The 53,552-nt window shown below is 35.3% G+C and overlaps 8 protein-coding genes across 12 annotated transcripts; 1 reads left to right on the top strand and 7 right to left on the bottom strand.

Moving 5' to 3' along the window:
• Positions 1-864: 864 nt before the first annotated feature.
• Positions 865-2,377, bottom strand: LOC106130677 (H/ACA ribonucleoprotein complex subunit 2-like protein). Its single transcript, XM_013329575.2, has 2 exons — positions 2,034-2,377; positions 865-1,654 (listed from the first exon to the last, which is right to left on the bottom strand). The coding sequence occupies exons 1-2, from the start codon at positions 2,273-2,275 to the stop codon at positions 1,423-1,425; spliced, it is 474 nt and encodes a 157-aa protein (XP_013185029.1). The 5' UTR covers positions 2,276-2,377; the 3' UTR covers positions 865-1,422.
• A 250-nt stretch (positions 2,378-2,627) lies between these two features.
• LOC106130676 (ADP-ribosylation factor-like protein 3) lies at positions 2,628-6,407 on the top strand. Its single transcript, XM_013329574.2, has 5 exons — positions 2,628-2,756; positions 2,837-3,097; positions 3,670-3,802; positions 4,281-4,384; positions 5,175-6,407. The coding sequence occupies exons 1-5, from the start codon at positions 2,754-2,756 to the stop codon at positions 5,217-5,219; spliced, it is 546 nt and encodes a 181-aa protein (XP_013185028.1). The 5' UTR covers positions 2,628-2,753; the 3' UTR covers positions 5,220-6,407.
• Positions 6,408-9,754: 3,347 nt separating this feature from the next.
• Positions 9,755-13,520, bottom strand: LOC132903248 (uncharacterized). The gene has a single exon (XM_060950929.1). It carries the CDS (start codon positions 12,854-12,856, stop codon positions 9,857-9,859), a length of 3,000 nt encoding a protein of 999 aa, XP_060806912.1. The 5' UTR covers positions 12,857-13,520; the 3' UTR covers positions 9,755-9,856.
• A 276-nt stretch (positions 13,521-13,796) lies between these two features.
• Positions 13,797-14,791, bottom strand: LOC132903249 (uncharacterized). The gene is made up of 2 exons (XM_060950930.1): positions 14,756-14,791; positions 13,797-14,417 (listed from the first exon to the last, which is right to left on the bottom strand). The coding sequence occupies exons 1-2, from the start codon at positions 14,789-14,791 to the stop codon at positions 13,797-13,799; spliced, it is 657 nt and encodes a 218-aa protein (XP_060806913.1).
• A 272-nt stretch (positions 14,792-15,063) lies between these two features.
• LOC132903238 (uncharacterized) lies at positions 15,064-16,712 on the bottom strand. Its single transcript, XM_060950908.1, has 3 exons — positions 16,605-16,712; positions 15,479-16,136; positions 15,064-15,074 (listed from the first exon to the last, which is right to left on the bottom strand). The coding sequence occupies exons 1-3, from the start codon at positions 16,710-16,712 to the stop codon at positions 15,064-15,066; spliced, it is 777 nt and encodes a 258-aa protein (XP_060806891.1).
• Positions 16,713-21,681: 4,969 nt separating this feature from the next.
• Positions 21,682-25,805, bottom strand: LOC132903254 (uncharacterized). 4 transcript variants are annotated; one of them, XR_009657354.1, is made up of 2 exons: positions 22,121-25,799; positions 21,682-22,072 (listed from the first exon to the last, which is right to left on the bottom strand). XR_009657354.1 is itself a non-coding variant. In XM_060950992.1 (2 exons), exon 2 carries the CDS (start codon positions 25,035-25,037, stop codon positions 22,833-22,835), a length of 2,205 nt encoding a protein of 734 aa, XP_060806975.1. In that variant the 5' UTR covers positions 25,038-25,482; positions 25,771-25,805; the 3' UTR covers positions 21,682-22,832. The 4 variants fall into 4 exon arrangements, 3 of the variants coding, with proteins under 3 accessions (XP_060806975.1, XP_060806977.1, XP_060806976.1); XM_060950992.1 differs by having other exon boundaries at positions 21,682-25,482; positions 25,771-25,805; XM_060950994.1 differs by having other exon boundaries at positions 21,682-25,056; positions 25,771-25,803.
• Positions 25,806-28,260: 2,455 nt separating this feature from the next.
• On the bottom strand, positions 28,261-45,052 carry LOC106130786 (uncharacterized). Its single transcript, XM_013329713.2, has 7 exons — positions 44,782-45,052; positions 36,824-37,092; positions 34,561-35,113; positions 33,918-34,107; positions 32,868-33,081; positions 30,500-30,627; positions 28,261-29,730 (listed from the first exon to the last, which is right to left on the bottom strand). The coding sequence occupies exons 2-7, from the start codon at positions 37,083-37,085 to the stop codon at positions 29,650-29,652; spliced, it is 1,428 nt and encodes a 475-aa protein (XP_013185167.1). The 5' UTR covers positions 37,086-37,092; positions 44,782-45,052; the 3' UTR covers positions 28,261-29,649.
• A 4,594-nt stretch (positions 45,053-49,646) lies between these two features.
• On the bottom strand, positions 49,647-53,259 carry LOC106130788 (uncharacterized). Of its 2 annotated transcripts, none has more exons than XM_013329717.2 (2): positions 52,780-53,259; positions 49,647-51,913 (listed from the first exon to the last, which is right to left on the bottom strand). In XM_013329717.2, exons 1-2 carry the CDS (start codon positions 52,824-52,826, stop codon positions 49,867-49,869), a joined length of 2,094 nt encoding a protein of 697 aa, XP_013185171.1. In that variant the 5' UTR covers positions 52,827-53,259; the 3' UTR covers positions 49,647-49,866. The 2 variants fall into 2 exon arrangements, with proteins under 2 accessions (XP_013185171.1, XP_013185173.1); XM_013329719.2 differs by having other exon boundaries at positions 52,970-53,259.
• Between the last annotated feature and the right edge of the window lie 293 nt (positions 53,260-53,552).

Here is a 53,552-nt window from a genome sequence, read left to right as displayed (position 1 = left end):
TCTTCTTCATATCTGTTGAATATGATGAAAGTGTATGTTTTACAGGTACATACATAAAGTCACGTCTATATATCTTGGTCTTCTATATATCCACCCAAAGGTTGACTGGAAGAGATTGCTTAAGCGATAAGTCCGCCTTTGTACTATCTATATCTGCTTTGTGTTGTTTTGTATGTTTTCTCTTATGGTGCAATAAAGAGTTTTATCTATCTATCTTGTGAGGTAGACAGAGACAAGTCTTGAAGAGACTGAAAAGCCATGTTAGCTGTACCTATAGCAAATAGTGACAGGTCGCTAGCCCATCACCTACTAGAGCTATCCCAAGTTAATATAATAGGTAAGCATATTAAATATTAGAGGTCTTCTTCCTCCTGGCTTTAGTCCCGGTTGCATTCTCACCTCTCTAGAGAGGAGCCTAGGTCGTTCTTTGATCCTGGATTGGGTGAGTCAGGTTTTTACCTTTGCAGGAGAACCTAACTTGTATTGTATTGATCCATGTTTACACATCCAGTTGCTTGAATGTGCAGGTTTCCTCACGATGTTTTTCCTTACGGTAAGAGCATCAGTTGGTATTCAAACAAATGTACATATACCTATGTAACTTTGTAGACATTACATATACATGGCCGAGGTGAGATTTGAACCTGTGCCTTTCTGCGCATCACGCATTTTAATCGGCACCTTACGATTCGACCATCGACGCTCCATATTAAATATAAGATTAACCATAAAAAAAATGAATTTAATTTACCATTGGTAATTATTACAATCTATGATGATGATGGCATATTTCGACCCCCAACATTAGAATAGTTGAGTGAGAACTCTTACAATAACATAAGGTATTTAAAAAAAAAAACAGAATGAATCTTAAACTATAAGTACTTATTTATTAACATGTCTTACAGGAAATAAAACTATTATAAAGACCTTCAATAGATAGGTTTACTGGTAGTCTTCCCATCTATAAATGACTCTTCTTATATTTTTTAAAATTGGTATATTATGAAATTTATACAAAAATAAATGCATGTTATTGGCAAATTAAAAATTTTCAATCTTTTGTCAGAGTTTTAAAGTTTTGCTATATGCAATACAGGCCTCGAGATTATTGTTTTAGTAATAACTAGGTTTTCATATATAAATATATTTACTTGATAAATTTTCATGACAATAAGGGACTTTTAATACATTGGTCAAATACAACATCTTTATCATTTTACACAGACAATAACATTTTTAGAAATGTATTCTGGAATTATTTTTAGGTTTATTGCCCACCTCAAAACTGTCCTATATTACTTTCAGAGTATAATAAAAATACAGGTTTACGTTGTAAAAAGTGAACCTAGTATATACATAAATGTATGTTTTGACAGTCAATACCAACCAAAAATTATGATTACTCTAAATACTCAAAATCTATAGTGGATGCCCGAGTAATTTTATCTCGCTTCTAACTTCATCATACAAATCTTTATAATCATCATGTTCTTTAACGAGCACCATAATACATCCTCTCATCGTACCCATGGCTGCTCCGATGTCCTTACGACTTGGTGTGTAGCAATACGGTACGTCTTTCTCCTCACAGACTGCTGGTAGGTGGCACATTATTTCAATTGGTGATATGTCCCCAGCAAACACAACGATGCTGGAATGAAAATTAGAATCAATAAAAATATGAAAACTGATAAGAAACATTATCACCTTGCTAGGTTTGTCTCTGTCTACTACTTTGGGTTTACATATTACTATGATTATGGGGAAAAGACTAGGAACTTAAATACCGCCTACAGAGGTAACCTGAACTAATAGATTATGGTTATATACATATTCAGTTTCCATAAGAGTGAAGGTTTCAGAAATAGTCATACGCTAGTTGTAGACAGACATTTGAAACGTTTGACATTTTAACAACTTTGGTATTGCTTCTGAGATAAAAAAGGGCCATTGCGGCCCTTTTTTATCAAGGTTTGCAAATTAGGGTTTTTGACGAGCGAGTTTCATAACCTCAAACACGAAATGCTTACCCTTTCTCACCAAGTCGGAGTTGCTTCTGAACAATTTTAAGACCATTTCTTATATAATTTTTATGACTGCTAGACTTTTTGATGAGTTTGTAGATCTTTTTACTAAGTTTCTTGGGTGCCATCGGTTGGGCTATAACACTGCAGTGGTCGACTTTATCGTCATAACTCTGTGGTTCCGTTTTAATGGTAACATCCCCTGCGGCTTCTTCTTGTTCTACAGGTTCTTTTTTCACTTTACCCATAATGTCCGATAAAAACAATTCGTGTTAATATAAAATAAATACAAAGAACACGTGCCCGGCAAAAACATGCACCACAAGCAGCACGCACAACGCGGACAACACAAATGAATAAATGATTAACTTGACATTGATTGACGGTGCAGTGCCAGACGTCAAACACTTACCTAGTATAGCTCTGACAGAAAATTTGTTCAGAATTCTCATTACATCGCCACTAAAGGTTAGTAGGTAGATATCGCGGCTATAAATAAAAATTTAGGTCGGTATGTACGCTTGTTTTATAAAAAATAATTTTTCTTCGCAAAAAATTGAAATACCTTTGTCCTACTTACGTAGTAAGGAACGTTTCAAAGGTACTTGTTTGTTATTACACCGTTGCTATGGTGACGATAATTGTCAACAATTTGATTCGATTTGCTGCTCTTTTCAGAAATAATTCAATTATGTTCAAGTATTTGAATTAAATAGAACTTACAATATGGTACGTCAAAATCAGATAACTAACGTTTTGAAGTAAGCTATGTATTCACTATGTTTTCATCACAAAATTTAAAATTACAGGGTTTACTCAGTATTCTGAAGAAGCTTCGTTCAAATCCTGAGAAGGAATTGCGTTTGCTACTATTAGGCCTTGATAATGCTGGGAAAACAACCTTATTAAAGCAGCTTGCTTCAGAAGACGTAGACCATGTAACTCCTACTGCTGGATTTAATATAAAATCAGTGCTTTCCAGTGGATTCAAATTGAATGTGTGGGATATAGGAGGGCAGAGGAAGATCAGGCCTTATTGGAGGAATTATTTTGAAAATACTGATATACTTGTAAGTATATGCTTAACCACATTTGGCTGATTGGCTTAGTGATAGAACTGAGATTCAAATAGTGGCTTATAAGTATTTTTAAGACTGTTGGCTCTGTCTACCTACGTTTTGTATACTACGTATGTATGTAAGTATATGCTTAACCTAACGAATGTGTATGAAGCAAAAGCAGGGTAAGTGGTAAGATGTAGTTTGTCAGGCTTCTCTTACACCTCGGGAAATAGGCATAATTTTATGTACATACACACACATATGAGACAATCATGTCCAATACAATAACTTTTTATTGCATCATAATGAGTTAGAACAAATCTATGTAAATTTGCTTTGCAGCTAAATGCAACCTATCACAAGCAATTTCTTCTAAGTAACCTTAAAATTATGAATAAAACTTCACATAGACAATAGATTAGCATGTGGCGCTCAGTTAATTTTAGGTCTGTATCCTTTAAATAATTCTGAGAACCAATATATATAGTTTAACAGGTATCTTTGAACATAAAATACGTAGAAGGAACAACTACCTAAATGTTTCCGACACATTTAGTTACAAAACAAACAATTCATTTCAGATTTATGTAGTGGACTGCTCTGACCATCAACGTCTCGAGGAGACCAGTCAGGAGTTAGCCGAGCTGCTTCAAGACGATAAGTTGCGAGCAGTTCCTCTACTGGTATATGCCAACAAGCAGGATTTGGCTACAGGTACATACATACATATAGTCACGTCTATATCCCTTGCCGGGTAGACAGAGCCAACAGTCTTGAAAAACTGAAAGTCCACAATCACCTATTTAACTTAATGATAGAATTGAGATTGTATATCGTAAAAGGCGACCAAGGGATAAGTTTATAAACTTGGGATTCATCTTCTAGCCGATGGGCTAGCAACCTGTCACTATTTGAATCGTAATTCTATCATTAGCGGGTTGCTAGTAACTAAAAAAGAGTGAGAATTCTATTCAATGACGTGGTATCCTCATATCCTTTTGGTCAGGTCAAAAGTACCCGAAACCGCCAAGCTTGCATGAAGAGAGTTATGAACGTGGATGAAGCGAAGGAAGTATGCAGAGATCGTGGCAAGTGGAATGAGGTAGTCTCTGCCCACCCCTCCGGGAAAGAGGCGTGATTTTATGTATGTATGTAGTATGTATGTATGTATGTATGTATCCTCATATTCCAGCATTACCTGCCAGCGATGTAGCTCAGCATCTCGGTCTACATTTGATCAGGGATCGCACTTGGCAGATCCAGGCCTGTGTGGCTACGGACGGCACCGGAGTTAAGGTTATATTTTTATTTATTTATTTATTTATAGTTGGACTATGTGGTTCCCGGCACTTCAGAATAGGACCACTCTTTCGCATGGATGTCGTTAAAGGCGACTTAGGGAAAAGATAATAAATATGGAATTCTTCTTGTAGGCGATGGGGTAGCAAACTGTTACTATGTCAATATGTGTAATTAAAAAAAAAGATATGTTTCTAGTGAAATGACACACATTGGTATGAGTTCCAACAGGTTCTAACTAATGCACTTACAGCTAGGAAAATCATTGTACATACATACATATGGTCACGTCTATATCCCTTGCGGGGTAGACAGAGCCAAAAGTCTTGAAAAGACTGAATGGCCACGTTCAGCTATTTGGCTTAACGATAGAATTGAGATTCAAATAGTGACAGGTTGCTAGCCCATCGCCTAAAAAGAATCCCAAGTTTGTAAGCCTATCCCTTAGTTGCCTTTTACGACATCCCGACATCCATGGGAAAGAGATGGAGTGGTCTTATTCATTTTTGTATTGGTGCCAGGAACCACACTGAAAATCATTGTGATGGGAAAAAAATATGAGTTAGGTTTCTCTGCAAAAGTTGCAGAGGTCAGTAAGTTGTAGCTTCATGTAGCTAAATCGGACTTCCCAATCCAGAATAGATTCACCCAATTCAGGGTTCATGGTCGAAGACATGCCCCGGGCTCCTCGCCAGAGTGGTGAAGATGCAACCGGGACTAAAGCCAGGAGGAAGATTGAGACAATCAGTTATTTATTTTTCGAACAAGTATTTGTTTTTTTTTTCAGGAAGGCATGGAATGGGTGTGCAAGAATATACCGGTAAAGAAATAGTCATGTTAATATCACCTACATACTTAGAATATGTAAGTGGATATATGGAATGGTTAATTATCTAGTCACATATAATTTTACTACACTATAATATATATTCTAGTCAAAAATGGGTATAAAACAAATATAGGATTGGGTTCTTACTTCATATATTGTATTATTTTTATTGTAACAACGAGTTTTTGTACACGAAGGAGCTTTAATTAAATATTTATTTTACTGTAATGTAACATTTAAAATTTGTAAAGTACAATAGGCGTACTTAATGCTAATAGCATTTTCTAACAATTGGGTTAATATATCATTTTAATTATTAATCGGCTTTTAAAATTATTTATAATCTTGTATAACTTAAACGAAGTTCGCGATATTAAAAAAAAATATTATTATTAAAATAAAAAAAATCCGTCCAGTAGCAAGAGTTACTATAAATTTATTTTTAAATAAGTATTAAAAATAATACATATTAATAAATTTATTTACTATAATTTTAAATAAGTACTAGAATTAATACATGTTAATAAATTTATTTATGAATTATTTTTATTTATGTTAATGTTATGTACCGACGTTATGATTAGAATACAATGAAACCCATGTTCATCTTCCTAGTATCAGTATTATGATTAGAATATAAAGAGAGCTATGTTCATCTGTGTAATAGACATAAATCAAACTAATGGTTTTGTTTACCAAAAAATTTGTTATCTAACTATAAAATTATGGGTCAGACCTTTCGGTCGATTCAAAGAAAACCAAAATATCTGAATTAGATTCTTTATTTTAGAGTCACTACAAAGAACAGCATTGTAAGATGGTCACGTACACCATCCATATCTAACCAGTATATAAACTGGCACTCGCCCCCTCCATAGGCAGATTTTTTGTAACATCACTCACGTGAACATCTATATTCGGGTCTCTCTCGCTCTTTGTGCGTAACTGTGTAGTCTTAGTCCGTAGTGTCTTGTGTAAATAATAATTGTATCTTCAAATTAATTAAAGTAATTTAGTGAAGTACAAGAGTTTGATTCCTGGTCCTCTCCGAAGACAACAGCAGGGATATAACAAGCAAATTGGTGTCAGAAGTGGGACGGGTTGGATTTCGTTGGTATAAAAGACGAAAGTTGGCTTCAGCTATTTATCAACCCATCATAAACACAAGGAGAAACGCAGAAAGACGACATCTGGACCACGAGACGAGAGAGATCACCCGCAACACCTGAAACTGCCACAAAGTTACAAGTAATTGCAAAACCACCTGCAACATTTACAAACATAGCCTAAAACCACCTATTCTCCACTCTGACCACCACTCGATTCAGCGAGCTCCTGTCTCCGCCGCACCTGTAAGCCTGTACCTCGACGTCTCAGAACTGCAACGTGTGCATCGTGTGTGTGTGTGTGTAGTGAGAAAAAGTCAGATCAGTGCGCGAATCGGTGTTAGTTTACCATATGAAGCTGTTGCACATCATAACGTGAGTAGAAATCTCATTTTTCACTATCATATTTTTCTTTTAATTGTTCTATACGAGTATACATTATACAATGTCTGACAACGGGGAAAGCTCAGTGTTAACATCAGCAGAGTCCACTTGCATTCTAAAAATAGATACATTATTAAAGTTTATCAAAACGTATGATGGCAATAGGGACGATTTAAGTTCATGGATCGCAAATTGCGACCGAGCTTTTAACTTAGCGGAGGAAAATCAAAAAACTATTTTATTTGCTTTTGTACAGAATCAATTAACTGATAAAGCACAATCAACCTGTAGCAATTCGATTTTCGATGATTGGATTGATTTAAAAGAGTTCCTAAAATCCAGATTTGGTAATAAAAAACATCAAACTCATTTACTAATTGAATTACAATCGTGTAAACAACTGCAAAATGAAAGTGTTTCCCAGTATATTAATAGATTAGAAACCTGTTTAAAAAGACTATTAACATCTATCAAACAAACATGTATGAGTAATGAACTTCTCCCAGGACAAATTGAAAGCACTAATCAATTAGCCCTTCAGGTATTTTTACTCGGAATAAATGCACAGATTTCCCAAATGTTACGATCACGTGACCCTCAATCTCTAAATGATGCATTCAATATTGCTCTCGAAGAGGAGAAATTCAATGCCTTACAAAGTACAAAAAATAAATTTTGTTATACTTGTAAAAAATCTGGGCATACCAGTAATAATTGTAGAAGGAATTCATTTAATAACCATAAAAAGGTATTCCATATTGCTGATCGATCTAACTATTCTAATCAGGTAAAATTTTGCAGGTATTGTAAAAAGACAGGACATTTAATTGAGAATTGTTTCATACGTCCAAAAATACCTCAACATAATGTTTCACCTTCGTTTTCCCAAAATAACCATCAGAAACGTGGATTTTCTAAAAATAATACTTTTAACTTATCAAATCATCAACATCGTAGTGATAATAGTTCAAATAATAAAAAACCTATTAATTCTTTAAACTCGATTCCACTCGAGGAGAGTGCCGCTCCATCGAGTCTCAATCATGCTATTCAGGCACTATCAATTTAAATAATAGTAATGATAATATATTACACATTCCTGTGCAATGTAATGACATCTCTGATAAAATTTTAACGTTTTTAATTGATACCGGAGCTAGTGTCTCTTTATTACAATCGAAAAATTTAAAAATGGATATTCCTGTATATACCCATACAAAATTAAATCTGAAAGGTATCACAGAACCTGAAAAGGAGTGTCAAACTCTGGGTTATACATATGTAAACTTAAATCTAAATAATGTATATTTTAATCACAAGTTTCATATCATTCATGATGAGAAAAATATTTCTCTCGATTATGATGGAATTATAGGAAATGACTTTTTGATAAAATATAAAGCCAAAATAAATTTGGAAAATAAAGTTTTAAATCTTTTTAACGGCGAATTGATTTCTTTAAAATTATTAAATAAAAATGAGTCATTACAAAACGATATCCAAAATTCTCCTTATCTTTATAAACTCAAACCGAGATGCGAAACTCTCGTCAAGGCAAATGTTTTAAATCCTCAAATCAAAGAAGGATTGATAAGTAACATAAATATTTTAAATGGAGTATATCTCTCTAGCGCAATTACTAGCGTAGATGAGAATAATCAAGCGTTTGTTTCTATTTTAAATTCCCTTGAAAAGGAAGTAATTATTAAACAACTAGATGTTGTTTTAGAACCGTTAGGTTCATATTTAAAAGAGGACAACACAATAAGTGATTGTACCCAATGCAGTAGCAGTACTTCGAGTAACTGTGATCCTGTTCTAAATGATATTTTTACGATTCAAAGCAACGCTTCCAGATCAAATTTGCCAAATAAAGATCGCATCAATAAATTAATTGGAGAATTAAGAGTAAACCATTTAAATTCCGAGGAACGGAATTCTTTATTGAATATTTGTAAAAAATATAATTCTTTATTCTTTTTGGAAGGTGATACTTTAACAAGTACTAAAGTACTGAAACACAAAATTTCTACTACTAATGATCACCCAATTCAAAGTAAAACATATCGTTATCCTGAGGTTCATAAGGAGGAAGTAAATAATCAAATTGATAAGATGCTAAAACAAAATGTTATTAGACCGTCAGTAAGCCCTTGGTCTTCTCCATTATGGGTAGTACCTAAAAAACAAGATTCTTCGGGAAAAATTAAATGGCGTGTGGTGATTGATTACCGGAAACTAAACAACGTTACGGTAGGTGACGCATACCCGTTACCCAACATAAGCGAGATTCTAGATCAGTTAGGACATTCTAAATATTTTACAACCCTAGATCTAGCTAGTGGATTTCATCAAATTGAAATGAATCCTGATGATATTCCTAAAACAGCATTTTCCACACCTCGCGGATTATTTGAATATATCAGAATGCCTTTTGGATTAAAAAATGCGCCAGCCACTTTCCAGCGACTAATGAATAATGTACTTAGCGGTATTCAAGGTATTTATTGTTTTGTCTATTTGGATGATATCGTAATATATGCTAATTCAATTAAAGATCATGAGGAAAAACTAGAATCTGTTTTCCAAAAATTAAAGGAAAACAATCTCAAACTCCAACCAGACAAATGCGAGTTCATGAGAAAGGAAGTGTCTTATCTAGGTCATGTCATAACTAATGAAGGAGTTTTACCCGATCCTGAAAAAACTAAAGTAATAAGGAATTTCCCTATTCCTAAATGCCCTAAAGATATAAAATCTTTCTTAGGTCTGGTAGGTTATTACAGAAAATTTATAGAAAATTTCTCAAAATTAACAAAACCTTTAACGCAATGTTGGCGCTTGGGTCTTGAAATGAATGATTCCTTTGGTTCAAATGCCTGTGTAATTCCGTTTATTTCTTTTGATGACAATATTTTTGCGAAATGAGGTTATGGCGAGCACAAGATCTAGCGTGATTTTTTTGTGAATTAAGGAAAAGGATATAAATGCAATAGACAACCGCCGCGTTGTCGTTCAGAAACTAATTTTACAAAGTTAAACATTGTCTATGAAATGGTGTAAAAATATTAAATTAATATTCTTTATTTATGTATATATGCTCCAACATGCCCCCGGCCTTGGAAGCTCGTGCTTTCAATGTGTTCTCTGCTACTCGAGCAAAGGACATATCTTGCTGTACGATCGTTTGACAATGCCCGTCGAAGTCCGTATGTCTGCCACTCTTGCAACGCCATCCTTTCCTGGGAAGATGTCGATGATTCGTCCAAGATGCCACTTCAAAGGCGGCAAATTATCATCCTTGATAACGACGAGCATTCCGGGCTTCAACGGAGTATCATCCTTTGTTCTCTTGGTCCTTGCTTGTAGTTCAGAAACATATTCTTTAGCCCATCTGGACCAGAAATGCTGGCGAATCTGTTCCACACGTTGATAGCGAGTAAGACGATTCGTCGAAATTTCAGTCACGTCTTCACAAGCAGGCGCAGTAAGTGGACGGCCAAGCAAAAAGTGAGCTGGGCTCAAAGGAGTGAAGTCTTGCGGATCTGTGGACATAGGACTAAGGGGACGGGAATTCAAAACGGCTTCAATCTGAACCAAAACCGTGCTAAACTCCTCAAAGGTTAAGTGTGCATTTCCTACGACACGTCGTAAATGATACTTACAGGATTTCACTCCAGCCTCCCACAAACCACCAAAATTAGGAGAATATGGAGGAAGAAAAGTAAACCTGATATTTTGACTTATTGCGTAATCTATTATCTCCGATGAGCAATTATTTATAAACTTTTTAAATTCATTCATAAGCCCAACAAAATTTCTACCGTTGTCGGAGAATATTTCTAAAGGTTTGCCACGTCTGGATATAAATCTTTTTAATGCAAGTAAATACCCTTCAGTGGACAAGTCACTGACTAGCTCCAAGTGAATGGCACGAGTCACGAAACAAATAAAAATACAAATATAACATTTTGTAGTCCTCGAACCTTTACCCCTACGATTTAGCATGAGCATTGGCCCGGCGTAATCGACACCACAACGCATAAAAGGAAAAGTAGCGTCCAAACGTTCCATTGGTAAATTCCCCATTAAAGGAGTTGGAGTTTTTCCCCTTAACCGCTTGCAAACAATACAATTATGTACCACTTTCCTAGCAAGATTCCTACCACTAATAGGCCACCAGGTCTCTCGCAAATTGTATAAAAGCGCTTGTGGAGCTGCATGTAACAAACGGGTGTGCTCATACCGAAATAGCAAAGTAGCAAAAGGATGGCTACCAGATATGAGTATTGGATGTTTTTTATCCAACGAGAAAATTTGTGAATTGGAAATACGACCACCTACACGTATTAATTTATTGTGATCAATAAATAAACTTAGCTTTGCTAAATTGTGTTTATGTCCTAAACAATTATTTTTAGTAAGCGACATGTATTCAACTGGAAAAGATTCCAATTGAGACAGCCTAGCTAAAGTTATATCAGACTCTCTCAATTCATCGACACATAGGACGCCTGATCGCGGGTTATTAGTATTGCGTGAATTATAAATAAACCGATTTACGTATGCGACAGCGCGTCTCATGCGATTAAATTGAGAAAATCTATAGAAGGGAAACAAGGAAGACTCGGAAACTTTATCAGGCACAGCAGAAAGCGTCACGCCCGATTTTAACTCTGGTAACTCATCAGGCAAACCATTTATAAATGAAGGCACCAGATCGCATCTAAAATCGGGCTGGCGAAGATAGGCCGGGCCCTCCCACCATAACGTAGAAGTTGAGAGATCTTCTAGCGACATACCGCGGGACACTAAATCAGCTGGATTATTTTTTCCACTTACATGACGCCAAGGAAGTTCCCTCGTCAACTCATGTATTTCTGATGTCCTATTTTGTACAAAAGTTTTTTGTAAGTTAGGTGGCATGTGTAACCAGCCTAGTACAATTGTTGAGTCAGTCCAAAACATAATATTTTTAAATTGTAAATGAAGTGCCTTATTCACTTTGTCGTATAGCCTTGCACCTAATAAAGCTCCGCATAATTCTAGCCGCGGAATACTAACGGGCTTCAAAGGAGCAACCTTGCTTTTTGAGCACAACAGTCTCACCAATGAATTATTGTCACTGCTGACTGAGCGTACGTAAATACAAGCGCCGTACGCTACTTGCGATGCATCGGTAAAAATGTGTAACTCCGAATGTGTAGCAGTAGTGTTAATAACATGACGAGGCACACGAATGGTGTTAAGTTCCGATAGGGCGTTCGCAAACTTAGTCCATGTAAGTAGAACATCGCTTGGCACCACATCGTCCCAACCTAATTGCAATAACCAAAGTCGCTGTAATAATATTTTCACTATTATTATAATTGGACTAACTAAACCAAGGGGGTCAAAAATTTGAGATATGTGTGATAAAATACTACGTTTTGTTATCTTGTTAGTGTCACTCTTAAATTGCGTATTAAAATAAAATTCATCACTAGTGTTGTACCATCCTAAACCCAAAGTCTTGCACTGAACAGTATCACCTAATGTTAACTCCTTACCTGCGCTGAACGGACCTGATGACTGATCACATTGAAAGTTAAATGTCCATTTTCTCAATGGAAAACAACCGGACTGTAAACACTTTGAAGTCTTGTTACAAAATGATAATAATTCATGTTTATCATCCCAACCTGTGATCATATCATCAACGTAAAAGTCCTCAGAGATGATTCTCTTTACATCAGGGTCAGTACACTCAAGTGCCAGCTGTTTGAGGCATCTAACAGCAAGATAGGGTGACGCTGCCATGCCGTAGGTCACGGTGTTGAGCTGGTACATACTTAAAGGCTCAGAAGGATTATCCCGCCAGACAATCAGTTGCATGTCGCGTTGTGACTCATGTAATAGGCACTGCCTGTACATTTTTTGTATGTCTGCACACGCAGTAAACCTATATCGTCTAAACCGCAATAAAATATCAAATAGTTCACTTTGTAGTGGCGGCCCGACAAGCTGAATGTCATTTAAGGATACTCCATTACTAGTAGCAGCACTTCCGTCAAAGACTACTCTCAATCGGGTTGAAGAGCTATGCTCCCGATATACACCATGGTGTGGTAAAAAATAATGTGGTGTTCCATATGAACTTACCTTTTTCATATGACCCAAATCAAGGTATTCATGTATGAAATCAGTGTATAATTTTTTATAAGTAATATTACGTTCGAGGCGTCTTTCTAAAACTAAAAAACGAATTTTAGCCTGAGTGTACGACTCGCCAAGGCTAGCTGGTGACTTCTGAAGCGGCAGATGTACGCAGAACCTTCCATCACTTGTGCGCGTTGTAGTGTTAATAAAATGTTCTTCGCAAGCACGCTCGTCGTCCGTGTGTGTGAGACTAGCCTTAGGCAGTTCCTCTAGTTCCCAAAACTGCCGTAATTGTGTTTCAATAGCGTGCGAAAAATTACATTGGAAAGACCTATCAATATTGTGCGTATTACTGTGTATAGGCCCTGAAATTATCCAACCTAATTTTGTGTTTTGTAAAACTGGGCCATTTGGTAACCTTATTTTACCTTCGCATAATAAATCCCAAAATATTTCTGCGCCAATCAAAATGTCAATATTGTGGGACTCGTAAAATAATGGATCGGCTAGCTGTATATGTTCAGGGATGAATAGTTCGTTTTGATCATATGCAACCGCCGGCAATGTACATGAAATGTAAGGCAACACAAAACATTTTAACCCTTAATTTGGCAGAATTTTTTTTTTTACATAAACCGATTTTTTTTATTGAAATCGGGTTTAAGACGTTTTAAGGCATTACAAAAAAATACGAAAAAATATCTTTACGTTTCAGTTTTCCTGAAAACTCATGTATAACACAGCATACATTGCCAAGTGAATAGAAAACCAAGGGATCAAAGTCGTGTATGCTGGGATATACATTGCCAAGTGCAGTGACTAATGAAATACCGACGGAAGTGAGTCCTAAAACTTATGAAATTTCGACGGGAGTTTATCCAGGAGCAGGAATAGCAAAAAAAATACAAAAGATAATAATAGTATAAACGTTTATTGAACTGAAATGACTAAATTACGCCTTTACATGGTAATCTAATTGACAGTTTCTGGGATTCTTCGAGTAAAAATTTGTTTGCTCTACGATATCTGTTAGAATGTCTGGCGAAAAAAATTTATAAAAATAATCCAACGCTGATATATCCGGAACATCTGTATAATTGGAGTCTTCTTCTATAATAGCTCTGTGTCGAAAAACGGCTTTTTTCCACTGATAGTTCAAAGTAAATTTTTTCATTAGTCTCGGTCTTTTCCGGACAGGAACGGTGGGCTGACGACGTCGGGATCTGGTTTTTGGATTTGGTGGATTTACTGGAGTAAGAGGAGTTGTTGGGAGTGACGGAATATCACTCAGCACCGGTACTTTATTGCAATTTGGTTCTAAAGACGGACTTGAATATACTGTTTGAAAAATGGGCGTAAGTGGAACATTGTCGCTGTTGTAATGTTCGTCATCATCTAGAATGTTTAGTCTTTCTAAGGAAGAATGAATAGAAGGTGCTGGAGAAGAAAATGAAGAAAGCGGGGTGCGTACACGAAATTCCTCTTCGACATCTGAGCGCTCGCTATCGTCAGAGGGTGCATTTTCAGCAGGCACAAGAGCTAATATTCTACCACCTCGAGTTAGTAGCGTTTGCTGGCAATAAAAGAAACAAAAAAACATGCTTCAACCAAAAATAAAAAGCAATCCCAAATCATAAATACATGCGGTATCTTGCAAATTACAAATAAAGCATTTCATTACAAACTTGGCAATGTATGCTGTGTCATACAGACAAAACGAAGGGTCTTTCATTACGAATTTGGCAATGTATGCCACAGCATACATCAGTTTACCGACCAAAATAAACTCAAAACACAAAGTCACCATACACAAAAACATATCAAATCCATTCGATTATACTGTTATGCATAAAATATAGTTCATAAAAACACCACAAACCATGTCAAACCAAGTTAAAATAATATAAATACCTTAGTCAACACAGATGAGCTACGCCGGTCCGCCATTTTCGAGACCGAATGTCAAAATAAGTGTTATCAGAGACGTGTTTTATTTTTCCTTATAAAAATAATTAGTATTGCAATGAATTAAAATGATTTGTGACACAGACATTTTTATTATACCTACTATGTCAAATATTTTTACAAAGTTAATGTATGCCAGTACATACACTGCCAATTTAAGGGTTAAACTCGTAGAATAGGCACCGGTGCGCGATCTTATTTTAACATCACAGATCTGTGTTGAGTTTGTAACCGAGTTACCTATTCCTCGTATTTCACAAGTGGACTGTATTAAAGTAACATTAAGTTTTGTACATAAATCCTTAGACAAAAAACAAAGTTGACTTCCTGAATCGAGAAGACAGCGTGCAATATGATAATTATTGTGATTATCCGCTATTTCAATCATAGCAGTCGATAATAAAACAGAATTTATACTTTTAACTGATTGATTATTGAACGTATAGCGAGTGTTATCTATGTGCGGCTTGTTTACCTGTGCCGTGCTAGACCGATGCATGGGGACGTCGACCGCGGGGACCGCGGGGGTCGCGGGCGCGGTCGGTACATCTCTCGGCTCACGATTATTGCAATTTGAATGAAGCGTCATTACTTGAGCGTCATTAGACGTGTCACTATGAATTAGCGTATTATGTTTTCTATTACATTTTCGACACGGACCAAACTTACATGTTTCTAACGTATGTCCAGAGCGTAAACAGTTCTCACACAACTTGTTGGTAGCTATAAAGTGTAGTTTAGTGTCTATATTAGCATCCAAAAACTTTGGACAGGAATACAGTGCATGATCATTGTAACACATTAAACATGGCTTCTTATAGGTAGTGCGACTTTGTTGTGACTTGGTGGAGACATTGCATTGAGCCTTATGTGTAGTTTGTTTTTTGGAATCAAGATTAATCTTACTATGAGAGGCTTGCAATGTTTCCAACATCTCAGCACGGTCCCTGAGAAAGGTGAGTAGATCATCCACCTTTAGTGATGATTTAGTTTCATTGTGTTTACGAATAGTACACTTATATTGCTCCCACTCGCGTTCAGTAGTTTCATCTAATTTAGAAGTGACTATGAATATGACCAGTGTATCCCAGTGCTCAGTGGGTTCACCAAGCATTTTTAAAGCTCTTAAATTCTTAAGTATTGTATCAATTAGGCGCCTGAGCATGTGGTACGACTCCTTAGTTAATTTCTGAATGGTAAATAAGGCCTTAACATGGTTGTGTATTAACATACTGCTATTATTGTATCTATTGAGAAGTAATTCCCATGCTATAGTATAATTGCTGGCTGAGAACTCCACAGAATCTATAACCAACTCCGCACTGCCCTTTAATGAGGATTTTAGGTAATGAAATTTTTGAATATCGCTAATTTCATTAGAATTATGAACTAAAGACATAAATGTATCTCGAAACTCGAGCCAATGCTCATATGAACCATCGAATGTAGGCATAGATATGACAGGTAATTTAATTGATTTTATTTTACTATGACACACACTGGAGCCATCAGAGACTTCGGCTCGGTTAAGTAAGTATTCAGCTCGTGACAAGGCACTATAATAGCTATCCTCAAATAAATCTCGTTGATTTAATTGGCAATCTAAATCAGAGTCTATCACTATCTTCTCAATCATTGTTTGAATATTATTAAATTCAGTAAGTAAGCTGGCTGCGCCTTGCATACGCAGTTTTAAATCAATGCATTTTTGACTATTTAATTGATCTCGAGTTATGCTATTAATAAAGGTTGTTAGTCTTGTGAGGCGACCTTTGATTATGCCTCTGCCTTTTACTAAATCAGTCAACTTCTCACTATCTTTGTCACAGAAGGCGGTAGGGGGCCTACTGTACGGAGACCTATCGCGAGATTTAGGCTTAGCTTCATCATTAACTAGGCTCATTTTGGTTGTTTGTGAAAGGACTTACGGTTTGTGAATATTCCTGTTCGTACTGTGGCGTCAGCCGATGCTAGCAACGGCACAAAGCTGACTATAGCGATGCACAAGAACTGAAATATGAACAAAGCACGGTATTAGCACAGATTGAACTCACAGGGACGAGGTTAGGAAGGATGGCTGGCCGTACCGAATGTATGCAGCAGTTCCTCCGACGTCTTAACCTCGCTGGTTCTATGTCTTCATGCGGCGACGAAGGTCCACAACATATGTTGGCGCTTGGGTCTTGAAATGAATGATTCCTTTGGTTCAAATGCCTGTGTAATTCCGTTTATTTCTTTTGATGACAATATTTTTGCGAAATGAGGTTATGGCGAGCACAAGATCTAGCGTGATTTTTTTGTGAATTAAGGAAAAGGATATAAATGCAATAGACAACCGCCGCGTTGTCGTTCAGAAACTAATTTTACAAAGTTAAACATTGTCTATGAAATGGTGTAAAAATATTAAATTAATATTCTTTATTTATGTATATATGCTCCAACACGCAATTATTGAAGAAAGACATTGAATTTAAATGGACTGAATCGCAACAATTGGCATTTGATAATCTTCGAAATATATTAATTTCTCCAAAGATTCTTCAGTATCCAGACTTTACAAAAGAATTTATATTAACTACAGACGCCAGTAATTTTGCAATAGGTGCCATCCTCAGCCAAGGTAAAATAGGCGAGGATCTACCAATTGCCTATGCATCTAGAACATTAAATAAAACGGAAGGGAATTATAATACGACAGAAAAAGAATTATTAGCAATTAAATGGGGAATTCAGCATTTTCGACCTTATTTATACGGTCGTCATTTTAAAATAGTTACAGATCACCGACCACTTACCTGGTTGTTCAATGTTAAAGACCCTGGTAGCAAATTAGTTAGATGGCGTTTACAGCTTGAAGAATTTGATTATGAAGTTATTCATAAACCAGGAAGAGTAAATTCAAATGTAGATTGTTTGTCGCGTATATCAATTAATACTTTAACATCAGGTAGTAGTTCAGAAACATATAGTGATTTGCAAACATTTTTTGATAACCGTGAAGAATTCGAAATTAGAGACTTTGAGGAGATTGATGAATTATTATTTCATGATAAACATGACAATGTCGCTTATATTACAAATATATCTTTGGATGAAGAAAATAAATTCGGTATTGAGGCCTTTAATAAGAGTAATAATATAGAAGAACTGCTAGAAATTGAGAAACAAATGTATCAAATATTGGAATCTGATTTCAAAGGGAAACAAAAAATTTACCACTGCATCGCAAAACAAAATTATTATGATAAACTCACCCTTAAAGATTTATTTTATACAATGCGAAATTTACGCAATCATTTATTAAAAAATAACATTAAATCAATATACTTACCCGATTTTCAAGATGCCTATAGCTCTTTACACCCAGATAGAATTAAACAAATCTTATTCTATATCTTCCGTGGCCTATCTATGAAAATAAGGATCTGTCATAATAAAATAATAACTCCTGATATTTCTTTAATTCCAACTATACTAAAAGAAAACCATGACAATACTACATCAGGTCATAATGGCATAATAAAAATGTATTTTCGCATCAAATCTAAATATGTATGGCCTAATATGAAAAAAGACATAATAGAGTATGTAAATAATTGTAAGTCGTGTCAATTAAATAAGACTGTTCGGAAAAAAACTAAAACGCCTATGGTAATAACAACTACATCAACAACTTCTTTCGAGAGAGTAGCAATGGATATTGTAGGACCGTTACCAGTAACTGAAAATGGAAATAAATTTATACTCACTTTACAGGATGATTTAACCAAGTTTTCGCAAGCTTTTCCAATTTCCAATCACGAAGCTTATACAGTAGCTGAGAAATTTATCCTTTTTATTTCATACTTTGGTGTTCCAAAATCTATTTTAAGTGATCAAGGTAGTGAGTTCATGTCTTCAGTAATGAAAGAATTAACTAAATTATTCAGAGTCAAAAAATTAAACTCTACCGCATATCACCCTCAAACTAATGGTGCATTAGAAAGAAGCCATTCAACTCTTAAAGATTACTTTAAGCAATATGTATCCGAAGATCAAGATGATTGGGATAAATACATACCTTTAGCTATGTTTTGTTACAATACCAGTGTTCATTCAAGTAGCAACTATACACCTTATGAGTTAGTTTATGGACAAAAGCCTTTGTTACCATCTTCAATAGTATCAAACGATAATGAATCCAATTATGATAATTATATAAAAAACCTAAAATTGAAATTAAGTAAAATTCAATCTATTGCAAGACAAAACCTAATAAAGAGTAAAGAAATTTCAAAAATTAAATATGACAATAAAATAAAAGTACCTAAATATGAAATTGGTGATTATATTTTATTAACTAAAATAGGTAATAATAAACTCGGATCAAAATGGAAAGGTCCTTATGAGATCATATCAATTGATAATGTCAATTTAACCATAAAATCAGAAAATGGAAAACATGAGAAAGTCCATATAAATCGTACTAAACCTGCTCCTAAAAATATGATAAGGAAATCAAGACCTAATCTACCTGTTACAGGTTATGGGCTGCGATCGCGATATCGACCTGCCTAGAATTGACAAACATCAATAATGGATCTGGACTTTATTTCGACCGGATCGGAACATTAAAAATTCATGTTGACAACTGGAAATTAGTAACATTTAAGGACATTGGTAATATTCCTAAAGCAATTCGTATAATTGAATCTAGGTGTAAATACACAAGCGTACATTGTAATGAAGTAGAAGAAATAAGCTCTAGTATAAAATGTTTAAAAAGAATGAATATGGCTGAGAAAAATTTAAATAAAGCAATCTCATTATACGAATCACTTGCACATTTAACAAGTACCGGTCGCCAAAGACGTGGATGGTTCGACGGCCTGGGTTCTTTTAAAAACCGTATTCGGTACTCTGGATAATGACGATGCAGTATATTATGATAACGTCATAAACAATATATTAACAGACGAAAAGGAAATTTATTCCATTATGAAGAATCAAATTCAAGTTACCCAATCCGCAATTCAAAATTTTAACTTAACAATGAGGAAATTGACTGAAAATGAAAAGGCCCTTGATAAAAATTTTGTCGCTTTAAAAGATTTTATTGACAACATTAATTCTAATATATCTGTATTGGATGTTCGCACTATTTTAAATACTCATTTTAGCATTTTGAATACTATGACTGACGATTTAATATCTGAGATTAATTTAATTGTCAATTCAATACTCTTTGCCAAACAAAATGTTTTACACCCCAGCGTAATTAATCCAAAGGAAATATACAGTGAACTTAATAGTAATATTAAGTTACTAAAGAATCAAAAGGAGTTTCCTACCCCCCTAACATTGGAAAACATTCATATGCTTATAGATATTTCTACGCTAGACGTATTTTACATCAATTTTAAATTAATTTTTATTCTAAATCTACCTCTGGTCAAACCCCAAGAATATGAAATTTATCATGTATTTCCTTTACCAATTCCATATAGTCATCAAGACTCCACTTTCGCTCTTATCCAACCTACGAAACGATACTTCGGAATGACTACTAATAGACATTCCTATGTCCAATTTAATCATCTAGAATTCTGCAAAAAGCTTTCCAAGGAGCACTATATCTGTAATGATGTCAATGAATACTCTTCAATGTCGAATCCTTCGTGCGAATCTTTATTGATTACTAGAATATTAAAAGATATTCCCAAGGAATGCGTGACAAAATTCCTTTACGGAAACATAGAAATCTGGCAAAAGTTAACTAATAATAGATGGATATACATATATTCTAAACCAACTAAAATGACAGTGGATTGTTCAGATAGTGACATTACTGAATACCAATTAAAAGGAACTGGAATAATTACCCTCGATAAAAATTGTAAAGGATACGCTAATCTTATTCAAATAACGGCAACAAGCGAAATAATAACTAATTATACATCACCAAAAATCGACATAAGCTTGATACAGGATGATTGTTGTAATAATGAAAGGTTAAATAAAACAAAACATTTATTTACGCCATTCCATGTTAATAACGTTCAATTAGATGATTTAAATTTAGCCTCTGTAAAATTGCATTCTATCGAGGAAAAAATTCAAAAGCGTGAACAAGATATTAATAAAACCTATGCTATAAAAAATTTCCATATACCATATTTGGTATACTTCATTCTAGGATTAATATTTATTTACCTTTCTTATAAACTCTGTTTAAAATATAAAAAGGTTAGTAGGTCTTATGATGATGATGATGATGATCATAATCACAGAAACAACAGTTGTTGTATAAGAATTTTCAATCAGTGTTATACAACGAAAAATCGTTCAGTACAGCCATCCATATGTTTAGATGACTTGCGTAGAATAGATGAAGAAGGTACCAGTGATTTACCAGTACCTACTGCTCGTACACCATTGAGATCACCTCGAGTCAGAAGTAATAGTACTGAGTTGAAATATAAATATAATTTAAACAACTGATAGTGAAATGATGAGATTGCTTGCTCAGAACAAATGTAAGGTCAACCGGGGTAATTGCGTCATATTTCCCGATCACTTGAAGTTAACGCCATAATGTAGGCGAATTCATGGCATTATCGTTGTTTTTGAACATCAAGCCTATTAAATGACTTCTTATGTATAAATTTATATCAATGTTTTTTTCACCAGAGTTTTAAAAAGGTGGCATATTGAGTGTTTTTGAAAGAGGTTTTTCTTACGCATTTACCCCGTTTGGGTCAAATGCGTCTTTATTAAGTAAATACTGAATTAGTAGGTTTATCGGGATGAAAACAAGGTAGCTTTTTACAAACCAATTTTCTATGCTATAGGTGATAATTTAATAAGACAAAGAGAATACTTGATGCATTCAGAGAAGATTTGGTAAGGTCGGGGGGAAATGCGCCTAGTTTTTTATAGACGCATTTGCCTCGTGCTAAATCCAGATGTTGTCAACATTTTACTCATAAAACTTGCCCCCTCTCGGACCACCTATTTGCATGTACTTACTTGTAGGTAGTAGAAACCTATGAGATTTTAATAGTGGTAAGAATTGTAAATAAAAAAATCTGCATTACATTATACAATTTTTATTATAAAAAATTAAAATAAGAGCCAACTTTTTATAAATGCGTTGTTCTTAATTTTCAAAATCAAATTTTCGGTACTGGGAACAAAAATCTATACAAAAATCCTGCCAAAGGAAAACTATTCTGAACTTATTATCCAGTAAATAAAAAATGGCATGTTTTGACTTAACAACGCCTAAATCTAACTTGATTGTGTTATCAAGTTAGATTTAGGCGTTGTTACCTTCATAATTGTAAAATATTAGTCGAAAAGATGCTTATTACAGCAAAAATATTCTTTAGAAAAGTAAACTTTTGTTATAATGAAATTTAACATAATTAGCTTAATCACACTAATTAACAGTAATCAACATCTGTCCACACACCAACGTTATATTCTAACTTCCAGTCAGTCACTATGTGACATATTATAAAGAAATTCAGTCTTGCAAAATTTGACCAGCAATATCAGATAAGATTATTAGAATAAACTTAAGGATATACTGAAACTTTATATAATTAGCTTAATCATACTAATTAACAGTAATCGACATCTCTCCATACTCCAACTTAAAATCAGTCACTATGTGACATATTATAACAAAGTTCAGTCTTGTATATTTGACCAGAAATATCAGATCATTCGGTAACTAATGACTTAAGCTAACCTACTCTAGAAAATGTACTTATACTTAGATAGCGTATACAAGTTTTCATGCTTAAACAATTAAATAACAAGATTAATCGACATAAAATTTCTTAAGACAAATTAACAGAACAAAAATCTTCGTACTTAAGTAGTGTCATATTATTCAACCACAGTATTCAACAAATAATCACATAAAAATATGGTATCTAATACTGAGTATTTTAACTTTTAAATACAATTGTCATTACATAATACTATGTAATTCAGTCTTACTGATCAGAAAAATCAACAATACATTTTCTATACTCTACTGAATATTGAATCCTTCAAATTTTTCTTTGAAAACTACGTGTCCTCTTCGTGTTATTAGGGGGTTTTCAAGAAACTTAACAATGTCAATGTCATGTATGAGTTCAGATACGTCCTCAACGTCAGGGTAATGAAAGGATACAATCTTACTATTTTTAATTTTTCTCAAATACTTAACCTGAGGATGGCCATGATTCAATGAGATTACATTTCCGATAAAGTGTTTCACGGTTTTCTTTGTTGCGAATTTTACAATAATCCAGTCACCAACTTGTGGATGCCTTTGACTGGAATCTGGTTCATATTCATCATTAGTGATATGGTCCTTATCTGGCTGTATTTTATGACATTGTATAGATGTAAGTCCTAGTTCAGTGGATGTATGATCACTTATATTACTTTCTTCTTCAACTTGTTGGATTATCTTATGACAATATGTTCCCCAGTTTTCGCTTGTATCAGAGTCGCTGCTAAGTATTATATTATCACTTTCACTGCTTTCGTCCGATGAATATTTCGGTATCTTTTTCGGTATTTTCTTCTGACATTTTTTTATAGTCGTAGGCATAGGTAATTTCTGTTTAGATTTTATATTTTTCTTCGCCTCTGATTTAGATTTTCGTTCTCTTTTTTCTTCTTCTTTTTTTTGTTTTTCAGCCTCATTTTTCCGCAATCTATTCAAAAAATCATCGTGTGTAATTACTTCACTTCCTTGAACTACCTTTCTTTTCTTAATTTTATATGTCGGGTCAGCTTTTTTTATCGTGTTAAGTAACAAACTTTCAAAGGATACTAGTTCTTCATTATTCAGATACCGGTCTTCCAAAATCTCAATTTTTGGTGTTCCTTGACTTGTACCAGGTAACTGTATCTCATTGGGATGGAAAATAATATTATTTTTGTGGTTGTCAATTGTTGAGGTACATTTCTTATTAATGGTCTTTATTATTTGTCGTGAACATAAACTGTATAACGTTGGAACTTGTTTTATTTTGGCTTCATTGAATCTTTTAAAAGCCTGTGCGTCGTATTTTTCAACAGGTATTACGTCTTTATTTAGGGGGAATATGCCGCCTTTTTTAAATCCATTTCGTATTATTTTGGGATCTAACTCTTTCCAGACTTCCCCGAGGATTTCACTGAAATTGTGTTTTTGCATCTTGGCTCCTACGTTTAACCGTTGCCATGCCAATATTTTAGCATCCCACCTAACTTTCATAGATTTAAATACCGCTAAATCTAAAGGTTGTAACAGATGGCTCGCGTGTGATGGCAGTTTTATAATTTCAACGCCCAATTCTTTTGCTTTCTCTAATACATGTAATTGAATATGCGTGGAATGGCCGTCGTATATTATTAAACAAGGTGACTCTTTACTTACATGAGGCAAGACTGTCCCCAACATGTATTTCTCAAAAACTTTAGCGTCTATCCACCCATTCTTTGTGGCCGCATAACAAGTACCTTCATAAGCATTTTGAGACATCCATTGGTCCCATATATTTTTGCCACGGTATATGATTAATGGTGGCAATTTTTCACCTGCTGCGTTAACTGTAAACAATACAGTCACATTATCTTTTCCCGCCGAAGCAATTGTTCTGGTACTCGCATAGCCTTTTGCCCCAACAATTTTGGTCTTTTCTGGGTCCTTGCTGAAACTAGATTCGTCGAGATTCCATATTCTATCTGGACTATATTGTAAATCCATTGTTTTTATATACTCTTCAAGTGTGTCGAAGTAGTCCTTGATTATGAACGGGTCACATGCGGCTTTTCGTGACATCTCTACCGCTTGTGGTTTTTTTAGAGATAAGTTATTTCTTTTCCGAAAGCCAGAAAACCACTCATAACCCGGGGCTCCCTCCTTGAAGGGTGTCGTTAGTTTATTTTTTTCAACGTATTGCGTTACAAGTTTTATAACTTCCTCAGAGGACAGACCGAACCCGTTCTTTTCCATAATGTGGAGCGAGGTAGCTATTCTTTTCTCAAATTTGACATTTATGGCTGTTGGCCTGCCTCTAGTTTCTTTAACGACACCTCTTCTAAGTTTAACTCTGTCTACTATAGTTGTCCGCGGTATATTATATTGTTTTGAAGCTTGATATGAATTTAAAATTCCATCTCTTACTTCTTTGACGGCTATATTTAAAGTATCTAAAGTGTACGTAGGTTGTGTTTTTTTTCTGTAGTTACGTACCATTTTGATAAATATCTTAAATCTGAAATGAATGAAATAAAATTGATGTGAATAAGGATTTTGTATACACGTAAAAGGCGATTATGTCATGCAGTGAAATTACCTTATTATCAAATCAAATTATTTGCATGGCAATACCCGCATTCATCTTCGGGATAATGTTCGTAAATAGTAAAAATGGAACAAAAAGGACACCAGAAAAATGAGCTTGCTAGCAATACTCGTGCATGTTGAACTATTATCTCATTCATAATAAAATGATGGGGCATACTGGATATAACGTTTGTTGGCTCTCCACATCCGAAACACTTGGTTGACAAATTAAAATGAGTATTCTGCCATGGCCATACAAGTCTTTGTTGTATAAAGTTTTGAAAATCGTATTTAGTTAAGTATTTGTCAATGTCCATGTATTTCAAAATCACCATGGTAAGTATAAACTCTTTATCTGAAATACAATTTTTATATATTAAATGCTAGCACAAAAAGGTTGACGATTTATGTTTTGAGGAAAATGCGTCCCACAGTCGCAATTACCTCGTAACGGCGAGATGCATTTACCCCAAGATATAAATCCTAACCTAAAAATGGCGACATCAATACCTCCTACAATAAAGCTATTTTATTAAAAATAACTGCCTGTGTAAGCAGCCCATTGATTAGTCCTCACACTCATAATAAATTAAAATCGGTAATTTAAGAAAAACTTAAGATTAACAAGGATTTTGACACTCACCTCTACCAGCAACAAGTTGTCCACACGCATTCGATATACAAAATGGCCGAATTATTGAGTCAGTTCACTACAACGCCATCTAGACGTAATTTATGTAAAGGTTTTAGTTTATACAAATGTAACTAGATAGCACTAGTTAGTCTGAACCGAACTGTTTTCGAATAACTTAAAAAAGACGCAATAGCCCCGTAGACGCAATTAGCCTAGTTGACCTTACCTGTACTCTTATAATATTCATGTTTTGTTGAATAACTACTATATATTTATCTTTCCTTAAAATTTCATGTTTATTGACTTAATATGTTTATTAATGTTATAATTTGAATTTCATGTTTTATTTTGTTTATTAATGTCTACATTAAAATTTCAGGTTATTAATTTAGTTGTGTATTAATGTTATAATTTGAATTTCATGTTTTATTTTGTTTATTAATGTCTACATTAAAATTTCAGGTTATTAATTTAGTTGTGTATTAATGTTATAATTTGAATTTCATGTTTTATTTTGTTTATTAATGTCTACATTAAAATTTCAGGTTATTAATTTAGTTGTGTATTAATGTTACAATTTGAATTTCATGTTTCATTTTGTTTATTAATGTCTACATTAAAATTTCATGTTATTAATTTAGTTGTTTATTAATGTTACAATTTGAATTTCATGTTTTATTTTGTTTATTAATGTTTAAATTAAAATTTCATGTTATTAATTTAGTTGTTTATTAATGTTAAAATTTTAATTTCATGTTTTAATTTGTTTATTAATGTTTAAATTTTAATTTCACGTTTTACTAAATAATTTGTTTCTTAATGTTTAAATTTTACCTTTATGAATTTACTCACATTATAATATGTTTTAATTTTAGTGTTACTTTTATTTTCTAATGTTTAAATTTGATTACTTTAATTTTATTTTTTTTTATTTTATGCTTATCTTAAATTTTATGTTTACTTCAATGTTTTACATCCTATGTTAATTTTATTATTGTTAATTTTTATTGAGAGAGATCACTATTGATATAACTCTTGTTTTGTATAAGTGTATTTTGTTTTACTAAACAATTTTAAAATCTATTGTTCAGTTTTAACGAGGGAGGTGTTATGTACCGACGTTATGATTAGAATACAATGAAACCCATGTTCATCTTCCTAGTATCAGTATTATGATTAGAATATAAAGAGAGCTATGTTCATCTGTGTAATAGACATAAATCAAACTAATGGTTTTGTTTACCAAAAAATTTGTTATCTAACTATAAAATTATGGGTCAGACCTTTCGGTCGATTCAAAGAAAACCAAAATATCTGAATTAGATTCTTTATTTTAGAGTCACTACAAAGAACAGCATTGTAAGATGGTCACGTACACCATCCATATCTAACCAGTATATAAACTGGCACTCGCCCCCTCCATAGGCAGATTTTTTGTAACATCACTCACGTGAACATCTATATTCGGGTCTCTCTCGCTCTTTGTGCGTAACTGTGTAGTCTTAGTCCGTAGTGTCTTGTGTAAATAATAATTGTATCTTCAAATTAATTAAAGTAATTTAGTGAAGTACAAGAGTTTGATTCCTGGTCCTCTCCGAAGACAACAGCAGGGATATAACATTAAGTTGCTTTTAGAACGAGAATTCAGGTTGAATATGTAGTAAGTTAGTAGCTGATTGATAATTCTTGAGGTAGGTACCTACAATTTAGTTATAAAAATCAAAACTTGTTTCAAATTAACAATATCTTTAATTAGTGCAGAAACAGCGTTCCTTCACTTTGCATTTAGAGGAAGACACTAAGTTCCTATTTTTATTAAAATCGCATTAGAAATAGGTTTCAATATAGATTTTCAAGCTGTAATAAATTTTGATATAAGTTTAGGTTTAATTAAACTGCATTCACCTGGGTGAATAAGTTAACGTAGAGGTACACAGAAATAATACCACCTTTGTTTTGTACATATACCAAAGGTAGAATACTTTTGTATGTGGCGCGACTTTATACATATATAATCACGTCTATCCTTTGCGGGGTAGACAGAGCCAACAGTCTTGAAAGGAATAAGCCCCGTTAAGCTGTTTGGCTTTATATATTATTTTATTCACCCAGGTGAACCAAGTGCAATAAATATTACATGTGTAAAACGCGCTCGTAATATACCTACCTTTATTTTATCTCGGTCGTCGCTAGGTGACCTCGGATCATTGTAACACGATTCGAAACGTCTGAGATAAAATAAAAGTACGTTACGTGCGCGTTTAATACCTGTAAGTAATATTTATGAATAGTTTTATGCAACGCAAAAGTTTAAAATCATTTAAAGTGCATTTAACCCATTACTCCACTGTTGTAGAATATAGGTATTGATAGTGACTCACATTGATAATTATGGAATAGTTAATATTAGTTAGAATTATCTTCCAATTGAAATAAATAAAATTACTTATATTGCAATAGTCTTTTATTTAATTAATCACACGATTAAAATGTTTAATCACATTAAATAAATATAAGCCTATATATTATGCGAATATGTACAATTAAATGCAATGTCGAATTATTAATACACCACTTTTTGTCACGGAGATTCAATTATTTTTTAATAATTTTAACAAACTTTTAATAATTATTTAGCACCAATAGTCCAGCAAAATAATCTTAATATATTTGGCGAGTCGAGGGCAGTCTATTTTTTTACTAACAATTCAAATTTCTACATAGAGTTTTAAAAGTAATGATTTTTATTATTATTTTTTTTTTATTTAATTCCTCATTTTGATAAAATGTCTTCAAGGGAATTTAATATTCGTTTAATTTTTCTAAGTAGATAGTCAAGGAAATGGTACTGCCCGTAAAAAAATATATTATTATAATAAATCTATTATTAATAGTTAAAAGTTTATGAAATATTAGGAAAATAAGGCATTTTGGATATTTGTGTAAAGAAGACCAGTGCAAATAAAAAAAGCGATGGGAATGAATCATAAATTTAAAACAATTCCTAATCTCAAGAAATAATTAAGAAACTAAATAGTTAATACTTCAAATTTAATCACAATTTTGTCTAATTAAGTACAACAAGTTTATTTGTAATTCGTATATAATACCTATTATAAGTGAAAATAAATGGAAAAAAAAGAAATTAGTATAATACGTAAGTAGTGATCTATAAAAAATACTTAGTTTAAGTACTTTGAAGTGTAGTAGAAACATAATATAATTTCATCTTCGTTACAAGAGATAGAGGGAGAAGGAAAACTATGAATGAAGGTAATTTGCATGCCCCATCGAAGATGTACTTTACTAATGAAAAAAAAAAGAATGATTAATCATTCATCGATCGCCAAGTAAAGATAAATAAAATCTGTTTTTCTTTAGAAGCGTCTACAATTTTCACACACAATTTATACCTACAATGGGAATAAACTCTAATTTCAATCTTATTCTTTTAAGTACTTACTATAGGAAAAATATACCTATCTATAAATCTATTTCTGGTTTATATATTAAATTAAACTCTTTGTGAATCCATTATTTCGGAAAATCCCGTTTGGAATGCACACGTACTTTGACGATCAAAATTATTTATTTTTTGGATTCGATATTTAAAGCTGCGTACGCACCGGGTTAACGCCAAGGAATGGGGATTGTTAGTCTTCATTGGTAGACCTTTATTCTTGAACTTTGACAATACATATGTCTTAACATTTCTATGAGGTTAACCGCACAGTAAGAGAAAGAGGTACGTTAAGTTTGTCTTATCAACGTTTGGGAACATCCTGTTTGGACAGTTTGGCGAACGCCAAAGCTTCCTCTTTAGAGCCAATGCATGCTAACGTTGGTTAGCACAGTGTGTATGCAGCTTAACGTGAAGAATCTTCCTGTTTATAACTCGCTGTGATAAACTTCTGTCGTGACCTTAAGTTCGTGTTCATGGAATTCTGAACAGTCAGCTGGATACTCCACCTGGAAAAAATTACACAAACGTATCAAGTATCAAGAAAACTTATTCTGTTTGTTCGTTTTCTTCTTTCTCGTGGCTATACTCCAGGTTACATCCTCACCACTCTGGAGAGGAGCCCGGGGTACGCCTGTGACCATGGATCCAGGATTGGGTAGGTCAGGGTTTGACTATTTGACCTCCACAACCAAAGTATTAAGTAAATGGCCGAGGTGGGATTTGAACCTGTGTCTTTATGGGCACAGCGCAACCGACGCTCTTGAAACTTTTTTTACTTCATTGTTAGTTATCGAACTCTTCATCAGGATCTGAGTAGTTCCCGGTTGCATAATTTGCCGTGTCGAATTACAGCCCTTTGTATAAAAAGAGAACCGCACATACATTACATAGACATTCTTCTTTTTTGAAGTCGGTTAAAATTATAAAACATTCTAAGTGTAACAAACATATTCCCGATCAAAATCGGTTCAGCGAAACGCGAACGATAATCTGCCTAATTAAGTTTCTAATTCAGCAAGGCCGCCTTTTATATTCTTTTTTGTGAAATAAAGTTTAATATAAATAAATAATCGCGGACAAACATACCTACATGCAGATTAAACTGATAACCATCTTTCCTTAGAACGCGATTAAAAAGGTAGTTAAATCAAATAAACTTTAACCGCTTCAAAAGCTAAACAGTGACGGGTTTACGTGCGACAAAAAGGCGTCGCGCGTGCGCAGGCGCTGGCTCCACTTACAAACCTAGATGATACGAGGTAAATGAAGACTTACATCACAGTTGACGTCATTTTTCACAGCGTTGTAGAGGTCCCAGAAACCTTTGCCGTTGTGGTAACTGAGAGCTGCTGACGCGACCAAACTGCTCACTTTCGTCAGACCAGCCTTGAAGCCCAGGCGACCTGGGGATAAATTGGCACATAACATTGTTTCTACATATAAAAAAACCACACCTCTTTCTCAAAGGGATAGGCATAGACTACATCTTTCCACTTTTTAATCGTCATAAGACAGGGTAGACAGAGGAGTTAGCCCCAAGATTGACTTGACGGCCTCCGTGGCGCAGCGGTAGTTCGCTTGTCTGTGACACCGGAGGTCCCGGGTTCGAATCCCGGCCAGAGCATGATGAGAAAATAACTTTTTCTGATTGGCTTGGGTCTTGGATGTTCATCTATATAAGTATTTATTATAAAATATGGTACCGTTGAGTTAGTATCTCGTAACACAAGTTTCGAACTTACTTCGAGGCTAACTCAATCTGTGTAATTTGTCCCCTATATATTTATATTTTATATTAAAGATTCAAAGGCCAAGTTTAACTGGTATTCCTTGCGTTTTCTCGGTAACAACCTCGCAGCTCTTTTAAGAGGAGGCCTGAGTGCCGAGTATTTGTCTATTACCCTGGATTGAGTTTTCACACGAAGAGACTTTAATCTGACAGCAACCCTTGCAATGTAACCTGACCCATAGTCTTCCTCCTGGATTTAATTCTGGTTGCATCCACATTTCTCTGGAGAGGAGCCCGGAGTATGCCTCTGACCATGGATCCTGGATTGGGTGGGTCAAGTTTTCACACGAAGCGACTCCCGTCTGACCTCCGCAACCTTTGCAGGTTAAACCCTAACCGTATTGGATCCATGGTAACCTGACCCATATTTGATGATGGTAAAATCTTGAAAATTGGCACTTGACACTTGATGAATATGCCTAAAAGCTATGTAAGTATAAGGTATATTTTTAATTTCTTTGTTCCATATACCAGCTGGAAGTAATTAAGAAAATGTTGAACATAAAACCTTTTGCCTTTGACTCGACTTTTCCATCGACTTAGAAATACAAATTATGTATTGTACAGACCTATGACACATTATATTATCATTTTGAATTATTTTTGAGACTTAATTTACTTATATTTTAGTTAATTTATTATATTTAAGTTATTTACTTGTATTTATGTTATCGAACCTCTTTTGTTAATATGGGTGACCGTTTAGATATTCTATAAATCCTACTACTATTATAAAGGCGAAAGTTTGTATGGATGTATGGATGTTTGTTACTCTTTCACGCAAAAACTACTGAACCGATTACCATGAAATTTGGTATGTAGGTAGCTGAAGACCCAGAATAACACATAGGCTACTTTTTATCCCAGAGTTCCCGCGGGATTGATAGGGTTTCCATGCGGACGAAGTCGCGGGCGGCCTCTAGTATATAAATAAATAAATATAAATATATACGGGACAAATTACACAGATTGAATTAGCCTCGAAGTAAGTTCGAAACTTGTGTTACGAGGTACTAACTTAACGATACTAGGTATATTTATATAAAATACTTATATAGATAAACATCCAAGACCCAGGATAATCAGAGAAAGTTCGTTTCTCATCATGCCCTGTCCGGGATTCGAACCCGGGACCTCCGGTGTCACAGACAAGCGCACTACCGCTGCGCCATAGAGGTCGTCTGATCTGTAGGTACATCTACACCCTTTATATTTTGTGTTAGTCCCTCAAGGAAGGTTTATTGTGAGCCATTTTATGAGTTCAGGGCTTAATTTAATTTAGTACTATAAGTAGGTAGCTAAATATATCTTTTTCGGGCCTTTATTGTGACAACTAGGTGCCGTGTGGCGCCATGCACTATAAAATAGGACCATATCTTTCTCATGGATGTTCTAAAAGGCGATTATAGGAAAGGCTAATAAACTTGGGATTCTTCTTGTTGGCGATGGACTAGCGACAAGTAGGCTAGCAAGTAAGGGATGCAGACATCATTGTATGTATGATGTGTCTTCTTGACTTCTGATATATCTACATAAATGACAACCCTAGGTCCTAGTCTAGGTAATTTATTATCAGTGTTGTAGCCTTAACATACATACATATAATCACGTCTATATCCCTTGCGGGGTAGATAGAGCCGTCTTGAAAAGACTGATAGGCCAAGTTCAGCAAGAAAAGAATAATAGTGACATGTTGCTATCCCATCGCCTAAAAGAACTATCCCAAGTTTATAAGTCTACCCCGTAGTCGCCTTTTACGATATTGATGGTAAAAAGAGATGGAGTCGGTCCTGTTATTTTTTCTATTGGTGCCGGGAACTACACGGCACTTATAATAATGACGAAATAACTTACCCTCTTTATCCTTATCATGATGCCTATTCACGAGGCACATCAGATGTTCTTGGCACTGTGGCGACTTGACTGAATGCTGGTAGGCTCTGTACACCCTGAGCACGGGCTCGATGACCTCCAAGTTCAGGGTGTCAGTGATGTGGTCCACCAGTGCGTTGTAGTCCCCACGGCCGGCCAGCGATTGGGATATGGACTCGCCCATTTTTACGGTTTGCTGAAAATGAGGGTATTTTTCAAAGACAGTTGTACTTAATAAATAAATATATACGGGACAAATTACACTGATTGAGTTAGCCTCGAAGTAAGTTCGAGACTTGTGTTACGAGATACTAACTCAACGATATTATATTTTATTATAAATACTTATATAGATAAACATCCAAGACCCAGGTCAATCAGAAAAAGTTCTTTTCTCATCATGCCTTGACCGGGATTCGAACCCGGGACCTCCGATGTCACAGACAAGCGTACCACCGCTGCGCCACAGAGGCCGGCAAAGAAACAATATAAGTTTAATTGGGAACATTGGATGGCTTAGAGAATGATCTTAGAACTTAAGAAACCCTAGTCCGCATAAAGTGGTAAGAGAAACGTCGCGTAACGGAACGCAGACCGATAAGCATAGTAGCTGTGGATGCAAATAGCGACACGCAGAGATGAGAACTAGAGGAAAAGGTCTAGACGAACGTGCCTTGATCGAATCACGACATTCTGGCAAAAGGTCATGAAACGACGAGCTTGCATGAAAAGATTGATGAATGCGGATGAAGCGAAATAAGGATATAAAGGTCGTGGAAGGTAAGAATGTAGTGTGTGCTTGCTCCTCTGAGATAGAGACATTCATATGTAGATATGTATTCAAATGTTTTATGATCAAGACATTTTTGTGATCTCAGATGCACATATCAGGGCAGGGCATATTTGTTGAGGAAATAGGCTTGTATCACACTCATCATAATATTCAAGAACATTCTCCGCTATTAAACTTCAGGGCTCGCTTTCGACATTTCTCCGTTTATCTGGTCTTCGAAATCCGTTAAGTACAATTACCTTTATATATTCGATCGCTGGGGCCACATAAGCTGATACATTGGTATCAATATCCAGGTATTTCTTCAGCACATAATTGAGGAGTGCGCTGATGGACTGCGTGGGCTTCTTCAGGTTGAGATGGGTGTGTTTGGGGAGACCCTGAGAGTCCAGGAAACCGTTGATGAAGTACTGGGCCGAGGACATGTACCTGGAAAGGAATGGTACAGATTATTGATAGTTTGTTTTTGTGATCTTGTTAATTAACGAGTTTTGCATGAGTCATTAAATAAAGGAAAGTTTCTTTCCCCTGGATGTTGTAGGACTAGCGAATCAAGTGTAAACCTGGTAAAAATTGGGAGAATTTCCCAATTGAGAGTCTAGACTCTAGGGGTATCTCTGTGTGATTTGTTGTTATAACATCATCTTCTTAGTTTGTATTGACAGTTGACCTCCGCAATCCTAGAAGAAACTCAACAACCGGTTGCTCTAATAACCAGGTTTCCTTTTTATCGCAGTCAGAACATTTAAACGAACTCAGAAATAAGTCAATAAATAAATAATTAATCAAAGACATTTGTACATGGCTGAATTGGGATTTGAACCTTGTCATCATCAATCATTATAGGTAAACTTAAATAAAGAAATAAAAATTAACACTTACTTCTGGTATACTTCTGGTTTCGCCACAGACACCACGGTGTCCGTCAAATACTTCGCAGCCACTTTGATCCAGTGTCGTCTGAACGAATGGTTCTCAAAGTTCTTGAACATCAGCTCGAAACTGATCTTTCCGTCCGGTCCAGTAAATGCTTTCATCGTTTTCTTTAATCCAGATTTTTCCCAAACCGTTTTGCCAAGTTCAGAATTTATGAACAGGTCCCAATACAAATGTATTTTCTCTAAAAACGGTGGTAAAAATTGAGCGTGATCTTTGTGACCGTCTGCTACGTTTTTGCTTTCTGGATCGGAGAATGAGCTTAATATATTCATTATTAGTGGTAGAATACTTTCGGCTCCTCCGTTTCGGTTGCCCAAAAATCCTGATGCAAGACTTAGTAGTCCATCTATGTTGAAATCGTTTTTATTCTGGCTTTCCCTTTTCTGCCTACTGGGTTTATCAGTGTTGCCCATTTGGCTTGCAAACATAGACATCATGGTTCCTATCATGGCTGGATCGATTTTGCCATCTTGACCTCCGAGTAAGCTACCAAGACCTGGAAAGACAATGAATAAATGATCTTTTTTTATGTCTTTTGTTAATATGAGAAATTGGAATAGGAATTGAAAGTATTAGTTTCAGGTAAATTATTTCCAATTCTTGTGCCCCGCGTTTCCCGCCGGTTTAAGCTAGAGCCACTCCATCTATTTCCCATGTAGGTATGTAGTAAAAGGCAACTAAAGAAGTAGGCGTGGGCTTAATCGCGTTATATCATTTTTTTTCAGCTTTTTTTAGGATAGCTTTTATTAAAATCTAATATGTCTCCCTGGTTTCCCTGCAAAGGTTGTGGAGGTCAGACGGGAATCGCTTTGGGTAACAATTTGACTTACCCAATCCGAGATCACGTAATGTGACCGGGAATTGACGCCGCGTGGGAGTAGATATTATTCTTGGAATAAGACTATTTTCGGATTTAAAAGGTGATGTTGCTATGTATGGATCTGGATAAGATTATAAGATCGCGCGGCTGTGTGACGCAAATTCTCGTTGGGAATATTTAATGGATACTTTTTTACTTTCCTTAAAATAAACGTAAGAGCCAAAATGACGTAATGGTAAGATTTCCAGAGATTCACTGACTAGGAATAATTATAAATTTCAGTTCTTAAGTCGTCTTTACCATCAAATTAAGTTAAGAATCTATGACAATCATTATAACAATAAATTAAGTTAATTTTCGTATGCCTATATGTTATGTCGACGGCTCCTGAAAGTTTTATCTCTTTGCCTAATATTATCAAAATAGATTGTAAATTTTTAATTTATTCATCACAAACCAAACTAAAATACGAATATTTTCTTTTTATACGATAAACTTTCTTAATATTAGAAAGTATGGACTTAAACGCAAGGAGATAATAATATGCCAGCAAGTTATGTTGCTACAGGAGTTTAAGACATAAATAAAAAAAGTCAAAATAAATCTAACGCGTACTTCCGAATCAGCATCGTTATAAATTTTGGAAAAATATTTGAGTTCAGAATGTTTGTGATAAACATAAGTCCTTGTAAGTATAAGTAATTAAGTAAAGTTAAACAATAATATTGAAGATGCTACAAGTAATATTATAAGCTAACGTCTGCATAAATATTTAATTACGAAGTAGCCAATTTAATTGTGTTTGCGTGTGTTGAAAAGTTTTGTAATTTACTAGCATTTGCCCGCGACTCTTGACTAGTAAAAAAAATTCCGTTGTTTTGAGAATTACGGGAAATCCAATTAGAACTTAATACGTGTCATTTTCCTTCTTATACCAATTATACTACTTCTTATACGTGGTCTTATTATTTTGGTCTATTCCAGAATTGTATCGTCATCAGCATGTCTCATCATACTTTTTTCTAATGTTCCTTTCATTTTTACCTAGATGATTACTACGTTATTGGTTTGATGAATAAAACGGTCTGTTTGCAAAAACTTCGATCGACGTAGAGTCAAAAAAACTAGATTTGAAGTTTAGACATTTGAAATTTTGCATTTAGGTTCGTATATTCGTCACCATGGTCAAAGGCATAACCCAGGGCGCCTTTCCAGAGAGCTGAGGATGCAACCGGGACGAAAAGCCATGAGGTAGAAGAAGAAGATTATATCGTCGGCGTAAGTTACGCGAACTTGGCAGGTATATTTGCTACATCGACGGTTATATTATCTAAGGATACAATTATTAAAAAACCATAATTTTCCGCGGAACTTTCGATTTCTTACCTGACAATATATCACCACCATCATTTCCATTAGTGTCTTGACCAAACATTGATCCCAGATTTTTGGCTTTGTCTCCCTGCATCAAGTTACCGACTATATTCCCAATAGCTGCTAAACCGTTCAAATTATTCCCTCCATCGCCCATATTCTGGAGAAATGAGGAGGCCAGGTCGAGGAAAGGATTTTCATCGTCGCTGCGACCTTCCATGATCGGTAGGGTTATAAACTGGCAAAGCAGGAGTAGAATGCCGATTTTCCTCATGTTTTATCTGAAACATAAAACATTTACTTGGTATTGCATTGTTAAATCGAATTTTTATAGTAATTTTATCAGTTGCCAGTTGCTATTTCAAGTTTTTTAACCGAATTCAAAAAAGGAGAAGGTTCTCAATTCGACCGTATTTTTAAATATTTTATTAATTTATACAGGTTTTTTAGGTAATTATGTTTACGTGAGAGCAGTGTTGTATAGATGTAGTAGTGTTTGCGAATATATTTAACTAGCTGTTAACCGCTGCTTTGCACGTGTTAAATCTTTTATCCACTGCAGAAAGATTTAGTCAGTCTCTGTGTCGAACATCATCAAAGTCGGCCCAGTAGTTTTTGAGTTTATTTGTAACAAACAGTAATACATTTTTTTCTTCGTTTGTGTTTGTTTTGTCCTTTGCGCATCCTCTCCGTATTTTTTCCTACATTAGAACAAAATGATATAAATCTGTAGCGGGAGCGATGATTCTGCTCGACCGCCACCAAGGAGAAGATCTTCATAAATTTAATAAAACCCCGTTGCCTTCCCTCTGGGTAATTGCCGTGATTGTATGTATCTAAGCAAGTAAATACAAGTATTTTACCCTGCAAATGTACATAAGACGTAGCTTGTGACATCATTATTAGAAACAATATAACAAGGCGTACAGTTGCTTACATATAATTAAAACTCGAATCGCGGAATGTTTGAAATTGTAATGAGAAAGATTCGCACCCTTGCATTTTCTGTGTCTTGACTCAATTTTGGAAACTTTCTTTATTCATACACACATATTACCCCGTCTATATCCCTCGCGGGGTAGACAGGCCACGTTCAGTAGATAGAATTGAGATTCAAATAGTGAAAAGTTGCTAGTCCAACGCCTAAAAGAAGAATCCCAAGTTGAAGTGGTTCTATTCTTAAGTGCTGGAAACGACACGGTACCACAAAAGTTTTAAGTAAGTAGTATAAATTTAAATATATAGATTGTAACAGTCAATCAAGGTAGAACAATAAACTGAGTTTATTCTTTAAGGCGAATGGCTTAATGATTCAGAGATTCAGATGATTTAGATAAAAAAAATGTACCTATAAAAATCAATTGTTTTAGCTGTTAGGATGCCACATACAGATATTCAGATGGGCAAGTCAAACTCATAACACGCTCTTTTAAATAAGTGAAACAATGAATAATTACTGTAATTAAAACACAAAAAGCTGTTATTAAATTCATATCGCGGGATTTCTTGTGTGGAATCTAAGATGGCGTTGTGATGAAGAAAGTGAATAGATTAATAATAAATTCTTTTTTGTTGGCATTGATGTGAGTTCTTTTTTTGTCGACATGCTTTAGGCACGTCTCATATTTAAGAAATTTAATTTTGCAATCATTTTCCTGGCGGTTGCTCCAGTTACTTTAGATTCATTGCATAGAGAAAATTCTGCGTTTTTTAATCGACAGCTCGGTTCACCGAAAGTATTTTTAAATTGTGTTTTGAAATTAATTTATTACTTCATCTAATTTTATGGCAACCAATTGCGAGCCGGCTAGACCTAAGGTCGTAGCATATAATAACGTCTATATCCCTTGCGGGGTAGACAGAGCCAACAGCCTTGAAAAGACTGATTATTCAGCTGTTTGGCTCAATGACAGAATTGAGACTCTTATAGTGACAGGTTGCTAGCCCATCGCCTAAAAGAAGAATCCCAAGTTTAAAAGCCTATCCATAAGTCGCCTTTTACTTTATTCATGGGAACGAGACGGAGTGGTCCTATTCTTTTTTTTATTGGTGCCGGGAACCACACGTCACAAAAAGATCTATTCCAGGTATGTTTATGATCTCGATCCAGGAGTAAACCAGGTAATTGTCCGTCCTGTATGACCTTGACCCTGTTAATGGTCGGGTCATAGTCCTGATGCTCAGGTTTCTACAAGATGTTTTTCCTCATATAGTTAATTTAGTTCTACTGAGAATCAGGTTTGGTGCGGTAGGTCAGTGAACTTTCGATCATTGACTCCATGCTCGTCTATTTTGCATGACTCGCATTAAAGTGTATGGCTATCAGTTCTACGTGCTATGTTTTCATACATACGCGTACATAAAATCACGTCACGACTAACGTATCTTGACCAAATTAAGGACGTCCTGGTAAAGGGTCAGGTCAAGAGTACCCGAAACCGCCGAGCTTGCATGAAGAGAGTTATGAATGTGGATGAAGCGAAGGAAGTATGCAGAGATCGTGGCAAGTGGAAAGAGGTAGTCTCTGCCTACCCCTCCGGGAAGGTGACGTGATTTTATGTATGTAAAATCACATCACCTTCCCGAACTGGTAGGTGGAGACGTATCTGTGGGGCAGGCAGAGGCCGCTTATATAAATACCTATACATTTGTGCCGTGTGGTTACCGGCACTTTAGAATAGAACCGCTCTATATCTTTCCCATGGATGTCGTAAAAGGCGACTAAGGGCTAGGATTATAAACTTGGGTTGGGATAAAGGCAATGAGGCCATTTGAACCTCAATTCCATCATAAAGCCGTATGGCCTTTCAGTCTTTTCAAGACTGTTGGCTTGGCTCTGTCTTCCCTGCAAGGGATATAGACGTGACAAAATGTATATGTATGTATGTACCTATACTACAAATCTGTGGCAGAGATTTAACTTTTCATTCGGTACAATCTATGCATAATATTTTCGCTTAATTTTAATTTTTTTCGTCGGTTGAAGGTACTCTTGACCTGACCTTCCGCTAGGGCATTCCCGATTTGATTGGACTGGATTAACACACACACACATACATTCCGTTTTCGTGACATACATACTTTTTTTTTTTGGACAAATTACACAGATTTATTTAGCCTCGAAGTAAGTTCGAGACTTGTGTTACGAGATACCAACTCAACGATACTATATTTTAATTAATACTTATATAAAGATAAATATCCAAGACCCAGGCCAATCAGAAAAAGTACTTTTCCCATCATGCCCTGGCGGGGATTCGAACCCGGAACCTGCGGTGTCACAGACAAGGGTACTACGGCTGCGCCACAGAGGCCGTCACTATACTTAATGGTCCCCAGCCGAATTCACACACGCAAACGGTACTTATTAAGTGAACTACTTAACAAACGAATCGTGACCGTGACAGGGTAGGACGGGTGACAATGCCGTACTTTCTTCATAATTGACGTACCTACGAGTATTTGTAGAATTATGTGCCGTGTGGTTCCCGGCACCAATACAAAAAAGAATAGGACCACTCCATATCTTTCCCATGGATGTCGTAAAAGGCAACTAAGGGATAGGCTTATAATCTTATTCCTCTCATTACCTATCCATCCATTCGAATAAATTTAATTAACGTGGACAGTGTTTTTTGTTATAACACAAATATAGTTGTGATTACTGAAAAGGATAAGAACAGCTGCAGTGTAGTTTGTTCCGCCGCTTCTTCTACTCATGCGCTTTGGAAGCGGTAGTAGTAATAATTAGATTGTGATAGTGATGTGACGTCAATAAGTGATACCTTGTATTCAATTTTGAAAATAATTCTATTCTATTCTAACAAATAAAGTTTTGAGAATAGTTTTGTTCCTACAGGACTTACGTTAAACAAAGATGTACTCGGGTAAAGTCGTGCGTAAAAGCTAGTCCAGTAGAACTTGACTGTAACTCGAAATGCGATCTTAATAAGAACTTGTCAAAATCTGATCTGTTATATCCTACTTACAAATTAAATACGTGCCGTGTGGTCCCCGGCACCAATTATAATAAAGAATCACTCCTCTTTCCAATGGATGTTGTAAAAGGCGACTAAGGGATTGGCTTATAAACTTGAGGTTCTTCATTTAAACCGATGGGCTAGCAACCTGTCTCTATTTGAATCTCACTTCTATCATTAAGACAAACAGCTGAACGTGGCTTTAGGTCTTTTCAAGATTGTTGGCTTTGTCTACCCCGTAAAGGCTATAAACGTGATTATGTGTATGTGTGTATGGATGAGTTATTCACGGTTGTATAATACTCTTTAGCTCCCTACAAGACTTAATACCTAAATTTAAGATATTTACCATCTGCCAGTAACAAAAAAGGTAACTTAATAACGGAAGAGTTTGATAAAAGTATATTTTTTTACTTAGTAATAGATACAACGAACTTAATGCGTAAGTAACAGAAGAATTTTCCCGTTCTTAATTCAAACATCTAAGGATTTTCTCACTTTCAACTTTTTTTCAGGCCAGTACCTCCTGTCTATAAAAATACCTAAGATTTTTATTATAATAAGTACTTTGAGAGTTTTGTTGGAATATATGGGGAAAGGTGGACAAAACAACTACTTAATATAGATATGTAAGTGGTTACTTACATACTTATAATGACATCTATATCACTTGCGAGGTAGACAGAGCCAACAGTCTTGAAAAGACTGAAAGGCCACGTTCGGCTATATGCCTCTATGGTGGAATCGAGATTCAAATATTGAATAGCTCATTGCTTCAAGAACAATTTTAAATTGATAAACCTATCCCTAAGCCGCCTTTAACGACATCCATGGGAAAGATATGGAGTGGTCCTAATCTTAAGTGACACACACACACACATCTTAAGAACCACACCAATAACAATTCACATACATTTTATATATTTATTTATTTATCTATATTAATATTATAAAGCTGAAGAGTTTGTTTGTTTGAACGCGCTAATCTCAGGAACTACTGGTTCGAATTAAAAAATTTTGATGTGTGGTTCTCGGTACCAATAGAAAAAAGAATAGGACTACTCCATCTCTTTCCAATGGATGTCGTAAAATGTGACTAAGGAATTGGCTTACAAACTTGGGATTCTTTGTTTAGGCGATGAGCTAGCAACCTATCACTATTTGAATTTCAATTCTATCACTAAGCCAAACAGCTGAACGTGGCCTTTCAGTCTTGAAAAGTCTGTTGGCTCTGTCTACCCCGCAAGGGATATGGACGTGATGACATGTATGTATGTATGATGAAAACAAATACATAGTGTTTGTGAAATCTGTACACTTAAGCGAAATTTGTATTGCAAAGTGACAGAGATCGCTATTCTGATTACTCAGCCATCGTGACTCGGTGTAAAAGAATTTAAGGAATAAAAACAAAGAATTTTTTTTTTCAAAAGAATGTTGGTATATCACTTAGAATGTCTATTTGTGAATGTTGTTGTCACTGCATTTTTTGAATAAATAAGATTAGACCCATAGAAATAATAATACAATAGAAATGCCACACTTTAAAATAATGGTCGGCGTCATTTTGTTTTTATAGTTTTTGACAATTAACGGGACAAAATGGAATGGTATTATTTTAGAGAATCAGTTAGTACAGGATAAATATTATCTTTTAACATTATTCTTAGGTATTATTCTTTGAAAATATAAAATAAAAAGATCAAATAACTACCTACGTACACACTCCCCATAATACTATAATGTAGGTGTACATTTGTTACTGCAGTACATACACACTTACTTATAAAAAGTAAAAGTAATACATATTCCGGTAATAATCCGTATTCAATGAAATTCTTTTGAAATTAATGTGTCTTAGCGCAAAAATTTTTTTTGGCTCAAATACCTTTTTTACTATCGCACGAAATACGAATTAAAAAATTACGAGACCACAAAACCCTTGAATTCAGTAATGGACTATAAAAAAAATCTCATAAATGGGTCATGTTTAGGGCTGCCACTCACTGGACAATGAAAATATATTTTTTTTTACTAATTCGTTTTACTATTTTATGTTTATTAGAAATAGTTGCAAGGCCCTTCCTCGTCAGAGTAGTTATCAGACCTCAGACAAGGTTAAAATAATAGATAATGTAAACGTAAGTTTATTTTTTCGAAGGCATGAGTTTATTTTTTCTTTAAGAAAATGTTACTTATCATCAGTAATTGATGAAGCTTTAATTTTTTTTATCTCCGATAGTATTCAAGATTTTGGATTAATGTCATCAATTACAAAACAACTTTTGGTACAAAGAAGTTAGGAGTCACAGCTGTGAATTTATTTACAGTTTTCTCTTTCAATATCTACTTTTATCTAGTCTTCTTTTTGGTAAATAAATAAAAAAAATTATATCCGTTCCGTGACAACCCTAGTTCATTTATAAAGTAACTTACTAAGGTGCGAGCAGCGGCAGGCTAGCGGTAATTGTGACGTCACAAGGTCGTTAACCCCGGGTAGGGGTATAATTTCGTAAGCACGGAAAATATGTTAGCGGTTCGTTATTTTATGCGAAATTGACAGTTGACTTAACTAATTTGTATACAGTATGGTAAATTATTACCATACTACTTGAGAGAGAAGCAGTGATCTTCACCTCTCTCTATATATATTAAGTACATATATTATTTATTTAACATACATACATATTGTCACGTCTATATGCCTTGCGAGGAAGACAGAGCTAGCAGTCTTGAAAGATTGACAGGCCACGTTCAGCTGTTAAGCTTAATTAAGATAGAATTGAGATTTCAAATAGTGACAGGTTGCTAGCTCATCGCTTATAAAAAGAATCCCAAGTTTATAAACCCTAGTCGCCTTTTACAACATCCATGGGAACGACATGGACAATTCCCGCTAAAATGTCCAAACTCATATTTCTCTTACTACTTATTATTAGAAAGAAAAGATATTCGTACTTTTATTTGTAACAAATAAACCTTTCTCAAAAGCCACTGGGCTGATTTCAATTATATTTGGCACAGGGGCAGACAAAACTTTCTGGAGTGACACAGGTATGCAATTACTGTTCTCTGGAAATCCGAAAGCGAAATTTAGTTAATCAAGTAGGTATAATTAAATCAACAACATGTAAAAATTATCAGTAGAGCATTGATAATCATTAAATATCATAATAATGACAAGTAATTTCATTACTAAATCAATGTTACGAAAGATATTAATTAATAATTATTTTCATTTCTTCTTAAACATACAAAGGTATATAAAATCACGTATTTTCTGAGAGGGGTTGGCAGAGATTACATCCCTCCATTTGCCACGACCCCTGCATACTTCCGTCGCCTCATCCACATTCATAACTCTCTTCATACAAGCTCAGCGGCTTTGGGTATTCTTGACCTGACCTTTCGTCAGGACAATGCTGTGAACTTATTCAAATACTAAGTCAGTATAGCTTAAGTATTTAACTAGTAAGAATTATAACGACAAACTGAATTTAGTCATAAAGCCATAAAGCTATACGTAGCCTTGCAGTTTTTTCAAGACAGTTGGCTCTGTCTGCCCTGCGGGGGATGTCGACGTGACTTATATGTAGGTATGTATGAATTTTCCGTTTATAATCTTTTCTTATAAACTTAATAAGAAAAAATCTATTTTCTGTATACCTAATATATTTAATGCTTGATAATGTTTTGACATGAGAAACAGTCCAAACAAATAAAAATAAAGCCCTCTTAAGTATTTTTAAATTATTTGCGTGCCCATTGATAAGATAACAGTAGATGCGTCTAAATATCTATCCAAAAACGCGGGATATACTGGTAAGATATATTCTTATTTTTTTTAAGTGAAAATTATGCCATATCTTTAAAGTACTGTTTTCGTTAAAAGGATAATATAAAATTAAATACCTACAGTTATAAGAGGTCTTCAAGGGTTTTCACTCTTAACTGTAAAGAAGAAAGTCTATCAATTAAAAGTTAACTTACCTCCAAATCCAAATAAACAAATGGATGACACAAAACTACCACAACGGAACACTTTAATTACGTTTTTATTTTTTCTACAAATAATTGCAGTATAATCTATTTCACTAATTATCTACTAATACAACGCGATAAAAGAACATACTATGATCCGATTCACGCACCGGTAAATTGAAATAACCACGTAAGACAATTCAGTGTTACCACTTCAAAAAAATATTATAAACGCACAACACTGGCACAATAAATAAATAAATTTGAATTTAGAATTTTGTCGGCGCACGCGCAACGTCGTCTCTTGGTGATCTTATTTTTTATTCTAAATACAGCCAGTGTTGTCATCTTTTTCTGATATATTCCCGTCTTGCTTTCTCTTATGGAAATGTGAGTGCAGTCGTCCTTGACTCTGAAGAAACTCCTCGTGGAAGATCAAGATTTACCGTTTGGATATGCTGTCTCAACAGCTTAATGGTTTTATATCGATGTGCGAGAGAGATGTGTATATGATTATTAGTGATGTATTAACCCCGACTGTCAATGACCGAAGGCACGGAGGATCAAATCAAAATGTTTGACCATGCGACAGGTATTTTACCGTTATGTAAGGTCCTTTGACCTCTATAATATGACGATGACGTGTTTTTTTTTAGAAATGTGGGACGACGACGTGCATTTCTTGTTTGCGTAAACTTGAGAAAATAAAATGTTTTTTTTTTTATTACCGCAAACTTAATAAAAAGATTTTTTTGTATTTATTTTTTATAAACATTACCATTACTGCCAGACAACTTGAATTTTTTACACTATAATCTTTAGAATCCTAATATTATAAATGCGAAAGTTTGTGAGTATGTCAGAATGTCAGTATGAATGTTTGTTACTTTTTCACGCAAAAACTACTGAACCGATTACGATGAAGTCTGGTATGTAGGTAGCTGATGACCCAGAATAACATATAGGCTACTTTTTATCACGGAGTTCCCGCGGGATTGATAGGGTTTCCATGCGGACGAAGTCGCGGGCGGCTTCTAGTTTAAAATAAATTATACTACTTGTTTGACTTGACTGTCAACATTAGGTACATACCTAGTTATACCTTTAACTGATGATTCTGCCAGGTGCAGAACTACTAAAATATGCGGGTTTAATCGTATATTGAATTTTTGCCTGACTGCAAAAAACAATTGGATGCGTAACCATGATCCTATATGAGTTAGGTTATGATGCTAAGGTCAGATGGGAATTGCTGCGTACAAAAACATGATAACTCAAATTAGGATTTAAATTTATTTTTATTAGTCTAATATGAGTACACCAAGATCTTTAATATGTACAAGATCTCAAACTTATAACAGATTTTCTGAATAATCCTTTCGGCCATTTTTGCAGACAGTGGCAGATGCAGCACAGATGGACCCCGGGTTCCTGTCCAAAGATAACGAGTAGCGACCTAGATTCTTTTTAAAAATTCTGGGTTATGTATTTGTTTACTTTTATATATTACGTTCCCGGCACCAATACAAAAAAGAATAGGACCAATCCATCTCTTTCCCATGGATGTCGTAAAAGGCGACTAAGTGATAGGCTTACAAACTTGGGATTACAAACCTGTCACTAGTTGAATCTCAATTCTATCGTTAAGCCAAATAGCTGAAAGCGGTTATTCAGTCTTTTCAAGACTGTTGGCTCTGTCTACCCCGCAAGGGATATGGACGTGACCATATGTATGTATGTATTGAACCCCCTTAAGGATGATTAATTTTCCCCGTTTTTTTTCACATATTCCATTATTTCTTCGCTCCTAATATTTGCAGCGTGATGTTATATGTTAGCCTAAAGCCTTACTCGATAAATGGTCTATTCAACACAAAAATATTTTTTATTTTCGAACTAAGTAGTAGTTCCTGAAATTAGCGCGTTCAAAACGAATGGAAGAACAAGATAACATGAGGATTAAAAATAAGATTTTTCTTTAAGCCGATGCGCTTTCCTGTCATTATTTAAATCTCAATTACATCACTAATTTTCACCACACTAAATACAACTGAGCGTGACCTTTCAGTTTTTTCTAGACTTAGTTGTGTCTACCCGTGATTATTATACATACTGCCTTATCAACGTTTGTCAATTACCCCAGAATAGTTTAGTACATACATACATATTATAATCATGTCTATATCCCTTGCGGGGTAGACAGAGCCCACAGTCTTGTAAAGACTGATAGACCACGTTCAGCTATTTGGCTTTAAGATAGGATTGAGATTCAAATATTGACAGGTTGCTAGCCCATCGCCTTAAAGAATCCCAAGTTTATAAGCCTACCCCTTAGTCGGCTTTTACGACATCCATGGGAAAGAGATGGAGTAGTCCTATTCTTTTTTGTATTGGTGCCGGGAACCACACGGCACGGCAGTTTAGTAGCATGGAAAATTCACGTAATTTTTTTTATATTTTATATTTTTTGCGACAAATTACACAGATTGAGTTAGCCTCGAACTAAGTTCGAGACTTGTGTTACGAGATACTAACTCAACGATACTATATTTTAGAATAAATACTTATATAGATAAACATCCAAGACCCAGGCCAGTCAGAGAAAGATCGTTTCCCATCATGCCCTGGCCGGGATTCGAACCCGGGACCTCCAATGACACAGACAAGCGCACTACCGCTGCGCCACAGAGGCCGCAAAACATAAACAAAAATAAAATATTAGTCATTCTGTATTTTAACGTAGGTACAAATCACATTACGTAGGGTGTGTGCATGACAAGATGTCATTCTGTCATATCCATTTACCTATTTCGCACCGCGGTTGGTCTATGTCGGAGAGATAAGAAGAAATAGATGCGTCATTTGCTGAATCGTCAAAAACATACATACATACATATAGTCACGTCTATATCCCTTACGGGGTAGACAGAGCCAATAGTCCCGAAAAGACTTAATGGCCACGTTTAGTTGCTCGGCTTAATGATGGAATTGAGATCCAAATAGTGACAGGTTGCTAGCTCATCGATTAAAAAAAGGATCGCAATTTCATAAGCCTATCCCTTAGTCGCCTTTTACGACATCCATGGGAAAGAGGTGGAGTGGTCCTATTCTTTTTTGTATTGGTTCCGGGAACCACATGGCACCAATCGTCAAAAACTGACCGATTTATCCAATTCGGGATCCTGCTCAAAAGCCGCACCCCGGGTTCCACTCCAGAGAGGTCAGGATGAAACCGGGATTCAAAATGGTGAGAAGGGCGCACCGGAAGTGTTTTAGTGGGTAAGCTGTCACACTAGATGCCAGGAGTCCCACACTCTTCCAGCTGAAGAACCGGGAGGCAGTCTGCAAAAAGGATTTCCCAATCGAAAACAAAAAAAACCCGCGATTTATATTAGAAGAAAGGGGATGCGTCATCTGTTTATAAACAAATAGTTAATTTCGCAGAAAAAATTGAGTATTGTAGCGGTAGAAGATAATATTCTGAGTATTACTTATATAAAGTAGCATATTTGACGCTTAAGTTTTGTGAGGTGGCGGAAAATTATAAATTAGGTAGTTTCTTAATTCAGCGGGGGAACGCTGCAATTGCAATTCAGTATCCTGGGACTAGATTATTTTAATTAACAATTTTAAATAGTTCTTTTTTTTTGTAAAAATAAATTACTTACAATAATAGAACCGAAGTAAAAACCTACCTGTGTTTGGAATTGTCAAAACTGTAGCAAATTCAAGAGCCTCAGTCAATGATATTGATAATCCACTTGAGAAATATATAGAATTAAAATTAGCTATGTACCTATCTATAATGCCAAGCAGCAAAGCAATTGTACAACGAAATTGCTAGCACAAACTAGTCAGGCTTAAAGATTCTGTAATTATTTCACTGATTTTAAACTTTCGCCTTGAATTATACAATTTATTAATGATACAGGTACTAATCGCGCACCTAACGTACCTTTATTTTATCTCGGATGTTTCTAATCCTGTAATATTTATAAATATTGTAATAATAGCCGTGTGGTTCCCGGCACAAATACAAAAAAGAATAAGACCACTCCATCTCTTTCCTATGGATGTCGTCAAAGGCGACTAAGGGATAGGCTTACAAACTTGGGATTCTTTTTTAGGCGATGGGTTAGCAACCTGTCACTATTTGAATCTCAATTCTATCATTAAGCCAAATAGCTGAAGGTGGCGATTCAGTCTTGCTGTTGGTTATGTCTACCCCGCAAGGGATATAGACGTGACCATATGTATGTATGTAATAATTAAGTTGCAAAGTTGGTACTAAGAAGAACGTAGGTACCTTTTATTCCTGGGAAAACCTACTCATCCCGTGAGATTTGTTGTTAAGACTTCTTTCTCGTGGCGTTAATCTAGGTTACATCCTCACCTTTCTGGAGAGGAACCCTGAACCTTTAAACCTTGGTCCTCGATTGGGTAATTAAGTTTTTACACGAAGCGACTCTTGTCTGACTTCAGCAACCTTCACTAGGTTAATCTATTAAAATAATCGGTAATGGTTAAAGCTGGACAACTCAACTCCCTTAGTTGCTTTTTACGACACCCTTGGAATAGAGATGGAGTGAGTATTCTATAAGTGCCGGAAACCTACCGCGCAAGTTCACGGTACCTACTTACCTATAAAAACTAGGTAATAAGGAAACTATTATATAAATGCAAAAGTAAGTGTATCTGTTTTGTGTTTTGTTGTCTCTTCACTCTTGTAGGTGGCGTTAAATTCGTTGCCTTTTGTGGGTAGCGCTAATTTGGCGCGAGCGAAGCTGCGGGTGACAACTAATTCGAATATAAATCTACCCAATTACTTCGTACATCCTGAATAATACATTCACGTCAAACCAATGGGACTAGGGCTTGAATATCGGATCATTTTTCAATTCCGGAATTGAGTTCTGATATTAAGCAATCCAGTTCCGGAATTCCGGAATTCCGGAATTTGAAGCTTCCTTCTAAAATGGCATACAACTATATTATAATGAAACTAAGGGCTATTGTTATAAGTAGAAATAAAAAACCATTAAAAGAGCTATTTACTTTAATAAAATTACTAATTAAATAAAAATTACCCACAGCTCAGATAGACTTCTGTTGGTAATGAAATTTTAAAAAAGTTAGTGCATCTAAACTGTTGTCTTTCAACGAACTTCTCACACGGCTACAAACGTTTGAAACTGCTGAAAACGCGCGTTCAGCCTCCACACTGGTAGGTGGAATTGTTTTTAAATATTCGAAACATTTAGTCAGATATTGACCTCTTCCGCCGCCGTTTTCAAATACCGCCATTTCAACTCTTAGCAAACTTTCCAGATCAATATTTGTTGTTTTCTTTTTACTTTTCATAGTAACTCTTCGTCTCTGAATAGTTTCTTGTAATTTTTGTTTCATACTCATTCCTTGTGCTTCTTCATTCACGTTTTCTTCAGCAGACTTCTCACAGTTTTCTTCTTCCGGGCTTAGTGAATCGTCCAACCTTTTAATTATTTTCACAATTTCTTCTAACATTTCGTTGCTTGTCGGTTTAGAAAATGTCTCACGGTCAAAGTTGTCTTCGTGATAATCTTCTGAATCGTAAAGATACACCAAAACAGATGCTATAGGGAGACGTCTTTCCTTAATGCGGTTCCTAAGGCTTTGTGCCAGATTTTTGCTAATGTTACCGTTTTGGTTACTATCTAAAGACTTTAACATGAATTTAAGAGCTGTATCGGCCGTCATCAAATCAGCGTCTCTCTGACAAAGCGACTCTACAGTTATCTTAACGACATGAAGACTTTCGTGTAAAGCTTTAAGTACTGCTACTGCTTCTTCATTGACAGGCACTACTATGTCTAAGTCTAGAAATCCTTTGGTGATAGCAGACCTGAGCTTTAAAAACCTTTCAATCATATCGCTTAAACTTGACCATCTAGTTTTACAATCAAGAATGAGGTTCAGTTCTTTTCCATATTCTGCTACTACGTATTTTTGTATGGCTTCATTTTTTAAGCTTGATTTTCGTACTGACCTGACCAGCTTTCTAATCTTTTCAATAACATTTTCAAAGTTTAATTGTCTTTTTTCCATTTCTTGCTGTACAGAGGCCCCTTCAATCTCAAAACCTCCAATTTCTTCGTCATCTTCATCGTCATTATCTTCTAATATCTGATCTTCATTTTCTACATATTCAGAAGCAGATATATCAACAATATCAGTTATATCCATGGCCACAAAATCCTCCTGTCTCGTTTCAGTATCACCTCTTTCATTATATTCACTGTTTTCTTTTTTATATAAGACATCAATCACTCCTAACTGTAAGCCATGAGCCAGACAAATTTGATGGTAGCCCTTGTAATATCGCCCCATTTTAACCATAACTGCAGCCCCATCAGATGTTAAGCAAACAACGTCTTTGTCCAAATCAACAGCAAATTCTTTAAGATGTTGTTTCAAGTAATGGTATGCTGTTATTGCAGGCATACTGCCTACAATTCTCACAAGGCCGAGATTTTTGAAGTTATCCTTAAATTTATCGGAGTGTAAATTAACATTCATGTAACGTCTATTGCGGATTGATGTATACTCATCAAGCGATACAGAATATCGTCTTGTTTTATCTTGTGAAATTTGCTGTCGGAGTTGTTTTTTTAAGAATTTGTGCTGATTAAGTACAATGTCTCTTATAGCGCTACCAGACGCCGGCAAATTATATCCACATTTGTGGAAAAGATCTCGAAGGTCTTCAGATGTGCAAAATTTACTGAAAGGAATGCCATCAAGAGCGGCCATCCTTGACACTTTTACAGCCAGCTCTAGAGATGTGTCAAAAAAGGCAGTGATCATTTTAAGCTTTTTTGCTGCTCTGGGCATGCTGTTGCTGGTGCTAGGAGTAACGGAAGTACTACATTGAGTTTCTGATTGAGACAGCAAAAGGTTTTTTTTCTCTTTCAGATCAATAGCGTGGGTAGATTTCAAATGTACATGCAAACCTGTTGTCGCACCACCGTGGCATTTTAAAATTTTAAAGCATAATTTGCATTTACCGGATTGCCCATCTTCCGCCCTAAGAAAATGGTTCCAAACTGATGTGTCCGCTTTCCTTTTATTAAATTCCAAATATTGTGCGGGTTTTGATAGTGACCTGAAAGTAAATAAATTTCTGACTAATACATACTTATAAGATTTCGTATCGATAGAGAAAGAAAAGCTTTGTTATAAACAAATTGTGCCATTCTTTACATATCATGCGACTATATTCTGTAAAATTATACGCCGATTTAGAATATTAGTAGTATAAAAACCACCCTATTCGAATTCTCAAATGAAAACTCAATGGCGACTAAATAATATAACTTATGCCCGCTCTACGCGTTCGTCCGGCATCGCCATGAATCGATATACATTGCCTACTTTGTATGTAGTAAAAACACGGCTCATTTTAAAACGTAAGTAATGTAAGTACGTTAATTCGGCAAAAAGTTCGCCGAATGTGTTGAACGCGGATTAGGTCTACGTGCCGCGCGAGCGACTGAACAGCAGCGCGCGTGGCTCGAGGTACCTACGGCTCGGTTGCTTAGCAACGCTGTCATGTTCGCGCGTGCTGCGAAGGCGGCATGCCTAGCAACACGATAATATTTAGGTGCGGGTGCGGGCGTACGTTATATACGTGCAATACAATAATCAAACTGAGATCTATTAATGACCAGAAAATAAACCTGATAATTGTGTTATTTTTTGCATGACTATTCTGATATACGTTTCAAAACCCAATTTTTTTTGTTATTTAGTAGTAATTCGCAACAAACTAAGCAATGGCCAATGGCCATACATTGAGTAGTACGGAATAGCAAGTTTCAAAAGTTGCAAACAAATAATGCCCGTTTCCGTCACATTCACATTTCACCAATAAGCATATAAATAAAACATTTTACATTGCATGCGCAAGCAAAATCAAGCAAAAACCCTGGATGCTATAAACACCACCAGTAACCACACACGTAGACTTACGGTTTCTTAGTCACTTCTTTTCTTACGACTTTGTTTTTGCCAAACATTAGGTTGTCTCTGCGTCCCGTATATATATTACATACATACGAAGTGAACCGTTGTCGACCAATGAAATAAAATCAATATTTTACTTAAAAGTGAACAAGTATTGAATGTAGTTAATTCTGTAAAATAAGAACTTGAAACTTACATTTTAAATGTATTTATTACACGTTCGATCGTTCTCGTTCGCGTGTGATTCTTGTAACGATCCGTATTCAAATGGCGGCGATGCGGGCGGATCGGCCAAACCGAAGCGACAGTTGATCGGCCGGCGCCGGACGTGCCGCGCTACGCGGACGTGCCGCGACTCAAGCTGCGTTTTTATTTTATTTTTTTTCAATATCGAAATACCGGTTTTGCTCATCCAATTCCGGTATTTACAAACGATACTGAAATATGTCGGAATTCCGGAATTTTGTTAAAACCGGAATTCCGGAGCTCAAGCCCTAAATGGGACTCATTGAATGGGATTGTTTAGCCATTCAGTACTTGTGAGAGGGATGACATCTGGGATTAGATGAGACTCATAGTAACACAGACATAAATATAGCTAGATACCGCAAGGTTAGGCATTTGTATGAAAACCAAGCGTGTGAAGTTTTTGAGTTTTATTCCGGTCTGATCTCTGAAATCGGGTTTCATATTGTGTAGTGAATCCGATCCTCCATTCAGTAGGGAAAGGGATCTGAAAGGAATAGAAAATATTGGTTCAGTCAGTCAGAATCATAGTG

Source organism: Amyelois transitella, chromosome 23, assembly GCF_032362555.1.
Source record: "Amyelois transitella isolate CPQ chromosome 23, ilAmyTran1.1, whole genome shotgun sequence".
NCBI classification, from domain to species: Eukaryota; Metazoa; Arthropoda; class Insecta; order Lepidoptera; family Pyralidae; genus Amyelois; species Amyelois transitella.
This window is presented reverse-complemented; position numbering and strand designations above follow the sequence as displayed.

Coding starts and splice junctions, on each gene's coding strand:
- LOC106130677 (XM_013329575.2), bottom strand. CDS start 2,275: ATGGGTAAAGTGAAAAAAGAACCTGTAGAACAAGAAGAAGCCGCAGGG. Junction 1,655..2,033: donor CTCCGACTTGGTGAGAAAGG/GTAAGCATTTCG, acceptor TTTTCATTCCAG/CATCGTTGTGTTTGCTGGGG.
- LOC106130676 (XM_013329574.2), top strand. Junction 3,803..4,280: donor CAAGCAGGATTTGGCTACAG/GTACATACATAC, acceptor CTCATATTCCAG/CATTACCTGCCAGCGATGTA. Junction 4,385..5,174: donor CGGACGGCACCGGAGTTAAG/GTTATATTTTTA, acceptor TTTTTTTTTCAG/GAAGGCATGGAATGGGTGTG.
- LOC132903248 (XM_060950929.1), bottom strand. CDS start 12,856: ATGAAAAAGGTAAGTTCATATGGAACACCACATTATTTTTTACCACAC.
- LOC132903249 (XM_060950930.1), bottom strand. CDS start 14,791: ATGGCGGACCGGCGTAGCTCATCTGTGTTGACTAAG. Junction 14,418..14,755: donor GCTCATCTGTGTTGACTAAG/GTATTTATATTA, acceptor TTTTATTGCCAG/CAAACGCTACTAACTCGAGG.
- LOC132903238 (XM_060950908.1), bottom strand. CDS start 16,712: ATGAGCCTAGTTAATGATGAAGCTAAGCCTAAATCTCGCGATAGGTCT. Junction 16,137..16,604: donor GTGAGAAGTTGACTGATTTA/GTAAAAGGCAGA, acceptor TCCTCATTAAAG/GGCAGTGCGGAGTTGGTTAT.
- LOC132903254 (XM_060950992.1), bottom strand. CDS start 25,037: ATGGTACGTAACTACAGAAAAAAAACACAACCTACGTACACTTTAGAT.
- LOC106130786 (XM_013329713.2), bottom strand. CDS start 37,085: ATGAGGAAAATCGGCATTCTACTCCTGCTTTGCCAGTTTATAACCCTA. Junction 34,108..34,560: donor AAACCAGAAGTATACCAGAA/GTAAGTGTTAAT, acceptor ATTCCTTTCCAG/GTACATGTCCTCGGCCCAGT. Junction 29,731..30,499: donor AAAATGACGTCAACTGTGAT/GTAAGTCTTCAT, acceptor AATTTTTTCCAG/GTGGAGTATCCAGCTGACTG.
- LOC106130788 (XM_013329717.2), bottom strand. CDS start 52,826: ATGTTTGGCAAAAACAAAGTCGTAAGAAAAGAAGTGACTAAGAAACC. Junction 51,914..52,779: donor AAAGAAGTGACTAAGAAACC/GTAAGTCTACGT, acceptor ATTTACTTTCAG/GTCACTATCAAAACCCGCAC.